Source organism: Cynocephalus volans, chromosome X (assembly GCF_027409185.1).
Source record: "Cynocephalus volans isolate mCynVol1 chromosome X, mCynVol1.pri, whole genome shotgun sequence".
NCBI lineage: Eukaryota > Metazoa > Chordata > Mammalia > Dermoptera > Cynocephalidae > Cynocephalus > Cynocephalus volans.
Window position 1 is genome coordinate 128,676,401 of NC_084478.1, and position 72,089 is coordinate 128,748,489.

A 72,089-nucleotide genomic window follows, 5' to 3' on the forward strand; every position below is an offset into this window, starting at 1 on the left:
TGGGGCTCTCTAATTCCAGGTTCATGGGTATATATGATGTACAAGTTCTTTGGGCAGCTTCAGTGGTTTCTACCATTGTCCTAGCCTATTTTTTGATAACCATGCACACATTAAAAATTCAGGAAATATTTTCCCTGTCACAAATAAGAAAGTTAAATTCTCTTTAGGCAAGAAAAAGAATTAAATAATTATAAAGGCTGTTTAGCAAAGTTAATATTTTTATGGCTTAGCTCATAAAAATAGATTTAGTAACACTTTTTGGTTTTATACTTCCAAAATTAAGACATCAGAGTGGAAAAACAATACAAAACAAAACTAGTCAAACAACTTTCCAAGGATTCTTCTTTGTTGATTACATGAAGGGATCAACCATTTTGAGGTGCTTTTTTTTTTTTTTTTTTTTGTCCTGGTGGGCATTTTAGTTACATTCTATTATTGAGCCCTTATAACAAGCTGATGAAATAAGTACTATGTTATTTTACAGATGAGGAAACTGAGACACAGAGTGCTTAAGTAACCTGTCTAAAGTCACTCATCATCATGTTATAGACTTTAAATGTATACAATTTTGTCAATTATACCTCAATAAAGCTAAAAAAATGTTTAAAAAATTTAAAATTATTTTTTAAAAAAGAATCATCTGGCCCCAACTGCTAGTAGTATCGAGGCTGAGAAACTCTGACTTGGATACTCATAAATTGTCTTATAAAGCTTGTTGCATGAGCTTATCTAGGACAATACCAGTTCTGTAATTAGGTTGCTATCTTGTAAATTCCAACAGCTTTAATGCATTCAACATGGCTCCTGTGAACAAAAGAATTGTCTAAGATTGCTTCTCAAACATTTATTGGTTTCTCATGCAAGTGGTTAATAATTTATTCCAAGAAAGCAAAAATAACTGTTGAAAAGAAAGCTAATCTTTATGAGGGAAGGGGAGGAAGGGAAATGCTCTGAAAGAAGTTGATTCATTAGATTGATTCTGGCCTCAAATTTAGTAACTCATACCTTGACATACAGATAGTCAAATTCTTCCCTCAGATATTTGTGTAGACCTTTTAGACATCAGCAAGAATTACAGCAAAAGTATCTGAGCATAAACATTCTTTCCCTATGTTGTAAAATATGGAAGTGTACATCTAAAGACAGACTAATAAAAAACATTAAAGTTGGAGCCAATAGCTAGCTGTACGTCATTCTGCCTTACAATAGCAGTTTCAATATCTGATACTTTATAGAGTTGTGTTGTTAGGTGGCTGTATTTAGACTTTTTGGTTCATCTTCAGAAAATTCCTGGGCTATTAATGGTTTATGGCAGGAGGTTTTTGGCTGGATATAAAATCAAACATAGTATGAGATGTTTTGGGGGAATGCAAATTATTGATCATGAGAAGTAATACCTCTGTTTCAACTTAACTTTTCGGAATTTCATATGGTGAAGTAAAAAGGCTCTAGCTGTAGTGCCAGATAGACCGAGGTCTCATCTGTGGCTCCGCAATTTTCTAGTCACTGGAGTAGTTACTTAACCTCTCTGAGCCTCAGCTTCCATTGTAAAACAGCACCCTGAGAATTTCCACCTAAGAGCCTTGTGAAGATTAAATTAGATTATGCATGTAAAATGAGCATACACTCTCTTGCACATGTTAGCACTCAAAAAATGTTAGTCTTCTCCCATATAACTTTCACAGGAATTGACTGAAGTTATGAAACCTAATACAGAAAACATAATGTTAGGGAATTACACTTTACATTTATTTGGTTGTGTATTGGGCCATATGAAATCATAATAGCAGCTTGTAAAGATTTTCATATGAACATTTGTTCTTTAATTTTTATTACATTCTGGTGAAATTTAGGATGTAGATAGAATTACAGAATAATGTTAACTAAAAGACATCAAACAACAAAGCCACTAATTTGGCTTCCTGGCCATATCAAAACATATTTTTTTCCATAAAAATCTGTAGAGACCCACAGGTAATCTTTCTGACTATGGGTAGTAAATTACAGTGAATGTGGGATGCAAATAAATAGGTAAGATCCTTGTATATTTGGGACAGGGTCAGGGTTTCTAAACCATACTGAAAATATTGCCCCATAGTCGTCACATACCAAGAATTACAAAGGTACTCAGATATGGTTCTGGGGGTAGTGTGAATTGGCACAATTTTGGGTGGTAGTTTAGCAATATGACTTAAGCCTTAAAAATGATCATTCCTTTTGATCTCTAATAGCACTTCTAGGAATCTATCTGGAGGAAATAATTCCTAGCAACGTATAGACAAAGATGCTCATCTAAACCTGATTTGTAGCAATATGAACTTGAAAAATAAAAAGTAAATTGCTAAAGAATACATCAAATAAATTATGTTATACTTGTGTGATAGGATGCTATGCAGCAGTTTTTAAAGATGTTGACATAGAAAATGCTCAAAATAGGTACAAAAAATGGAATCTGAAACTTTTTTTTTAACAGCATAAATTCAATTTTGTTTTGTATATATGTGTAGCGTATGCCCAAGCAACAGTAGTTATATCTGGGTGGAGGAATTATGAAACATTTTGTTTTTTACTTTATATTTCTATTCTATGAAATTTTAAAACAAAAATATTACTTTTATTATCAGGTAAAGTAAATACTATGTGCTATATACTTTTGGAGTACTTAAAGAAGGTGTAGTTTTACCTTAACCCAGAGCGGTGGCCTGCTGGTCTCTCAGGAAAGAGGAAGGCCAAATGGGTGAGCCATCCAGCCTTGGAGAAAAATTTAGAGCAGCAGCCTCTTTAAGGGCCCAATTAACAAGTAAGCTGTGTCTAGCTAATTTAAATAATAAGCCTGTGTACCTGCAATTTACCCAATCTGTGTATGGTTTATACCCTGAAATTGCCATACTCTGTAGCAGTTTTGTGCTCCAACTGGCTGACAAAGCACATGTGAGCAGAGGAAGGAGGCAAGGGAAAAAGAAAGGGGAAAGGCAATGGGGCATAGAGTTCAGAAAATAACCACCCTCCCTTCTGCTACCCTGGCATTACCTTGGATGATGTCAGCAGAAAGTTAGCCAGCAGGGAATTGCCTGCTAGAGATTAGTAGCTCTATTTCTTAATACTCCCAATTACTGAGAAATTGGGAGGAAGTACAGTAAATACTCAAAATGTCTTGATTATGTTTCCTTCATTTGTTGTTTTAATTTTTGCACCAATTTTAAGGGTAGGAAACAGCAGAATAGTGGCATAGACTAGAATTCTAGGCGATTCCCAGGTTTAGAGTTGCACATACCACTCTCCTTCCTGGAACATCAGAAAGCAGACATATGATTTGAACTTTTTCTGTTTTTGCCTTTGACTCTTTTTCCTGTTATGTGCATGCACAGCACTACTGGGGCAAGAACATTAAGATAAGGGAGGAATTTGTAGGATTGCTCCAGGAAGAGGCTTAGGGTACTCAGGCGTAGTACATAAATACCTACCAGTATGTTTCTTAAATACATGGACTTCATATCATTTCCATTTGTTCCCTTTTATTTTTTGCCTTTGCCAAAAAGAAGACAAGATAAGATCAAGTGTAGATTAAAAAATAAACTCAAAGTGTAGTTTTTCTCTAATTATTAAAAACATATGTGATGATTGGGAATATAAATTATTAATAATCTCACAACCTGGAGAAAACTCTCCTTCATATTTTGGCATAATTTCTTCAAGAATTTTTCTAATGTATGTGTGTATATGTTTGCATTTTTCCCATGTCACTAAATATTCTACAACAGGCATTTTCTTGGTTGAACAGTGTAAAGTTCACTTAAACCTTCACAAAACGTTTAGATATTCAGGGTGTTACTAGTTTTTTTAAAAAAATTCTGAATACTACTACAATCAGTAGTCTTCTAGCTAAATATTTGTCCACATCTTTGATTTCTTAGGGTACATTCCTAGAATTAAGAAGCACCAGATCAAAGGGTATGAGCTTTCTTCAGATTTCTGGTACATGTTGCCAAATTGCCCTCTAGAAATTTATGCCAATTTATAGTTTCATCAACTGTGGAAATGAATGCAAATCTGAATGTTCAAACCATAAGAAATAACACAAATACTATAATAAAACTTGATTCTGATGACAGCCAAATAAATAGAAATGAGAGCTACTTTGGTCCTTCTTCAGTCTTATTTTATGTGCTGGAACTGCCATTTTGCCCTTATCTACTTTGAGATATCCTCAGATAGAATAAAGGTATAGAATAAAGACTAGATACAAAATAAATTTGAAATAATGCTGAAGGGACCTTGGGAAATTCTTAAGTGATTCTGTTCTTGATGATAACTCTGAAGGCTACTTCTTACCTCCTGGGTGAAATACAGATTTAAGTGTCTCTATTCTCAGGATCAGCAAGCAAAAAATATTTACTGAGCCTGCTATGCGCCAGGCCTCCTTAAAGCACTGGGGATGCAGTGGTGAAAAAGACAAGTTTCCTCCTTTTTGAAGCTTGCAGTCTGATAATCCCACTGCAATGAGCCAACCGCTTCTTCTATCTCCACACCACCACAAAATCTTTTGCTCTATTCAGACCTATATTATCATGCTTTATACTCATTCTTTCCTGATTATAATTATCTTGTCCTATAAGGCCTGATCCTTTTAGTCAAGGCTTATCCTAAGTCCCCTATAAAGCTCTCCCCAGCTGTTCCAATCTTCTGAATGCTTACATCTGTACTTACAATTTACCATTTAATTACTCATTGTCTTGTTTAACATTCTAATAACCTCTTGAGAAAGATTGCAGGCTCCTATGGACAGCTTCCCCAAAGCACCTAGTGTAGTGTATGTACCAAGTAGTCCTTCCTTTATCAGAACCTTGCTTTAATACAGTAGGATGAGATTCTGAAGAAGCCTTCTCTGTCTTGGACCAACCTTACCCAAGGAGATTTCATTACAGAGGTCCCAAAGGTCTTCATGTTAGTCCAGTTGCAAGTATGAGGCAGGACCCCTGAAGTCAGTGTTAGAGTGGTGCTCTGGCAAAGAGTGTGGGCCTGGCAATCAGGGAACCAGAGGTTATTCCAGGCTCTGCCACTCACACAGTAGACTTTTGAAAATACACTACCTTGGAGAATCATGCCCCATGTGTTTCAGGTTCTTCTTTTGTAAAATGGGGTCAGTGATACCTTTGCTACCTGTTTCATAGTATTATTAGAAAGATCATATAAAAAGTTATATGTGTGAAGCGTTATAGTTTTCCCCTTTCTTCTTAAGGGGGAATAGGAGGGGTGCTCCAAAGCCAAGTAATGGTTGAGGGGATTCCAAGATAACTGATTGCCAGAAATTGCAGGTCCTGGAAAATGGGGACACTGACATGACATTTTTTCATCCCAGCCTTTGCTTATCAGTTCCTTACGACTCTTTGGACAACGAGAGAAAATAATAAGCTTTACAAGTTCATGGAAAGATTTGTATTATCTTTTAACTCTAGTTTTCCGCCAACTTTTTGAATTACCTTGTAGAGAGATGGCAAGATAAAGAGAGGAGACGTCAGTGGAACAGCCAGAACTCCTAATTTGGCATAGAAAGTATGTGTGTGTTTCCCATTGGTCAAATGGATGCCACCAAAGCTAGCCAGGCTTAAGTCTTCTTGCCAATACACTGTCAAAGAGTGCTACCAATTGATAAAGGTGCTTTGAGCAGCCAGAGGCTCTGAGGTGTACTACCAAAGGCGGGAGCTGAGGGAAGCTTGGGAGAGTTTGCAACTGCATGTCAGACAACAGTGCAGGGGGTGGGGTGCCCATTCATACAGCTCCAGAAGACCTTACATGCACCCATGATTTAGATACTTGTCATGCAGAGGACACTGATGCCCAGCCATTTATAGCCAGAGGAGCAGTGACAGCCCAGGGCAGATTATGTCAGTAGCCCTTCCCAACTCCAACCCCAAAGAGAAAGGGACTATGAAAAGAGAAGAGAAATGAAAGAACAGGTTGTATTCCCTCACCACTCCAAGTCCCTTGAGCTGAAGCCTGGCTTTTAGTGGGGGTAGGAGCAAAGATAAGCAATACATTGGCAATGAATTGAAGTTTTAAAATGGATTAGACAAGGTTGGACTTTTTAATACCTAAAAGCAACCAAAAAGCTAGAGGTTATGCCTAAGGTAATTTTAGGGGTTAGAAAATGGAGATTGAACGTACCATGGTTAAAGGCAATAAATAAGAAAATATAAAAGGTACATGTTTGTACCTATTGATGTTCAACAAACTGGATATCAATGTAGATGTTTTTCTATTTCTTGTAGGATATTCTAGTTAAAATAGGTCATGGGATTTAGTACCTATGCCAGAAAATGTTGCTGTTTTTCTGGATCCACAGCTTTCCTTGTATCGAGAAGTTATATAACAACAATGAGTGTTTTTTTCTTAACTCCTTGACTAATACATACTGCACCTATTTTACTTGGTATACCTCATTGCAATGAACAACTCAAATTGGTAAAATGATTTAACGGAAAAGTATTAGGTAAGAGCCTGTGTTTTCATTTTTCCTGCATTTTCCAATAATATTTCCCTGTAAGTCTTAATCACATAGCTCCCTTCATTTCTAGACACACAAGATCTAAACAGATGAGTCAGGCTGTATCCCACACTGAGGCATTAGCTGGTGTTGTGTAATTACAAGACAGGTGTATCACCACTCCTAAGCCTGAAAACAGCAGTATCCCAATAACACAGGGTCATGGGCCGCCTGAAGTCCTGACTACCAGTAATTGATTGCTGCACCCCACTGCTGTTAATAACTATAGAATACCAATCACATTGTTGGACTCTATTTATAAGTCCTCCCTCCCATGGGTATTGGCAGAGATCCTGGTGCTGGTTTCATAAACTGATCATTGATTGTAGGTAGGAAAGCCCATGAAACTGATCCAATTGGCTTATACACAGAATCACTCCTCCTTTCTTTAGCAGTTTCCTGAGAGGAATCCCCAGCTTGGAGCAGGGAGATATCTGGCAGGTGTTAAGGTGTTTTCTGTTTAGGCTAGTGATGAATACCTTTGTTTGCATTTTAAGGAGAGACTGACTGAGAGGGGAGGGGTAGAAGGAGAAGAGACTGCCAAAATAAGGAAAACACTTTGGAAGAAGGACTGTATGAGGCAAGATGTGAGGTAAAGGAAGGAGAAATGGAAGTAAACAACAAGAGAGAAGAATTCTGAGAGGGAGGAAAATAGTAGTAGAAAAATCGGAAAAGGCCAAAGTGGGAAGGGGAAGTTCCATAGTATGATGACTGGAGAAAAATCAGGTTTTGTTAACAGAATTGGGTTTGAATACCAGGCACTACATTTTCCAGCCCTATGACCTTGGACAAGTTACTTCACTTCTCTCTGTGCCTGTTTGTTAATTGCTAAAAATGGGGATAATAATAGTGCTTGTTTGGTAGAGTTGTTATGAGGACTGAAAATAACACAAAGTGTACGGCATATGGTAGCTACTCGATAAAAGGGTCACTGATGTTGTTGTGGTGATGGTTATTGTTGGAGATAGTCACATTATTATGGTTAGGGACAGTACTGTTTGACAGTAATAAAGCACAAACAAATCAGTTGTCATAACATTCAGCAATAAAAGTGTGCATTGATGAAGTATGCCTCGGATAGCCCTCCAGATGTCAGGTTTAGCAAAAAAAACTAGAACATCACTGTGCAAGATGAAGGAGAAAAGAATTGCATTATATTATTCACATATTAGATATTCTACTGCATTTCAATTTTACATTAAGGGACTTCAGCCAAGAAATAAAAAAAATGCTACACCTTACACACCTGATTGATTTTGTTTGTAGCACTTTCCTTTTCAGTTCTTTAGAATATGTAATGATACAATTTAACCTTTATTAATTATAAAAGATATTTAAAAAGCCTGCACATGAACACAGGTAGTATTAACATAACTATTATTTGATTAATTTTTATCTCCTAAAAATCTCTAGTAGGTGGGTTGTACTTAGGTTAGGTTCCATAATAAAATTTTTTATTCTTGTTTTTATTTCAGAAGTTAAGAGCAATTATTCTGTGGAGCATATAAAGTGAATAATTTCCTTAGATGGGAAAGCAAAAGCTTAGGCACCCGACTCTCTAAAGGGCTGATATTTAAGAGCTAAGGCACATAGTTCTGATAAAGTTTGCTATTGTAAATGCACACCAGCAGCAAGCATACCTTATAGCGATGCATCTAAAAGGAGAAATACCAGTGTATCAAGAGTGAAGTCTAAGTATTTCCTTCCTTTAATGCATCATTACTACAGTATCAGGTAACTAGGTCAAGTTAAAATGTTTATTCATTGTTACTAACAATTTAAAGAGTACCTCTAGTGGCTACCTATTCAAAGGTTCATCATGATAGAAAATATGAGTATTGATGTACTTAAAGCCACATTAGCTCCATTGATCCGTTGATCCAGGTATGTTTTATATTAAAGATTTGGCTTGGCTAAAGGTGTTTATAAAAAAAAAAGGTGAGATGGTCAGTGAAGTATCTAAGTGTTCCGTAGGCTCCGAACACTATGTGTTCGTTATACCTTAGAGAGCAGTATGTGTAAATCTTTGTTTCTAAGCTGTAGCAACTGAAATTCAGCCTTCAGCTTGAGCACCCAGCACTGATTGTCTTCACTGTGGATCAGCTGAATCTAAACTTCTTGCAGGTGACCCTTATAAATTGACAATGTGAGATTCAACTGGAAAGGAGACACAAATGTTGTCTGAAGTTGTGACCTCTCCTTCGAAGAGGGAATACAGATAAGTATATTCAGTATTACTGAAGAAGAGAATAAACAGTTTCATCCATGTGCAGTATTCTTTTGGATATGGAGGGTCAAATGATGCCTAATTATTCCATGTTATCATTAATGCTGATGGTATAGTACTAAGCTTTATGAAGCATAAATGCCACAGACAAAGCATTTTTTAACATTTTGTCCTTATTTTCTTACAGTAAAGTGGTTTGAGAGCATAGGCTTTAGATTCGTTTAGTCTGGGTTCAAATATCAGATCTGTCACTTACTAGTTGTTTGACCTTTGAGCAAGTCACTTTACTTCTTTGAGTCTTAGTTTCTTCATTAGTAAATTGGGGATTATAATAGTTTCTACCTCAGAGGGGTTCTATGAGGATGAAATTAGAAAATAAATGTAGGTCATTTAACACAGCACCTGGCTCAGTACATAACTGTTTCTTCTCTTTTCCTATCAAGCATCCCCCTTCCTTCCCCCTTCCTTCTTTTCCTTCCATTCTATTCCATTGGGTTTTTAAAATCTATCTGGTAGTGCTGGTGGGAACATAAATAGGAAACTGTCTGGCAACATCTACAAAAGCTCAACTTATTATGCTCTGTAATGGAAACTCCACTCTAGGTCCATACTAACAGAAATACATATAGAAGACAAGTTATGAGAAAGTTTATAGCGGGACTATTCAAAATAGCACCAGTATGGAAACAGCTCAAATGTCCATCAATAAAATGGATAAGTAAATGCTATATTAGTATAGTGGTAATATTCATGCGTTGTAATACTATACAGAATGATAGTAGATGGACTACAGGTCTATGTAACAGTATGGTAGAATTTCCAAAACATAACGTTAACGTTGAGTCAAAAGAAGTTGGACACAAAGTGTATATACCATAACATTGCATTTGATAAAGGTACAAGAACTGGCAAAACTAATTTGTTGTTAAAACTCAAGGTAGTGGTTAACTTTGGGGAGGGTATTAAGGGTTTTTCTGGGGTTCTGGTAATGTTTTTGGAATTCACTGCTGGTTACATGGGAGTGTTAAGTTTGTGAAAATTCAACAAGCTGTATACCTGCACTTTGTCCACAGCTTAATACAATGGCAGGCAAAAAATAAAATACCTAGGTATCAATTTAACCAAGGAGGTGAAATATCTCCACAATGAAAACTATAAATTACTACTGAAGGAAATTAAAGAGGACAGAAAAAGTTTGAAAGACATACCATGCTCTTGGATGGGAAGAAGTAACATCATGAAAATGTCCACTCTACCCAATCAATTTAGAGATTCAATGCAATCCCTATCATAATACCAATGACCTTCTTCACAGAAAAAGGAAAAGCAATCCAAACATTCATATGGAACAACAAAAGACCCTGAATAGCCAAAACCATCCTAAGCAAACAAATGAACAAACAAAAAATCTAAAGGCTAAAAAAAAAAAAAAAAAAAAATCTACCCAACTTCAAATTATATTACAAAGCTGTTGTAACCAAAACAGCATGGCACTGGCATAAAAACAGACACTTGGATCAGTGGAACAGAATAGAAAACCCAGGAATCAACCCACAAACTTAAAGCCAACTTATCTTTAACAAAGGCAGCAAGAACATACAGTGGGGAAAAGACTGCCTCTTCAGTAAATGGTAGTGGAAAATTTGGACATCCATATGCAGAAGAATGAAACCAGACATGCACCTCTCTTTATATACCAAAATCAACTCAAAATGGATTAAAGACTTAAATATAAGACCTGAAACCATAAAATTACTGAAGGAAAATATAGGGGAAACAGTCCAGGTAATAATAGGGCAAACTTTATGAATAAGACCCCCAAAGCACAATAAAATAAATAAATAAATAAATGTGATTATATCAAGCCAAAAAGCTTCAGCACAGCAAATGAAACAATCAACAGAGTGGAAAGACAACCTACAGAATTGGGGAAAATATTTGCAAACTATATATCCAACAAGAGATTAATATCCAGAATATACAAAGAACTATAATAATTATATAGTAAAATAACAAATAATCCAATTAAAAAACAGGCAATGAAGATGAGTAGACACTTTTCAAAGGAGGACATACAAATGGCCAACAGGTACATGAAAAAATGCTCAGCATCACTAGTCATCAGGGAAATGCAAATCCAAACCACATTGAGATATTACCTCACCCCAGTTAGACTGGCCATTACTAAAGAGACCAAGAATAACAAATGCTGACAAGGATTCAGGGAAAGGGGACCTCTTCTACACTGTTTCTGGGACTGTAAATTAGCACAGCCATTATGGAAAACAGTTTGGAGTTTCCTCAAACAACTACAGGCAGAACTACCATATGATTCAGCAATCCCACTACTGGGTATATATCCAAAGGAGTGGAAATCATCATGTCGAAGGGATACCTGCAGTCCCATGTTCATTGCAGCTCTATTTACAATAGCCAAGATATGGAACTAACCTGAGTGTCTATCGATAGATGACTGGACAGAGAAAATGTGGTATATATACACAATGGAATACTACTCAGCCATAAAAAAGGATGAAATTCTGCCATTTGTAGCAACATGGATGAGTCTGGAGAAAATTATAAGTGAAGTAAGCCAGACAAAGAAACAGAAATACCACATGTTCTCATTCATAACTGGCTACTAGGAATGAAGGGAGGGAGGTAGGGAAGGAGGGAAAAAGGAAGAAATGAAGGAAAGAAAGAAAGAAAAGAGCACAACAATACGTTGAACTTTCAGAAGGAGAGAACAAACCTAAGGATGCGAGAGATAGGGGAAAGGGATGGAGGGCATTTGGGAAGTGGTAGGTCGGGCAAAGGGCATAAAGAAATATCATGATTTGTAAGAATGAATATGCTAATAATAGATACAAATTTAAGATTAAAAAAAAGCTTCATAATTTACTATGGCCAATGTGAAAAAAAATCATGAAATTTAACAGATTCACTTTTCCTGTTTAGAAAGCACCAGTATGTAATTATGCATCAGGAACTATCATTTTCTTTCAAGGTTCTCTGGCATGTTATCTTTTATATTCTGTAGGAAAGCATGTGTGTAGTCTCTGTCCATTCACTATTTAATGTAGCTGGAGAATCATTATCCCTTGGCTGACATCAAGAATATTTATGTGATTTTCTTTCTTAAATAAGGCTTGTTTCCTAGAATTAAAGGAAATTTTTCTGGAATTCATTAATGTTTTGACTGTGGGTAGAGTTTGATTATTTTTTTTAGCGAAGTGGTTAATGTTTGATATTATAAACTTTAAAGGCATAATTAAAGTATACATATTTACTATAATAAGAATTTAAATATATATTTATTTTTACTGTACAGCAACTAGTGGGATTCGTTCAGATTTTTGGCCGATGAACTTTAAACGAGTTCTTACTGGAGAGGGCTAGAAAACAATGTGGTCGCTCAATAAGGCATTGAGCTTCATGAGTGTTCAAATGCCACTGCTTTATTTGCATAAATTCTCCACATCCAAATAGCTAGAAGAAAGCTTAGGTAATGAGTCCCCTTTATTTTTAGTCACTAAAAATAAGACTGAAGGAACTATCATGGTTAATGACACAATTTTAGTAAGAAGGAAAAAAAGATTGTGGAATGTCACTGATGGATCAGTTTTTAACTTTGTTTTTGTACAAAATTACAGTTCTGAGCTTATTTTAGTTCATGATGACTTATTACTAAACAAATCTTTCCACTGCTGATAATGCTTTTTAAAAAGGTAATCACATTCGTGGCTGTGGTGTGTGTGTGGCTGTGTCCTGGAAGAGATGGCCCATAGTTAAAAGTATGGTGTCGCACAACTCAGTGGAGGGGGATCTCTAATTATAATTTTTATGTGTTTTTGTACAACCAAAGCAGAACTTGCCATATATCATTCCCAAGTTAACAATCAATTTACTACTGTCTTTCATACCATGGCTAAGGCCTGGATCGCAAGACATGCGAGTGACCACACTCTCCTTCTCCAACCTTATTTCTTATTATTCCAACAATAGGCAGTCTTCCCATGTTCTCCCACACCATGCACATTCATATCCCTATGACTGAGTTTATGTAGTTCTCTCTCTCTTTTGTCCATCAACTTCTATACTTCTTTTAAATTCCAAATAAACAATTCACAAATATAATTTGTTCATCTGTTAACAAGTAAGACCCTGAAGAAGAGAAAACCTGCTCCTGGTATTTTATGATCTTTTGGGAGTAAATTCTAGACAAGTTGTCCTTTCCCTTTTTTGACTACAAAGTCATTAAATGACCTGAGTCAAATATTCTAATAAACATTTACTGAGTGCCTGATCTGCATTAGGTTCTGTGTTAGGTGCTGGGAATACAGAAAGGATTAAGACATTCTCCCTGCCCTCAAAGAACTTGCAGCCTAGAGGACTATAAGTAAATAGTTTCACACAATGTAAAAAGAATACAGGGTAACATAGGAATACATGTGGTATGCGGTAATGGAGGAGGAACTATTGCAGAAAGACCTGGAGGAGGTGACACCCAAGCAGAATCTTAAAGCATGAGTAGTAGTTAGCCAAATAAAGAGGGTGGGAATTTCCAGAAGAAGAAATAGCATGAGCAAAGGCACAGAGGTGAGAAGCAGCATGTATGTGCACGCATAGGAAAGAACACGCAAGCTTAAGAAGAGTTTGAGGCAGGGAATGGCAGAAGATGATACTAAAAAGGTAGTCAGAGCCAGATCATGAGAAGCCATGCCTGGCAATGGGAATAATACCCCCTAAGTAGGCATAAACATACAATGTCTAAAATGCCTTCTCTCAAATGTTATGCCTCAGATGCTCTAACTTTCAAAGGTGGTAGAAGCTTCTCTACTGTATAACAGGCAGGGAAAATTGTTGGTTATTTCCTCTACATACCACCTACCCCTGCTTTGCGATCCCCATAATCTTTCTATCCCTAGGATTCCTGTTCTCTTTCTGTTCCCTCAGTTACAACTGTTTCCAGTGCCACATGGAAGGATTCTTTCATTTCTATGGTACTTTGATAGTTTGATAAATGTTATTAGATTTGCTTTCTACCTCATCCTTTTATAAAGAGGTATATATAAGTCCTTTTTGCTCCCCTCTCTTCTATGTCTAAGGCAGGCTAATAATTCCTTAATCATAGCCTTCAGGTCATACCAGTAGTAGGTAATATTAATAGGTACACACTTGTGTTTCTCTCTCTCTCTCTCACACACACACACACACACACACACTAGCCTGTGTTATTTTCAAAACAAAGTAAGATGAAACTTATTGATACTCTCTCCTTACTACCTCCCTTCTTCCCTCATATACTTTCCTCTACTTTATCTTCCTAGATTTCCCAGAGCAAATTTCTACTGGAAATGGAAAATTCTCGTCAGTGCAGAACAAAGGAGCCTTACATAGGCTGCAGAATTTGGCTCTGTGCTGCCTCGTCTGTGTTCGTGGATTTGTGCTGTTTTATAGAACTGCCACAATCTCTTACCTGGACAGATTTGAGTTTAAATCCTTTGAGTTTTCTGATGAAAAGGTGTTACACTGGTAAACAGCATTATAATAATTATTTCTTCCTTGGTCAAGCTGGGATGTTTCCTCATAATTCGCTTTCTAGGCCTTAAGTTTCTTGCAGAGTGGAGTCCTTTGTTAGGGTTAGAATTTCCCATGAACTTGCTCAATAATTTGTTTGTGTTTAGCTTCTTTGAAATACTGCACAAAGCAATCCCTGTAAAAGGCAAAGCTGTCCCGAAGGCTGAGAAAGGAGCCTGAGACATAGGCTCAAATTTGCTCCTTTCAGGCAGAGCCAACTGAGTAATCTTATCTGAGTTGGCTGCTTTTCAAGGTGTCCAGTTCAGGAGCTTCCCTCTGGGAGCAGTATTTGCCCCAGGGGATCAAGTGCTTTCTAGTGAGGGGTAAAACTTTGGGAAGTCCGAAGGCCCAGGAAGTATGGTCTGTTTAGGGGAATCTTGGGGAACAGAAAGGGCCCCACAGACTGTGCCCCTTCCCCCTGCAGCATTAGTGGAGATCAGCACTTGGCTCCAGGAGACAGACCAGAATGAGAGGCTAGGTCAGGAGGAAGCAGAGAAGCCAGGAAAGGAGGCGAGATTGCGAAGGCACCTGCACAGATCTGAGTCAAAGGTTGTCAGTCATCTGGGCTCAGGCTGCTCCGCTGTTTCGCAGCCCAACCCTTTCCCGGGGCCGGAGATTGCTACATGCAGGTTTACCTGGGGAAAAAACCAGAGCCACACTTTGGTCCCTTCCGGTAATTGACACGACTGGGAACCTGGAGGGGGAGGGGAGAGCTTCCCTCCATAAATGGTCCCACCCCTAGGCAAGGTGGCTCACTCTGGCAGGCAGGAACAGGCGAGGGTGCACCTGTTACCAGTCAAGCTCAGCCAGACTGTAAGAGGAGGCGAGGCAGAGCAAGCCGAGGGAGTGCGTGAACCATGGACAAATTGAAGTGCCCGAGCTTCTTCAAGTGGAGGGGGAAGGAGGTAGGGGCCTGGGAGCTGTGGGAGGTGTGGAGGACCTGGGGAGGGAAAAGTTCAGAGGGGAAGCTAGTCTCAGTTTTTGCTTTCTGTGGCTGCTCCTTGGTCTCCACATTTCTGTTCAACTATCTTCAAGTATGCCTGAGATGTCCCCATAGAGGAGAGGAGAAGCAGAACAGCTGTTATTCAGGTAGCTAGAAGGCTTAGGGCCAGTTCATCCTCAGCCTTGGGATTGCCCACCAAATCCTGTTTTCTGTCCCTTTCCGGACTGTACCCATATGCTGGAGTGGAATGCAAGAGTGAACTGTTTTTATCTGGCCTGAGGAACCCTCCATACCCCAGAGCAGCTAACAGGTTGGAATAGAACCCCTGCTCCCCACCCCAAGTGGAGAGAGAGCTGCTCCACCTGGTGGGATAGGAGAATTTGTCTCTGCATATTATTCTGTGGCTTTTAGAAAAGCACTGATTTTACTCTCCAAGACAGTGAAAGAAGTTAAACTTCTCTTAACTCCAAACACCCAAATTAGTGCATAAGAAAAGGAGTCTGAATAATTTTTTTTTTAGTAGCAGCTGCTTTTGATTCTTCTCAAAGATCTGCTTCGATCTTGAGTGTTGATGTTACCTAATTCATCTTTAAAACTTTTGTGTTTAAATCACTTTGATTTGTTCACTTTCATTTGCCTTTCACGTTGGTTTGACATTTAACCTTTTCACCAAAATGTGGATGATCTCAGCTGAAGGAATAGTAATCATATCTGCTTATAGAACTTTCTACCATTTTCAGGGTTTGGTCTTTCTCCCTCTTCCCTATCTGTTACTCTATGGATTTGTAAAATTATGCTTCTATGGAATTTGTAATAGTAGAAAAACAAGCTGTTGATATTTTCTCCTCCCTAGAAAGTGACGGCTTCATCTGAGAACTTCCATGTTGGTGAAAATGATGAGAATCAAGACCGTGGTAACTGGTCAAGAAAATCGGATTATCTTCTATCTATGGTTGGATATGCAGTAGGATTGGGAAATGTGTGGAGATTCCCATATCTGACCTACAACAATGGCGGAGGTATTCTCCCCCCCCCTTCTTTTCCCTCCAGTTTTAAGTGGGGTACTATTATGACCTCTGAGGATATCTTAAGAGCTGAAGAAAGGTATATGATAGTTTGGGTTAATGGGAGAGTGGGAAACAAGCATACTGCATTTATTATTAAACCATGAGCTACTAGTTCAAGTTAGAAAGCTGGCTTCACAAAATCCTCAGATATAAACTAGATAAATTTTTTATATCTAGCACTTCTTTTTTTGTGGTTTCAAAGTTTTATTCACATTTGGGATTCTCAAAAATCAACTTTAAAGTTTGTTTTTGCACAAAATCTCTATTGTTTGCTACATCAATTTTACCAAATGAATATCCATGAAGAAATCAACTACTTAAATAAAGCACAGGTCATACCACCTGCTTTTAAAAACATTAAGAAGAATGAAGAATTAATTTAAAATGGAAGTGGCATAGTTAACTCTTAATTACCCATACAAGTAAGCAATACTATTTATCCCAGCGTGAATTAATATAATCCGCAGGAAAAGCCTACCTACATTTTTGGTGATGGTTTCAGCATTGTGTTCTCTTGGAACACTTCACGAATTTGCATGCCATCCTTGCACTGAGGCCATGCTAATATTCTCTATATCATTCCAATTTTAGTATATGTGCTGCTGAAGTGAGCACTGTTTAGCACTTCTGAGCTTCTAATGTGAGATCCCACATAATCTTCAATTATGATTTGCTCTTCCTAATTTATGCATGTTCCTATGATAATCTGTTCAGACTCAAGTTGTGCTTTGCTTAATGTATAGCTGTATCTAAGAAAAAAGCAAGGAAATCTAGTTCTGTTAAGAAGGTCAAATAAACTGTTTGCTTAACTAGAATAAGGCATTACATTTTGGTAATTTAAGTGTGGAAAGAGATGATTACAAAGTAATTAAAGGTTTAGCATTTTAAACTGCAATATTCAGTTACGTGTCTTCCAAATGGGATTGGCCATGTAGAAGGTCATTTTAAAATGCAAGAGTTTTGTTCAAGGCCAGGTGTTTTATTCCTGCAAAATAATACTGTTTATACCTTACATATCCTTAATGTGTACTCAATTAGAACAAGGAAAAAAAATAACTCTGAGATGACACATAAAGGGAAACAAAATGAATTGCACAATTCTCTAGTAATGTCAAAACAACGTTTTACTTACATCATATTTTATTTACTTGTAATTACAGGTTATATTAGAAGTGTAGAGGTGACATGCCCTTATATTTCGTAACTGGGTACCAGTGAAACTGTGCCACTGTAATTATTTTTCTTGGTACAATAGGATTTTGTGTGGTGATATTTCAATCTTTTATTTCCTGTTAATTGCATTAAAGCAACACTGGCTTTCAGAGATTTAAGAAAAGAGCTCTTCATCAAATGTATAATCAATTATCTTTCAATGAAAAGAAAAAAAGCAAGGAGCTCTGTTTATTAAACACTTTAAGGGACAGTAGCATAATTTCTCTTATCTAGAACCTAGGTCATTCAGTCATCGGTTTGGTATAAGTATTAGCTAGAATATGAGTCAAAAATCAGTGTTTTTGGTGTCTATGTCCTAAGGTCCAGTGTAGTGAAGAGAAACATTCAGATTCCTTTCAAGCCTCTTGTACTCATATTCAGAATAAGAAATTCCCTGTGACTTGATATCATACAGAGGCCAAGTAATTGCCATATATTTCTAGAAACTATATTGAACTAGTTAATAAAGAATTTTAAAATATAGCCAAAGTAAAATAGTATTATTTATCAATGCTATTATCCTTTTTGCCATTTCCTCTGAAAGTTAATATGCCTTCCTGGCTTTGTTTTAATGATCACATCATTTGAGTAATAGATGATCTAGGCTATCTCAGTTGCTTTTCTTTCTTTTGCCCAAGGGTAAAGAGGAACATGAAATTCAAATCTGTCAAATGTCAGTAGATCAGATTTGAAAGTATGGTGAGGTTTGAAAAACTGTTGTTAAAATCTGGAAACATTTTAATCTGTAGATTCTATTTAACAGTTTATGAAAGACAAGTGTCATACCACCTTAGGTTTTAGGTTAGCAGTGTTAACAATTTGTGGCCAATATATTAACAATTTATCAATTATTGTTATTATTAATAATGAAATAATATAATGGGTGAAAAGCCATATATAACACTGAAGAAAATAATCAATTATTTTTTCAAAATACCTGTCCACACTGGGTACCTCTCCACACCAGTAAAACTTTGTTTATTGATGTAGTTAAACAGGGATATTTTGTATTATTTTTCTTCACATTTATCATTGGTAGGTCTTAAACTTCTATTAGTCATAGTAATGACATTGCAACATCTACACAAACATATTTGTCCCTATGTTCTAGTGAAGTCCAGGGTTAGCATTAAAGTCACTTACCTATGTGTATGTAACAAGTATTTATAATTATTATCTTTTTACTAAAATGTATTTTGAAAGTTGGAAAAAAACATAATCCTGGGTATGATGTTTCAGTATCATAATATGAAAAATACATGAGGAAAAATTGGAATGTGGATAAATGAAATGTACATAATCCAAAAGCCAATTTTTATCTACTGACCCTCACATTTCTTTTATTAAACTTTGCCAAGACTTCTGGAATATTCGACTAATCAGTTTAATATGCTATCCCTGCTTCAACCTATAATCTCGTAAAGATACTAATGAGCAATATTATGCCCCCAAAGTGGGCAGGAACAAAAGTGAAATAATAAAAGGCTTAAAAAAAAAGAGGGGGCTAGATTAATGAGGGAGATTAATTTCCCTAAGGAAATGAAAGTTAGCTATAAGTATGTCTCGAAAGTTTTCTAACAAAACCAATAAATTTCTTATTAACACTGAGTGAAGAGCCTTGTGGTTATTTGGAGAATAAAACTTAATTCCAATAACTTTCACTGAACCACATTTAGCATTTGCACCCTACATTTTAAAAATAGACCATTTATTTTTAAAGGAGAAAAGGGGGAAATTAACACATTGAACATATGCTACATGCCTGCCATTTTGCCAAATGTTTTTATATAGGCCCTGTATTTGAACTGAGGAACCACAAACTGAGGAACCCAAGGTTCAGAGGTTAGGTAAATTGCTCTAGGTCACGTAAGTGGGAAATGATGGAGCCAGGATTTTAACCTAGGTCCATCTGGCTCCAAAGCCTGTGATCATTAAACTCCTCTGGCTTACTTTTTATAGGCTATTGTTTTTAATAATCACAACAACCTCATAAGGTAACACTAGCATTCCCATTTTCGATTAGAGAATCCAACATTTAAAGAATCAACTGCTTTCTTAAAGAAAGTAGTAAACTTTGGGCCTAAACCCAGCACTGTCTAATTCCACTACATGAGGATGCTTTAAAAATGTTATGCTGTTTGTCAAAGTGCCATCAAGATTTTGAAATGTAATAGAGCTTTGATTCTTTTGACTTTTTTAGGTGCCTTCTTGATACCTTATGCAATTATGCTAGCATTGGCTGGTTTACCTTTGTTCTTCCTAGAGTGTGCACTGGGACAATTTGCTAGCTTAGGTCCAGTTTCAGTTTGGAGAATTCTTCCAATGTTTCAAGGTTGGTATTAAAGTGTTTTTCTCATCATGACTATTGGTCTATTTGTGCATATAGCTGTCTTCACTATGTGGAAGAAAAAGTGTTTAAAATTCTGACATGTTAGAAAAAAAAAAGAAACATGCAATGTTGTTGTTGTTCTGTATAGTTTGCCACTGTAGAATTAAAAGTCAGACATTAATTTTTATTTCAGATTATCCTGGGCTGCAGATATGAAAAGGGTTAGGAAGGACATTAGAGATGGTTGTAAGGGTGTCATTATTTTCCTATTTTCACCTTTTGAATTATTTTGGCACATAGTCCTGTTGTGCATTAACATCATGGCTCTGGCTTTTTTCTATTTCATATTCAGTCTTTGTCTTACTGCCTTTGCATATCTTTTACAATGCCTCTTTCAGAAAAGTTGAAGGGCAGGTCACTATTTTTTCTTGGATGTTCATAATAGAATAGGACACTAGTAAAGCTTAACAAATGTCTTGATTGTTATTAAACATCACACTACCTTTCTGTCTGAAGATTAAATATCATTTTGGTATGTGCTAGCTGCTGAAAACTATTTGTAAAAGACTTAGTGCAGCATCAAAAATAAATTCATAAGAAGGTGAATAGAATATTGTGCTGGAAGATTCAAGAAGCTACCTCAAAAGCTAGTCTTAAGTATAGGAGTTATATTCCATATGCCAAACTGCATTTTGAAACTACTGAGTTAGAGAAACTTCGGAAGTTTAAATTCAGTTGTTACTGAGTTATTGAATTTTCTTTACATGTACTTGTAAAAATACTGTCCACTATCCTTTTAGGACATTAGTCCAGAGGCTTCATTCTGTACTTGTCAAAATGTTGGTTTATAGATGAAGATGTAAATATCAGTCAGTGAGTCAATAGGATATGGGCTCTGATTTTTTTTTTTAAAGAATGCCCACTCTGCCCAATCTGTCAAAAATTTGTAGACTGAATAAGAAATAATAAATATTTTTTATGTGAATTTGATGAGCTTAATGCAGGTCTTCTGCCCTTGACATTTTTCTAATCAGAAAGCCAGTCATCAAAATAATTTTAAATCTGGAAAGAAAGCTACTCAGACAGTATTGCCCCCCTCCCTCAGAAATAAAAATAGTTATTTGAAATAGTCTTTTCATTTTACAATATTTTGTGAAAATTGAGATGCAGCTTTTTTTATGAATTAGTAAAAGAAATTTCACTTGAGTTTGTTTTTATTTTAATTGTTCTCTTTTACAGGTGTGGGAATTACAATGGTCTTCATATCCATTTTTGTGACAATCTATTACAATGTGATAATTGCCTATAGTCTTTACTACATGTTTGCGTCTTTTCAAAGTGAACTACCATGGAAAAATTGTTTGTCTTGGTCAGATGAAAACTGTAGCAGATCACCTATAGGTAAAATTTGTTGATTTTTTTAAAATTGTCAACTTCATATCATTCTTTTTATTTTATAAATAAGACTAAAGGGTTAAATCATTTTCTAACTGATTTAGGTACAATATTAAGTGGTCCACAGATCATTGATAAAAGCAGAATATAACATGTATAATTTGAAATTAATTAATACCTGTACCATATGTTAATCTCTGAAGGCAGCCAGGAAGATTAAACCATGTTTAGGAGTACTTCCTGCGGACCTAAGTCCTGGGCAAGAGAGAAGAAAGAAAATAGGAAAATGACAAAGAAAGAAAAGTGCTATCCATGATAGTAGAGTAGTAGTGGGTGTCTTAGGAGACAGTAAGTGCTCTCCATGTCATATGTTGCTAGTCTTTGAGATAATGTAGCATGAATATTGTAGACTATTATTACTGTGAATACCTATGCACATTAGAGGATAAAGTTATAAAGATTTAATGCTCTGAGGAATTTAAAGGCATCAATTACCTATGGAGGTTAAATAATTAAGTCCATATACTAAAAGTTCCTTAGAACACTAAATCTCAACTGAAACAGTTGTTACTCTATGTATAGATATAACCACAGTTTAATAAGGTTCACACTCACTCTCAGCTTCATAGTAGAGAACACTTAAGATGGTGAATGTAAATGGCTTATTCCATTTGTAAGATTTCTACTCTACGTTTACCAAGTGACAATTTAGACAATAATTTAAGTGTTTTACCAGTAAAACTATTTTTTTTTTCCAGGAAAGTGGTCTTCTAAACTAAATACATGTCTGTGTCTGTATTTTTTTTTTCTGTATCATTTTTAGTAACTCATTGTAATGTGAGTACAGGAATAGGGGAGATCATCCAAATGAATAAAAGTTGGGTAGACATCAACAATTTTACCTGCATCAATGGCAGTGAAGTTTATCAGCCAGGGCAGCTTCCCAGTGAACAATATTGGAAGTAAGTATATTAGATGATTACTCTTAAGCAGATGTTATTAAAACATTTTTTATAAAGAACAATAAAATATTGATCAGCCCCTTCCTTAACTCACATAAATAAAAAAAGGGTGGGATCATAGCCGATTATACATCATTTGACTCAAATGTTTACCTATTCTAGGTGATTAATAGTTACCTGCAGAATTAGATCATGGTCAACTAATTTATAAAAGACAAATTATTAAGTGGGCACAGCACTGTCAGTGATGATTTACTTAGTTCTTATTAGCTGTAAGTTAGGAAATTGCTTTGAAGAAAAAATATTCAAATTTTTAAACTATAAAGAGCAAGTTCTAATGATGAACAGTTGGGTGATGAATAATATTTGAGGCAAAATTGCTTTTTAAAGCTGCAATTCCTCATTATTTGTTTTGCTTACAATTATCATTGTATGGTAAGAATAGATTTTTTGGTTATATTTGCTTTATTGACTTTATATAATCTCTCTTTACCCTCCTTACTCTATACCTATCTATTACCCTTATCTAGCATCCTTGATTCTACTGGTGAATGAGCTCTTCTTCATCCACATGTTACTGCCCTTTGTGACTCATTTAAACTTTGGATATTGAAATTTCCCAGATATCAAGCTAAGAATTAGGATCCAAGATCCATGCATGCCTATAGTGGAAATCATAAAATTATACAGAAGGCCTCTGAAAAAGATATGACTAATGGGACCATTTGGGTTTGATGATATCTATAAATATGGAATAAGAATATATTTAATACAATTTTAAATGTTTTCAGTGTTATTTTAACTTGAGAAAAGATATTGTAAGAAATAAAATGAACTATTTTGATATAAGGATAATATCTTTACATAAAGAAGCTCAAAATATTAAGGGAAAATCATAGCTAAAGCATCACTAGACCTTTTATTCTAGAGTTTAGAAGTTTTTATTGGCTGTGGTTAAGCCTGAAGTTCAGAGCCTGGGTTTTTAATAAACTGTTTTTGCCCCTTCATACGATAGTATCTATCAAGAAAAGGCTCACAGGACATTGATGTCTCAAAAAGATACAATACTCATGAAACTTGGAATAAAAGATATTACAAAATTCAGTGAATTCTTTTAAGACAGTGATTCTGTGTTTATAAAAGGGTTTATGTGTTTCAGTAAAGTGGCACTCCAGCGGTCAAGTGGAATGGATGAGACTGGAGTAATTGTGTGGTATTTAGCACTTTGTCTTCTTTTGGCTTGGCTCATAGTTGGAGCAGCACTATTTAAAGGAATCAAGTCTTCTGGCAAGGTAATTTGGAAAACACATTAGATAGTGATGTAGCTGCTTTCCAGTTTTATTGTAGTTTAACATCAAGCACTATCAAGTGCATTTTTTTTTTCTATAATGGGGACATTCAAATGTTTGAAAAGCTTTCTAAGTAGGCATCCTGGCTCCAAGTAAATACATGTGATCACTGCTATTGTTAAAAACAAAACAAACTAATAAAAACTAGTGCTAGAGTTGTGCAGTTACTCAAAGCTTGGACCCTTCTAGCTAATACAGCATTCTGACGCTTGAGAGCATATTTTTAAATTTTCTGTCACACTATATAAATAAGCATCTTGAATAGAATTATACATTGTAATTTTTTGTTTGGAAAGTCAAAATCCTTGTTATACAGGGTAATAGTATCAGAACTCCTGTAGTTGGCGAGATTCACAGATAATATACTGTACAACCATTCTCTTAAATTAAAACTTGTCAAAATTGACTCAGAACTTTCTCAGTGAAGGGGCCTCCTCTGAAAAACTTTGTTATATTTTCCCACTTCATTGTTTTATTTTTTAAAGATTTCAGGGAGCATAGTGGTGATTTACAAGAACAGCATGAAATTTTCTCTGTGAGCAGTTGCACACTACCAAGAAAAGTGAATGTTTATGTGTTTTTAACTACTAAATTGAAATTTCCTTAAAGGTGGAGGACAGGAATAACTGGGGATACTATCTTTGCTAGCACAATATCCAGTACATTCAGTTAATGTTAAATTGTAATGAGACATGCTGTTACATCACAAAAATACTATGAAGTGGAAAATTTCCAAAATGTTTCAGTTGCACATTTTTGAAACCCTTGATTTGCTTTTGATGTTGATATTAGAAGAGTCCATTAAAAGTCATTTACCCAGGCAATTAATTTTTATTGGTCTCTGGATGGGACTTGTTTAAATCATCTCCTTGGGCATATTATCAAACATAGGACATATATGGATCAAAGAAATCATCCACATTAATGAAAAGCCAGCCTCAAAGGCAATCTGTTCATCTGCAGCCAAGTGTTATCTAGGACAGAAGCAGTTCACTTGTATGTGTGCTGTCAAACTCTCTTAATGTTGGCTTTAAGAATAACAGTAATGAGTGTCCAGTATTCACTTTGATAAGCTCTCATGGGATTTGGACATCTACTGGGAGATATTTTCCTTCTCCTTGGGGGTTGAATACATACTAACCATTGCAGTGTTTAGAATAATTTCCCGTCTCACCTCAGTGCAGTAATTTACTGAGAGAAGACATTCAGTCCCTACAGACATTTAAAAGGATATATTTAGGAAAAAATTCCATCTAGACCAAGTTATCACTGCTGATGTACTACTTATTTACTACATGAACCAGGGAAATATTGCTTCATACATGAAAATGTTTTTTTTTTTTTTTGTTTTTTTCATGACCGGCACTCAGCCAGTGAGTGCACTGGCCATTCCTATATAGGATCCGAACTCGCGGCGGGAGTGTCGCGGCGCTCCCAGCGCCGCACTCTCCCGAGTGCGCCACCGGCTCGGCCCTACATGAAAATGTTTTTGAAAATAGATCATTTGAGACTGGTGAGAACAGAAATAGAAAATTATGCCGACTTTGGTATTGATATCATCAGACTTATTAATAGCTTTATATGAAATCTGCACTTTTTTTTTTTTTTTTTTTTTTGCTAATCTTGACTGGCTAATAATATTGCTTGTATACAATTATATACCATGATTTTAAAAACAACATTAACTTTTGGTTGTTTTTCTTGGTAGGTGGTATATTTTACAGCTATTTTTCCCTATGTGGTCCTACTGATCCTGTTAGTACGAGGTGCAACTCTGGAGGGTTCATCTAAAGGCATTTCATACTATATTGGAGCACAGTCCAATTTTACAAAACTTAAGGAAGCTGAGGTAAGACTTAATTTGGATTTAAAATTATCTGAAGAGATAAACCTTAAAAGCAAATACTGAAAGATCTTTGGCTCCATATGAGTGTCATAATATAGTTGCTTGCAAAAGAATACACACTTAAATTTATTAGAGTTTCTATCCACTAGGATGTCTGATTTAGCTATTTAATATGACACTAATGCTCTCTTATTAGAAGTGAGATAATAATTTTTATCAATGGGATTTTAAAGGTCATTTTATCTGACCAAAAAGACTTGGAATTTATTAATCTGGAATATAATATTTTATGCATAAATACATGCAAATTGATGACTGGAACTATGCGATTTATTGAATAAACTCAGTAACTTTACAGATTACTGCTGAAAAGTTTAATGGTCTTATATACATTTTGTTTTCAAAAGTTGATATCCCAAAAGTAAGATCAAATTTTACTTCATGAATTATGAAGTTAAAACACAAATTTGACATGGATTAAGCATTCCATAAACCAAACCGTTACTTGTACCAGAAACATAAACATATGCCATGAATATGAATGGGGTAAGGTAACCCTCTTTTAACTTTAATCTATCTCCAGATAATGGCTGTGTATATCATGGGTACATAAAAAAAAATGTACAATTTTAACTGCAGAGAGCATTAACAATAAATATACTCTAGATACTATGATTCTATTGATGCAGCCTAGGAATGCTTTCACCTTCTTAGTAGTCATATCACATTCTTTGCACACATTAAGCTTCTGATCAGCTAAAACCCCACAATCTTATGTTAAAATAAAGAAACACTATGTTAATATTACCTGCCTTATTAGTAGAGTTACCCAAAATGGACATTTGTTTTAGTTTGCAATGGTATTCTTCAGAGAACTCATGCTAATTTCCAGCCATTGCTGTTTTTTTCCCTAAACACTTATAATTGAATATTTAATTATTTGTTGTAGAATTGTTCTGGTAAGCAATGTCAAATTTATCAGCTTTCAATTATGGAAATCAGTCATTTACCTTTTTGAAAATTGAAATGTCATTCTTTGGTCTTTTGGTACCTTTCTTGTGCTAAAAAATTTCACTTGGTGATTAACCACAATAGCTCCAAATTATTTTACAAGTATGAAATTTTATTATTTAGTCTTGTAGACTAATATACTTGGATGTGTTCACAGGCCATCTTAATTCATTTTTTCATTTATCTTCGGCCTTGCTCTTTTTAACCTTGTTTGTGAATATCTTCCCAACTTGTAAACTATTTTCGATGGTGAATAAAAAACAAATAAAATGGCAGTTAGGATTTATCACCCTTCCTCTGTTAGGTTATTAAAAAAGATAAAATATGTTAATGCACTTTGGAAATGGTAAACTCTTATATAAGTGTGAGCTAATATACAAATATTTCAGTTATTGCCATTATATTATTCTATATGAGTATTATTATTGTCGCTACATTTTTCTAAGAAGTGGACCCACCATTGTCTTTAAACCTCATAACTTTAAGCACAGTTGAAAAACCCCTTTGATATTTTTTAAGTGGCTTTAACAGGACACCTGGACTTTATACTTCCTTGAAATCCAAAAAAACTTATATAACTATTTTATATTGGTCTGTGTTTCACTGTCTCTATCTTTAAAGAATCAGAGCTATACCTAAAGCTCCTTTTGAAATTCAATTAAATTCTCCCACTCCTTCATTCCCCTCCACAACACAACCCTACTCCATCTCTTTTGGGTTTGATGCAATGAGAATTGTTTTTCTTAGATTTTTTTATTTCTCTCAATCCATGTTCTAACCATGGGATCACAAGTGCATATTTATTCTTTGTCCTTGAATATCCGAACTCTATTGAGATCTCCAGGAGAATAGAGAACCATACAAATTTGCAGCTAGAGGGGTCTTTAGAGATTATTTTACTGACTTCCTCATTTTACAGTGATGAAACTAAGACCAAGAAAGATTCAAATTTAGCCCAGTGTACAGCCAATTAGTGCAACTTGAATTAAGATTTCCTAGTGTAATAATCTTGTATTGAGGTCTGAGATTGATAGATATGGAGATTATAACTATGTCTGGAATTTCCTTTCACTTCTGTTTGCAACCAAGGAACACATCTTGGTATGCAGTAGCATTCTTACACAACTCAGAACTGCTACACCCACTTCCAGCTCTTGTCATATGTGCATGCATAATATATCAAGTAAAAGACTCAGAGACCAATATAAGCATTCTGTTTATCTCTTAAGGTGGACAACAGCCTAAGAAATAAGAGGGCATTTTATTTCTAACATGATTTTGGTATATATAAGTCAAATAACCTTGATCTACTTATCTATGTACCTATGAATCTATGTATATATGTATCTGTCTATCATCTATTATCCATCCATCCTTTTTGCTTCTACTGGCTTTCTGCAATCAAACATCAAGTTGTATTCTATTCTGAAGACTTAGTAATATTTATTTTACTTCTTAACAACTTTGTTTATATTGAAATAATATTCAAAAGGAAAAATAGTTTTTAACTTCTATATAGGACACCGAGTATCAATTTATGATTATTTCCAGTAATAACAATAATAGCTACTATTGAGCATCCTGCTAATTGCTTTGCATGTGTTACTTCATTCTCACATCATTCCTTGGACACTTTTATTAATATCATCACTATTTTACAAGTATAGATGAAGAAACAGACTTAAAGAGGTTAAATAAATTGAAGTCAAAGGGAAGGAGAGGCATTGGATATAAACCTCATTCTTTCTGACTCCAGACATTAGTCACCATGTTATATTGTCTGCCTTACAAAGACTAGTCCTGGTTTTAAAGAACTAAAAAGACACTTTTGCCCAAATATATACCAGCCTTGTTATTTGAAATCTGCACAATTCAATTTTTTTTCTTTGGGGGAGAGTAGTAGTATATCCACAGAATTTCACTGTTAATATGAATTAACCTAAATTAGTTTCTAAGATTAATTATTGTCCTTTAACAAAGACATAAGAGAGGTAGATTGTGAAAGGGCAATAGTAAAGGGGTGGGATTAGATAAAGAGTGTAGGGGGCTGCTTGAAGAGCTGAGGCCAGCTACTCGAAGTGCTAATCAAAACAAGGAATGAGAAAACTAGTTGATCTAAATGGATGTTCATTCCTCAAAAATTGCCTAGTACTAGCCTTGTTAAGAATTAATGTGTTTCTATTGTCCCCAATTTGATATGTAGAGTTAATAGAATTCCAATGAAATTCCCAACAAGGTTTTTTGTGGAACTTGAAAACTGATTCTAAAATTTATGTGGAAGAGAAAAAAGCCAAAACACCAAGGTGTATCTGAAGAAGTGAGGAAGACTTGTCCTACCAGATAGAAAACAATCTTATAATGCTGCAGTAATTAAAATAGTGTGGTGTTAGTATAGGTATAGACCTATACACCAGTGGAACAGAATAGTAATCTCAGAAATAGATTCACAAACAAATGGAACTTGATATGTGGCAGAGGTGGCAATGCAGATCGATGAAGAAAGGATAGATTATCCAATTGATATAATTGATATTCAATAGATATAACTGATAATATCAATTATCCTCGAACAACTGATATTCCATTTAGGAAAAAACATAAATTTGGAATTCCACATCTTAATATACACAATATCAATTTCAAGTGAATCGAAAAATTGAAAATTATAAGAAAAACTTTAAATATCTTAGAAGAAAATATAGAATAGTACAACCTTGGGCTAAAGATGTTTTTTTTTTAAGTAACAAAGGTCAAAGACAAAACATATAAGCAAAGATGGACACCTTTAGCTAAATTAAACTAACAACAAAACCTTTGGTTCATCAAAGAACACAATCTAAAGAGGTGAAAAAATAAGCCTCAAATTGGGAGAAAAGAATACACATATATAATAGGTAAAGGATTAAACTCCAAATTACATAAAGAATTCCTAAAAATCAAATAAGACAAATAAACAAAACAAAAAAACTGGCAAAAGACAAACGGAATTTCATAGAAAAAAAATCTTATGGAAAATAAATACACAGAAAGATGCTAACCCTTGCCTTTATAAGTAATCAGAGCAATCAAAACTCTTATTTCACAGTCACTAGACTGGATTATATTGAAAATTCTGACTAAGTGCCAGCAAGGATGTGGAGGAATAGGAACTGTCATACCTAGTTGGAAGCACAAAGTAGTATAACAACTTTGGAGAACAACTTGGCAAAATTTACTTAAGAGAGGATGCATATACTCTTTGACATCACAGTTCCACACCCAGATATGAGGAGATATATACAAGAGTGTTCACAGCTACAAAATAGTGAAATATTGAATAACTTAAAAGTCCATTAACAGGAGAAAGGATAAATCGCAGTATACACAGTGGGGCAATAGAGAAGTGGAAAAATTATTAAAATTAAATATATTTATTTGAACCACATGAATTTGCCTGTATTCTTTTTGTTTTAAAATTACAAAATTGAATTTTTATATGGTTCAACTGGATAATGGATAAATCTCACCATATTGAATGAAAAAAGGGCAAATTGTGTAAGTTTACATGCATTAAGATAACTTTCCTATAAACTCAAAAACATGCAGAGCTAAACATAAAAGTCAGGATAGCAGTTACCACTGGAGAGTGGAAGGGTGATATGATCAGAAAAGGGTACAACGAGGCTTTAAAAAAACTGGTAACATTTTATTCCTTAAGCTGGGTAGTGAGCACTTGCATGTTCATTTCATTGCTATTTATAATATATATTTATATGTATATGTGAGATATTTTATTCAAATAAAAATCAAGATTATATGTTTTAAAATATTAAATTATTTTCTCTTATAGGTTTGGAAAGACGCTGCCACTCAGATATTTTATTCCCTTTCAGTGGCTTGGGGTGGCTTAGTTGCTCTATCATCTTACAATAAGTTCAATAACAACTGCTTCTCTGATGCCATTGTAGTTTGCTTGACAAATTGCCTCACTAGTGTGTTTGCTGGATTTGCTATTTTTTCTATATTGGGACACATGGCTCATATATCTGGAAAGGAAGTCTCTCAAGTTGTAAAATCAGGTATATAATGCTATATCATCAACTTTGATTAATTCAATGTAGCTCACTTATGAAACTCTAATAGAGTTTATAGCAACTTACTTAAAAGACTTATGATTTAGGATACCCTGTCATCTTATATAATTTGGTTATTTTAATAATATGTTTAGATGATCTGGGTAAATGAGAGTATGTTATAGAACAATTGTTTGAGGCACAGTGTTTTTCCAGATTTTGTTTAGTCCTTAATATGAACCATTTACTGCACTATTACAAGTTTCAGGCATCATGCTAAGCACTTTCCATGCAGTTTGACAGAGAGAGAATGTATATGAAAATTCTCCTAAGTGCAATTAAAATATTGGTCCTGAATTTTTAAAACACATCAAAATCAATATAGATGAAGATCCAAGTGACTTTGAGTTTACAGTTGTGTCCATCTTTAAGTAAATCTGATTAATAACTAATGATTAATGTTTACAGAATACCTAGGCTCTATCACTTTCTTAATATTTGGCTTTCTGCAAGACATATGTAATATTTCTGTGTATTAATCCACTCCTCTGTAAATGAGGAACAGATCTCCAAGGTCCCTTCTAGTCTTGATATTATGTTATCCTTTGTCAGTCAACAAATGATGCTAACAACAAATAAAATTTTAATAAGGAATTTCTATTTTAAAAACCCTAGAATTCTTTCCTTAAGAATCTTTAGCCAGATAATTAAGCATTCCCAGCTAATGTCATTAAAGTTAGGATGTTCATTAATCAGAATCCTTTAAAGAGTATGAGTTAATTTTCATGAATTCTAGGTCAGTCCTCAGGGAGGCTGGAGAAATCTAAAATACTTAAAACTGAGGATCATATAATAAAACTGGAACAAAATAAAAAACCTCTAAAGCTAGCATCAAATACAAAACGAGATTCAATTTATAGTTTCATTACATACAATCTTGCAGGTATCCATCTACTGATTAGAATGGGACTACTTATAGTGATTCTAGGTAAACATATAGAGAGAAGGTTGAAGTCTAAAAAGTTAGTTCCATAAATGTATCTTTGATAGTGAAATTCTATTAGAATTCCTAGGCTAAGATAAGGTGACCTAATTTAGGTTTTTAGCATTTAAGACTGTTATTATTCATCAATCTTAAAAGAAATCAGTTAAATAAAACAGTTTAAATAGTTAAAATTTTTTATATGAGAAATGTAGCATATGCAAAATTTGTCTCACTAGCTTAATTCATGTCACGTGTTTACATTATCACATTGTAAACAAGTCCAATGTTTTAAAAAATATTTAAAAAGTGAAAGTAAAATGGTTTGTAAAGAATGTATGTATGTCATTGATTGCATTGCCAAATTAAGATGAGATTTTTCTAGTATCTTATTTTGAAAATATCCAAATATGTACATTTTCTTGGCAACTAATTTAAAATACCATACTTTTTTCTTAGGTTTTGATTTGGCATTCATTGCCTATCCAGAGGCTCTAGCCCAACTCCCAGGTGGTCCATTTTGGTCCATATTATTTTTCTTCATGCTTTTAACTTTGGGTCTTGATTCTCAGTTTGCTTCCATTGGTAAGTAATATCTCCAATGTTAACATATCCCTCTTAAATTTTATTTGTTTCGTGTACTTGAAAACACCTAGCTGTTACTCACAGAATGATCATTCTTGAAGTGTTTTTTTTTTTTTTAACTTAAATTTTGCAAAATTTCATCTAGATAAGAAAAACAAGTTCTAGTGGTGTATAGTGGTGCTAGGTGTCTATAACTAACAATAATTTACTGCATGTTTTCAAATGGTTAGAAGAGAAGAGCTCAAATGCTCTCATCACAAAGAAATTATAAGTTTATGTGATAATGAATATTCTAATTACCCTGATTTGGTCATCACACATTGTATGCCTGCATTACAGTGTAATTCTGTACCCCATAAACATGAGCAATCAATATGTCAATTAAAAAATGAAATAAATTAAAAAAATTAAAAAACTTAAATTTTAAATACTGAAAAATACAAAGTACTCATGTACTTGACACTCAGAAGAAACAAACAATATTTTATCATACTTGCTTCATTTTTTTTTAAATAAATGGTTACAGGTGAATTTGAAGGCCCCTATGTTTCTCTCCCTAATACAATTCACATGGTTTTTCCCTAGAAGGAACTGTCACAATGAATATTGTGTGTTATTCAGTCTGTGTTTGTATACATTTTATAAGAAGGGTCTTCAAAAAGTGGAAGGATTTGTATTATATTTAGTTCCATTTTCCATGAACTTTTTGAAGTGCCCTTGTATATATGCATAAATAACATATAAATTTAAAGTTTTTTACCTAAATGTGAAGTTTTGTAGCATACATATTTCTCTGACAGTTGGTTTTTAATTATATTATGAAACTATGTTAATACATAGACATATAGATCTAGTTAATTCAGAATCTGTTGCCATAATGATGAGCATTTGGATTATTTCCATTTTTTAAATTACACACACTGTTGCAATAACTATCTTTGCACATGACTCTATATACAGATAGTGACTTCCCCTAGGGTGCATGACTAGAAATTCTGAAACAATTTTCATCATTTCCCTCTCTTATGTAAAACATTTTCATAGTTTGTTTATAGGATAAGGTCCAGATTCCTCTGGTTGGCTCTCAATGCCATTGAAAATCTCAAACATACTTCCTAATCCTTTTACTCATGTATCCTTATACACTTAGCCAATTTCCTATTTAATAAGCACATTTATTTCTTAAGCCTCAATTTTTTTCTGTCTGCATGACACTTATTCAAATACTGACCTTATTTAAAAGTTCTATTAGAATTCTTCCTTCCCTAGAACCCTCTTTTAAACTACTTCAGCCTACAGGTACCAGTTACCTTATCGTTGCTATCAATGAAAAACTTTATAAAATAAACTAATAACAACAAATAGAGCTTCATTATATTTTCATCAAAACCAACAAGTGGTGAGTGCTAAGAGAAAGGATGCTATGGATTTTTAAAAGCAAGGAGCGGGGCCCAGAGTATATTCTTAACATATATTTGTGAGTTTAATTAACAGAAGATGAATTCTGTGATTAACCTTATTGGCAAATAAGTTGACATATAGCATGCCATTTTTTTCTCTCTCTGAAGAAACGATCACAACAACAATTCAAGATTTATTTCCCAAAGTGATGAAGAAAATGAGGGTTCCCATAACTTTGGGCTGCTGCTTAATTTTGTTTCTCCTTGGTCTCGTCTGTGTGACTCAGGTATACTACAGCATTTTTTTTTTTTCATAGACAAAATATAAGTTGGGACATACTTTATAGTCTAAATGAGGAAACCAAAGCTTAAGAGGATGTTGAGTGATAAGTCCAAGTCTGACTTGGATCAAAGTTTTCTGAGTTTTAGCCCATTTTTCCCTATTAAAACTTTGTTAGTAAGTGTATTTTGCAGAGCAGGAAGCACAATAATTGACAATTTCCCCAATTATGATAAGATTATAGACTTTAAACATAAACTATAAATTTCTTGGCAGCTGCTACAGAGCATACAGATACTGCATACCACTTTGATAATCAACTATTCTAAATGCTATTTTTTTTTGAGTGACTCGGTATAGAATGAAAGGTTTTTGAAATATTTAAAGCCACATTTGTGTGTACATTTGAAACATTTTCACATGGTAGCAAAAGTGAAACTAAGATGTGCATGTTAAGATCAAATTAATAGATTAAATTTGAACACCTCATCAATCATAAGAATAATTAAAATATACTTAGAAGTAATTGATATTTATTTGGTAGGCTGGAATTTACTGGGTTCATCTGATTGACCACTTCTGTGCTGGATGGGGCATTTTGATTGCAGCTATACTGGAAATAGTAGGAATCATCTGGATTTATGGTAAATAGTGACTATGCAATTATTTAAAAATTTTATTAAAATAGTCTAGTTTGATTTCTTTTTATTATGTTTACATAATTCTATTAATAATTACACTCTTAGTAAAATAGAATATACCGAGCAAAAATACATTATGACAAAAATATAGTTACGGGTATATGCTTCATTGTAATATAGGAAAAGGCTTAGACACAGAAAGATAATTGAGCAAGGGGTTCAATGCATTCTTTGACTTTTTTTTTCTTTAGGAGGGAACAGATTCATTGAAGATATAGAAATGATGATTGGAGCAAAGAGGTGGATATTCTGGCTATGGTGGAGAGCTTGCTGGTTTGTCATTACACCTATCCTTTTGATTGTAAGTAATAATATACCATGAATTTGGTATCAATGACATACACATTTAAACATTTCTAAGATAAACTTGAAGAATAATTCACATTGGAGACAATAAGGCAAAGTAATGTCATAAGTGAATGATTTTCAAGTATTGCACTATTTATGGCCGGTGCCTCCAAGTTGCCTAAATTGAAATGCCTCTGTAGTATGAGAGTACTTCAAAAAGTTCATAGAAAAATGGAATTAAAAGAATACAAACTGTTCATAAACTGTTTTAAAACTATTATTTGTGAGGTCATGGGTTTAAACATTTACCATTTGAAAAAAAGTAAACAGGCTCCTATAGACTCAAAAGTTATTAATAACTTAAAATTACCAGTTAGATAAAAACAATAAATTTTCTCATTCCCTAAAAAGTATTCTGAGCCATCAATAATGTTTCTAACCTCTCTGCCAGGTACGGAAAATAAAGATGCATAATGTCTAGATCCTGCATTCAGGGAATTGTTTAAATATATTGATTGCTAAGAAATAACACTCAGATTTTAATGCATATTTTTTTCTTGTTATGGGATGTATGTAGTTATCTAAAACTACTAAAAGAAACTCACCTGTGTCAATAGAGGCAATGGTTTATGTTAATAAATTCAACAATTGTTACTATTTAGGATTTGCGGGAAAGCAAAAGATGGGGAGACATAACATATAGACATGGAATGTTTAAATAACAGTTCAGGACAGTAAATGGCTGAGTGCCAAAATAAACACTTAATGGGATGGAGAATTACTGTGGACTAAATATAATGGTGGGGGTAGGACAGTGGCAAAGCTTCATAGATGTGTTTTGGTTCTCATTGCTTTCATGCTTCAAGGTTTTCCTAGAAAAGACCAGTAAGTAATTTGATCCAGGATTTGCTTCACATCTGAAGTATCATATTTTGGGGGTATGGGGGGCGATATTAGGGGGTTTTTTTGTTTGTTTTCCTTAACATTTAGAAATCACTTTCAAGTAGTGGGCATTTTGGGACTGGATATGTGGAATTAAAATATTGCTCTATATTCTTTCTAAATGATTTTTAAAATACCACTACATATCATTTTCGTCATTTGACAAATCCCTATAATAAAATAAGTCCCTTATCAACTTAGAAGATCTAACTAGACTTTTGTTTGGATTTTTTTTATTATTAGCATATTCATTCTTACAAATCATGATATTTCTTTATGCCCTTTTGCTAAACCTATCACTTTCAAACCCCGCCTTCACTCCCTCCCCATCTCTAGTATCCTTAGGTTTGTTCTCTCCTTCTGAAAGTTCAACTTATTATTGCAGTCTTTTTTCTTCTTTCTTTCCTTCATCCCTTCCTCTCTCCCTCTTTCCCTCCCTCCCTTCCTTCCTAGCAGCCAGTTATGAGTGAGAACATGTGGTATTTCTGTTTCTTTGTCTGGCTTATTTCACTTAACATAATTTTCTCCAGACTCATCCATGTTGCTGCAAATGGCAGAATTTGATTCTTTTTTTATGGTTGAGTAGTATTCCATTGTGTATATATACATTTTCTTTATCCAGTCGTCCATTGATGTACACTCAGGTTGGTTCCATGTCTTGGCTATTGTAAATAGAGCTGCAATGAACATGGGACTGCAGGTATCCCATTTGACATGATGATTTCCATTCCTTTGGATATATACCCAGCAGTGGGATTGCTGGATCATATGGTAGCACTATCTGTAGTTGTCTGAGAAACCTCCATACTGTTTTCCATAATGGCTGGCTGTAGTAATTTACATTCCCACCAACAGTGTAGAAGAGTTCCCCTTTCCCTACATCCTTGCCAACATTTGTTATTCTCGGTCTTTTTAATACTTGCCAGTCTAGATGGGGAGAGATGATATCTCAATGTGGTTTGAATTTGCATTTCTCTGATGATTCTAACTAGACTTCTTAACCGACTAATTTTCAATGATTACATGCATTTGACACCTGCATTTACTTTAAAATGCAAAACTATTAAATATTAAATGATGCACATTGCCATCTATTTTGTATAAAGTCCTGTATATTAGATTCCGCTATTCTTCATCCATTCTCTTGTGGTTATGTACAATTATGGTAATTGTACTGTAAATTAATGAAATGAATCCATTTAATTTTAAAATTAAACTTGCATATCTATAAATATTCTTGCAATCTATTATTTTCACATTGATTTTAGTAAAACTAAGACAGCTAAATTTAGGGAAACTACTAGGTGATTTTTTGTGTTTATTCGTTATGTTTTTCTGCTTTACGGATTTCTGAATAATTAGTTTTAATGCTTCAACATTTATAGTAGGTTTTTAAAAAAAATATTTTTGAAAACTGCCCTTAAAACATTTTCATCCTTAAGACTCAGATTTCACTGTATTACCTAAACATATATTGAGCTTGTTTTTTATCTCAGTAAGAGGCTGGAAGTGAAGTGTGCATTGTAGTGTCCGTAAATGCATGCATATTTCTGGAGTGGAGAAAGGGTTGCTCTGTGCAGTGGGAAATAATAGAAATAATTGCTTTTACATTCTCATTAAATTAATTGATATGTTACATAGCTATGGAATAGAATAAAACCATGCTATTGTAAGTGAAAATTAAAAGTTTAATTACAGAAAATTTCAGATATTATTTTACTTTCAATCTGATATATGATCAAGTATTTTATTAAAATATGTGTTGAACATGTATTTGTATCTTTTATAAATATGTGAAAGTAATTTTGGAACAATTTATTTAAAGTAAAAATGGAAGTTATTTAATTTGGTTCATTTAGTACGGTTATCTTCTGGCTTGTTATGTGATTATCTTAGTTGTTTGAATGTATTTTCATTTTAATTGTTTTTGATAAATTACTTTTAAGGAATGAAATCAAATGCTAAAAATTAGTGCAATAAAGTCTAACCTTTACCTTTGTCTTTTAATCTTTTACTTTCACAGGCAATTTTCATCTGGTCATTGGTGCAATTTCATAGGCCTGAGTATGCCGAAATTCCATACCCTGACTGGGGAGTTGCTCTAGGCTGGTGTATGATTATTTTCTGTATTCTCTGGATTCCAGTTATGGCTATCATAAAAATAATTCGGGCTAAAGGAAACATCCTTCAGGTAAGCACATTAAATTAATTTTTATACTTTGTTTAAAGTACTTATGATCAAAATTAAAATTAATGTACTTATATGGTGGTAATATGCGATTACATGAGATAAAATTAATCACTTTTCCTCTTGGCTACTTCTATACCTAATACAATCATCTGTTACTAGTGTATGATGTATTATATTCTATATATATTTGTGTGCCTCTGTGTGTTAGACTATGATAAACTCCTTGTAGAGCTTGGTTTGCTTGTTGCTGTATCCTCAGGCCTTTTAACAGCTATGATATCTGTATTGTACTGAGTTGTCCCTGAAGATGTCACAAAGAAAATGACCTTTTTACTTTATATCTATAATCTCTACTTTTAAAATCTCATTTTGTTATAATATACATCCTAATAGTGTGTTCAGACTAGAATAAGCCTGGTAAATTATTTTGAACCCAGTCTAGACCCTGAGTCATCCCTCTTCCATGGAGGCTTAGAGGGATAGAGTTGATTATGATACCTCACTAGGACAATGACAAGATAGGCTGAGGAGCCTCAAATTTAAGTAAATTCCTGAGCCCATCCAAGAATGGATCTAAATCAGTGGTTTGACCCTGGAACTCCCTTTTCTTGGTTATTGAAACAAATCCCGGGTACATACTGGTTAAAATCCTCACATTACCCTCACTCTATGGCCAGGATGGAAATGCTTGAGAATTCAGTGAAGGGACATGTAGTAACAGTTACTCTGATGGGCCCACACAACTTCCTGTGAAATCATTTACATACTCATTCATTTTGGTTTAGTAGTTAATATAATTCTACTCACAATTAGCTAAATTTTATTATAAGTTTTTCTCGGTAGACTATGTATTATTAAGAATTTACACTAACACTTTTTACTTTTTTATGGTTCTTATTTCACTTTTGTTAGCAAAGAAACTTTTTAAATGAAAGTATAGTTTAATATTTGCTTGTTCACGGATTGTAGCACTGAAATTCAAAGACAGTAATTGTTTTGTTTTTGCTTTTCAGCGCATTGTAAGTTGCTGCAGACCAGCTTCTAACTGGGGTCCATACCTAGAACAACATCGTGGGGAGAGATATAAAGGCATGGTAGATCCTAAAAAGGAGACTGACCATGAAATACCTACTGTTAGTGGTGGTAGAGAACCAGAATAAGATCTCATTTTTTAAAATATATGTTGCATAATGTGATTGTTTTAGATTAGGGAAAAATTTTATTTATTTGTATGTCAATTGAGTAGAAAAATGTACATACTATGTTCATAATAGTGTGATAATTTTTTCCCATTTAAGCAGTAATGTAATATAAAATGTAAATCTATTCATGTTTAGCAATGTACTTATTATATTTCTTTTTAGATTATCTGTATAAAACACAAACAAATAACTCTCTATTTCACAGTAACATTTTTGTAAATATTGCCATAATGTTTTCTAATACATTGGAGGCTTTATTTTGAACTGATTACTTAGAAAATAGTTATATTTTCTATTACACAAATTTTAAAAATTTGCTTCTATTTTCTTAATAAACAATCTTTCTTTTCTACAAAGCTGGGGGAAAATAAATTAGTATCTTTCAAAAAATGTGTTACAAACTGAAGACCTTACTTCATGCATTTGTTGTGGCTCATATTTTTTATGTTAATTTAGTAGTTCTGTTCTCTATTCACAAAGAGTGAAATAAAACAGAAAAAAGAGGATCGTATGGCCAGTAAGTGATAAATCTAGAAAATGGGACTCAGGAGTTTTTAATACTTCTTTTTCCATATATTGTCTTCCTTCCTTAGGTTACATTTGCAAGAAAACTATAACTCATCTAATTTCTATTGTGCTTCACAAAATTAATAGTTCGTTATACTCTCTGAAATCCAGGTTTAATTTCAAATAAATATAGACCAAAATGTTAATGAGAAAACAACTTTAATCAAATCTTGCATTTTATGATTATGATATATGGCTAATAGGTCAAGTAGAGTGATTTCATCTTATGTGAATAAATTACTACCTATGGGTGATAACTTATTTACATACTAATGGGAGATAAATTTGTCAACTCTGTCAAGAATGAGGGAAGCAGATTTGAAACTCCTATATCCCAATTTCTTTATGAAAGATAATGAAATATATCATTGATAGCTTTATATATTTATTATATATCATTGACAGTTGGTTTAAACATCACACCCTAGGACAATAAACACTGCCAAAATATATAAGGAATTTTCCAGCAATTCTTAAGATTCCTAACCTAGGCTACAGGGAATGTATGAAACCAGAATAATATATAACATTTCTAGTGAGAGAGTCTCTAGTTTTCATCAAAACATCAAAGGGACCCATGACCCCCAAAAGTTTACGAACCATTTATATTACAGCAGGCTTTCTGTGCTTGGCAAGTGAATGACAATAGAAGAAATAATTTTTCTTATACATTTAAATTTCTTTTCCTTTTGATTGAAGATTAAAGTAAGTAATTAAGGCATTTATTTTATACTTGTAATTCATTTGGGGGGGGCATGAAGGTAGGTAAATAGGTAGGCCTGTAATTGAACCATCTCAGTGAGTTACATACATATATATGAAATAAACTCATGTTTGATATTTTGATGGTTTTCTTTGAGGGTAGATCAAGTGCTGTTAGTGAACTTCAAAAGATTAACTCCTTAATTATACTGGGTTTTATAAAACATTTGTTTGAAATAGATGTCTGCCTAGCACTTAGAAATACTTTTTCTTAATTTTAATCAATATTACATTACATGCATTCTACCACTATATTTTGGTGTTATTTGAGGTGTGGGTTTTTCACCAAACAGAAAATTGCATGCATTTTTCTAGGTAACCCTTGTAATTCAGGGAAGATTTAGGCACATTTTAAATGAAAGAATATCTAACTGGGGGAGGAGGAAGATGTGAAGTGGAAGAAATCCCTTTCAATAGCTGACCACAAAGAGTTAAGAGTTTGTGCCACTATCTTCACAAGTGTGTAAAGCACAGATTTTAATGGTGTGCTTGCATATTGTAGGTGCTCAGTGATAGCTCTTATTGCACAGATTCAACAGTGGCAAACAGTATTTTGCATAATGGAAAAGAATTCCATCAAATCCCACTTACTTTAATGTAAACTTGGAGACAATAGTATTGTAAGTCGTTAGAGAAAGCTATTTTTCACACTTGAGTGAAATTAAAATCACTATATTTTAACTCTTCTTTTTACTGTAACTTATTTAAAAAATACATACTTTTGAACTGGTTTTCTTTCTCTATTGTTTTTGTTCCTTCCCCAGTTAAATATATATTAGCAACATGTAATCAATTCGTTAAATACAGTGTAAGCAAATCGATAAATATCTGGATTTTGTATCTAACTTGGCATTCCCTCCCCTTTTAAATAATTCATTTGGTATAAACACAGTCAAGTGAATTCACTCAATGTGTCTTTAATGATTGCCTCAACTGTCACTGTCATTACATTCTGTAAGGTTTTCAGTGGATTTCCAGTTAACTAATGCACCATTTAAACCCTTGGTAACTAGAATATGTTCCAATTCAGCCAGCTTGTATTCCGTGATACTGAGGCTTATCAATATCTGCTTCTGCATGGCTATGGAGCTTGGGAAATTATTTAAAATATCCCAAGAGAAGCTGTTGACTGGAAGACTCTATTACTGTTGCTCTTAGTTGACCCAGTAGTTCTTACTAGTGCAAGAGAAGTCGAATTTGATGACATTTTGATAGTGTTTCTCTGTAAAGGAGAGAAAAAATACATGTTTATTAAGTTTAGCAATTTCTAAATGTTATCAAATAACAACTTGGTTAATAGTGGTTACCAAAATGAACTTATTACCCCTGAAAGCTAGAGATTAAGAATGTGTTGAATGACTATATTGATTCGGAAATAACGTTCTTCCCAAACACAGATTGAGAAAAATATGACAGTAGCTTGGAGTGCTGTATCCTTTGATTACATTTCTTGGGCAGTCCAGCAGGTCTACATATGGACTCTGTCTTTGATCCTTATCTAAAAGCACTTCACTTGCAACTTTAAATAACACCAGGAAACCCACATTTAGACCTGAATTATTTGTGAATGCAGAAAGCTCCCATGAAGATGGTGGGAGAAGCAAAAAAATATGGGAGTAGAAAAAGCGAGGAGAGATACAGATTCTTAAAATGGAAGGTAGTGGTGGGGAACAGGCACTTTTAGCTGCACTTTTCTCTTCAGGTTGGTGAAAAGCTAACCATACCACTTAATGACTAGAGGCTTTTTACAACGGATTTCAACTGTCGAATCACTGGTCAAAATGTGGAAATTGCGAGGGTAAGGAGTAAAAAGTCTGGGACTTTTTCGCGGGAAAATGAAGAATGAGATTATCTACCCTTAAGTCTTATACCCTCATACACTCCCCAACCCACGTATTCATCGAGCTTCGTCTAATTCCATTCTCTTACATATACCCTTACCCGAAACTGTTTTTTCCAGAAGACAAGCACAAAGGTGAACATAAGGCAGCTCACTAGGAGGAAAAAGATGTTCATGGCTCTTCTTTGGTCTCTTCTCCTTTCTCGGGAACAGAGGCACCTGCTGGCAGTTGGGAAGCAGGGGGCCGGCCGCTCTACCCACCCAGTTTGGAGAAGGCGCCGGCCAGGGTGCGAGGCGACCCACACTGCTTGGTGCAACTGGGATGCTGGGCGGTGTCTAGCTGTCTAGCTTTATATGCTGTAGAGGGGTGCGACCTCACAATGGGGCACGCACGTGGCAGATGATGACCAGCAACCTGATCAGCATGAAACCTGGTGGCACTTAGTCACCTCCCATTTGGTTACTGTCTCTGGTCGGTCGTTGGAGAGGAGAGTAAGAGACAATGAGAGAGTTTGGGATTTTCGATATATGGTAGAAGTACAAACCCCAAATGGGCTGGTTAAACATAAGATTTAAGAAGTACTTCTCCCTCCTTTAAAACAAACAAACAAACAAAAAACCCAAGTATGTTTCCTGCAATCACTCCATTATTCATTTCAAAAGCAAGTTCAAAAACAAGGTAGAAATGTACTGTAAAAAATAACCACAAATTGGGCTGGGCTGTGGCGCACTCAGGAGAGTGCGGGAGCGCAGCTACGCTCCCGCCGCGGGTTCAGATCCTGTAAAGGACTGGCTGGTGCACCCACTGGCTGAGTGCTGGTCACGAAAAAGACAAAAAAAAAAAAAAAAAAATTGTCTTTGCCAGAAACTGCGCTTCCTCCTCACTTAGGATCTACTCTAATCCCAGTTATATTGGAATAATTTTATACATTTGTGTCATTTGACAGTTTATAAAATAATTTTAGGGATGTTTTCTCATGTAATCTTCACAGCAAATTTGTGCTATAGGTATTTTTTAACACCATGTCTATTTTTGCAAATGCAGAAACAGATTAAGGGGTCAACCTCATTTCAAACTAGCAGGAAAAGAAGGACTTGAACCTATGCAGTTTGAGCCCTGAGATAAACATATCCATTTCCTCATTCCCATCCCTATCTCCGCGACCTCCATCTCCACTCTGACTTGTGAACATCAAGTATTGAATTTTTACCAACCAAGAAATTGAACAGTGTATTTGGATAAGTATCAATGAGAGGTACCAAGAATCACTGCATTAGACAAGTTAGAAATGTTCAAGAAATTCAGTTAAATGTAGGAGATGACACAACTAAAAACCCAGAACTAAAGACGATAGGCTAATCTCAAAGTGAATATCAAACTGCAACCCACTAACTTTGCTTGGGGAACAACTCTCATCTTCAGATAGATAGGAAAAAGAATTACACTAAAATTATTTTTTATATCACACTGTTTCTTAATTATAAGTTCAAAGCTTAAGGTTATACTCATTCAACAAATATTTATTAAACACCTAAATACTGGGCACTGTGCTGTATTCTAGGATTGCAATTATGAGCCAAAATAGTCCTGTCCACCTGGAATGTGCACTCTAGTGTGGGAGACAGACGTTAATCAAATATGTAAATTAATGTAAAAATGCTGGGATAAATGATAGCAAGAAGTACATGGTGGCATTGGAGCTCATAATAGGATATAAGACGTAAAGGAGAGTGAAACTCTTGGCTTTATGGCTTATTCAATTGGGTAGATGGGGAATAACCAAGTATGGGTTTGTGGTGTTTTTGAGACATGAAATAATTCATCTCAGGGAGATAATTGACATATTTGTGAGTCATCTGCATGTAAATGATAATTAAAACTCCAGATATGGAAGAAATTCCTTCATTTCAGTCTATGGAGTACAAACAGAATTTAGAATAGTCTTGAAGCATTTCAATATTTAATGACTGGATAATACTTCAATTGGTATGTTATGGTGGTTGTCTTGACGTATAAATTTTTTGTTTCATTGAATAAAATTGTGTGAAGCCCAGTAGCCTTGTTTGTAACAGGGTTTTGAATTTTGATCCTGCTGGTATACAAGGGAAAACTTCAACAGGTCTTGGAAATATCCTCATTAAGCACACTAGAGTACTGTTGCTAACCATCAATCTTTTTTCACTTTATCTTTTTATTGTGATAAAATGTACATAACATAGAATTTAACATTTTAATATATTTTAAGTGTACAGTTCTATGGCAATAAGTACATTTACATGATTGTGCAACCATCACCAGCATCCATCTCCAAAAGTTTTTTATCTTCCCCAACTGAAACTCAGTATTCATTAAACACTAACTTCCCATTGTCTCCTCTCTCTAGTCCTCAACAACCACCATTCTACTTTCTGTCTCTATTAATTTGACTATACTAGGTACTTAATGTAAGTGGAATCACAAAATATTTTTCCTGTTCTGAATGGCTTATTTCACTTAGCATAATATATTTAAGGTTCATGCATGTTGTAGCACGTGTCAGAATTTCCATTTTTTTTCAGGCTGAGTAATATTCCACGGTATGCATATACCATGGTTTGCTTATCTTCATTCAATAAACACTTGTGTTGTTTCCACATTTTAGCTATTGTGAATAATGCTGCTATGAACAAGGGTGTTCAAATATCTCTTCAAGATCCTGCTTTCAACTCTTTGGGGTATATATCTAGTAGTGAAATTGCTAGCTCATTTGTTAACTGTACATTTAATTTTTTTGAGAAACCTCCAAACTGCTTTCCACAGCCACACCATTTTATATTTTCACAAACAGTGTGCCAGTGTTTCAATTGTTCTGCATCCTCCTTAACAAAATGATGTACTGTCTATGACACCAAAAGCACAGGAAACAAAAGCAAATGTGAACAAGTATGAATTCATCAAATTAAAAAGCTTCTGCATGAAAAAGGAAATAATCAACAAAATAAAAAGGCAACCTATAGAATGGGAGAAAATGTTTGCAAATCATATATCTTATGGGTGTTAATATTGAAATATATAGGTAACTCATACAACTCAATGGCAAAACATAAACATACACACACACTTAACCCAATTAAAAACTGGGCAAAGGACCTGAATAGATACATTTCAAAAAAAGACATAGAAATGACCCAAAGGTATATGAAAAGATGCTCAATGTCACTAATCATCAGGAAAATGCAAGTCAAAATCATGTTGAGATATCACCTCACAACTGTTAGGATCGCTTTTATCAAAAAGACCAAAGATAATAAGCATTGACGATGGTGTGGAGAAAAGAGAACCTTTGTATACTGTTAATGGAAATGTAAATTAGTACAGCCATTATGAAAAATAGTATGGAAGTTCCTCAAATAATTAAAAACAGAACTACCATATGATTCAGAAATCTCACTTCTGGGCATATATTAAAACGAAATATTACTAGAAGTGAGAAAGGGGGAGAGGGAAGGGGAATAGGGAGTAATTGGGTAAGGGACTCAAAAAGTAATTATGATTTATAATGATGAACATACTAATAATATTGATTTGATCATCACATGCTATACACAAATACTAATAGTCAATTCTGTAACCCATAAATATGTATACATAAAAAATCATAGTTCAAAAAGACGAAACAAAATCAGTGTATTGAAGAGTTAAATGACAGCCCCCCTGTACATTAATTGCAGCATTATTCACAATAGCCAAGATATGGAAACAACCTTAGCGTCCATCAGTGGATGAATGGATAAAGAAGATATGATGTGATATGATATGTATATATGCATATATATAAACATGTATACAAAATGAATATTATTCAGCCACAAAAAAGAAGGAAATCCTGCCATCTGCAACACATGGCTGAACCTGGAATGTATTTTGCTAAGAAAATGAAATAAGACACAGAAAGACAAATACAAATACTATATAATCTCACATACGTGGAATCTAAAAAGTTGAAGTCATAGAAATAAACATAGAAAAGTGGTTGCCATGGGTTGATGGTTGGGGGAAATGAGGAGATGTTGGTCAAAGCGTATAAACTTTCAGTTATGAGAAGAATAAATTCTGGGGATCTAATGTACACCATCATGACTATAGTTAATAATACTTTATTGCTTACTTAGAGTTACTAGGAGACCAGATCTTAAATGTCATTACCACACACAAATGGTAACTTTGTGTGGTGAAGGATGTATTAATTAATTTGATTGTGGTAATCATTACACAATGTATACATATATCAAATCATCATGTTGTACACCTTGAATATATACAATTATTATTTCTCAATCATACCTCAGTAAAGCTGGAAAAAATATTGAATTTGAAAATACCAGATTCCTCTACATTTGCATCTCATTATCAAATATTTGTGGGCAACTTGATGAATGTTTCGGAGGTTGTTGTTTGCATATACGTAATTTCCACATTATAGTTGGGTCTGTTACACTGCTTTTTGTGATAATGGGAGTTAGATAAATGTATTTTGTTACATGGTCAATTTATTTGTGAAAACAGTTTCCTGTCCTTGGAATCTGGATAGCAAGTTAGATAGTTTATATTTGTTTGTCCTTTCTATGCTCTTCATTTACATAATTTTATTTAATCCTTCCAACAACCCTGTGTGGTAGATAGGACAGGTGTAATTCTCACTTTACAGCTGAGGAAGCTGTTGTAGATCATTGAATTGCTTTGATTAAGGTTTCAGAATGAGTTAAATGGAAACCTGGTCTCCTGATTCTGGGCCGCCTTATCATACTGACTATATGCTCATCCTCAAATAGCGGAGAATCATTACTTCTTCTATGGTTTTAGTTTTTCTGTTCCTATGTTGAGAAGGTGAATAAGTAGAGACACCTTGACAGCATTTTACAAACACGTTATATATTTCAGTGTGTTTGCCATCAGGCCCGGAGGCAGATAACTCATTTTCTCTCTAGTAGTGAAACTGACATAGGAAATATTACATGATATCAAGGTGTTGTTTATGTGGCTTTAGTGTTTGCCCCTTTTCAGTTGCACTATGGAGGTTCTTTCATTGCTCAGGAATTTCTCTTGTGTGTACCATTACACATTTAGCCACATCTGTAACAATGCCATGTATCCTTAGTTCAAAGTGTAAGTAGCTCCTGGTGTCTGGAAGATGTGGAACGAAATCCACTTGACTCTAAAGAAAAAAATATGACTGTAGAGTGAGAACCTTAGTGTCCTTGAAATAATCCTTTGCATATACTCATAACAAGATACCCTATACTCAACCAGAGTCATCAAGTAAACTCTTTTTTAACAAATAGGTCAATATAATTATAGAAGTAAATTAAGGGGTATCTAGATAGTATTACAGTGGGGAGGGTCTCCAATATGGTCCTGTAAGTTATATATTTTTTTAATAAAATTTATACAATACATATTTAACACTTTCAATGAAAATTTAATGCAAATGTACGTTAATAATGCGGTAAAGGTCATGTAAATAGTTGCTAAAAAGTAATTTATAACGTCAAAATGATTGTTTTCTTCTTTTGTACTTTTCAGTTTTATAGGTAAGTGAAATAAGTAGAACTCTTGGTTGGTTGTTCTATTGGTTACTTATATGCCGTTTGAGTGCAGTCCAGTCATACTCTCTTTGAAAATTGTTACCCTAATATTTCTTCTGTTTCATCTAGGTTTAGATTAGCTGTAGCAGAGATCCAAAATAGCAATAACTTAAACAAACAAACAAAAATAGCTGATTAGAAGGCAGGCAGTCCAGCACAGAGAGGAGAGATTCATAAATCTGTTGGGGATCCTGATTGCTTATATTCTGTTGCTTTGCCATCCTCAGCATCCACTTCTTGATCCAAGAATGTTGCCAAACTGCTCTTAGCTACCAAACTGGTGGAAAAGGTAAAGAAGCACAGGCCTCATCTTTTCAGAAAATTTCCCAAAAGTTGCATATGATGCCATTTTCATTTTACTGGCCAAATCTCACTGTAAGGAGGTAAAGAAATGTAATACTTATTCTGAGTGACCAATAGGCCCAACCAAAATTTATGATTATACTACTAAGAAGGAGAGGAAGAAGAGTTATCTCTCTAACACCTTCTATAGGAGGGGATTTAGATTTTGTCTCAGGATACCGTTTCGTCCTTGTGCCCATAAGCCACAAATGAACTCACTTATTTGTGAGGACTTCTGCTGATATTCAAAGATTAGAGAAAAGGTGGAGGAGGACAGCAATCTGGTTTGTTCAGAATACCACTCATTTATCTCTTCAAACTTGCCTTAATTAAAATTGTGTAAAAATAATTTCCTCTCTCCCTATTGTTACTCTCTCAGGACATGGCTAGACTAGATCATGCCTACTTAAGACTATACAATGAGAAGTACTGAATTAATCATTTATATTGTAATATTTTTCTTATTAATGCACATAATTTTGTACTGACTGACATAAAAACATAACATAATTTATTCTATGAAATTAAATTAGGGCACATTTTAGAGAGACTGATTTAAACTGAAATAAAAATGAGCTAAGAAACATAGTTGAAATTTTTCTTTATCACATATGCTCTAGTCACACATTTCACCAACAGAGGGCACTGTAGGTTTATTTCATTTTTTGGTTGCTCTAGTTTTCAATTACAAGTTCCTTATATTTGGAATTACACCATGTTATCCAAGGCCAAATAAGTGATAGGTTGTATTTGTGAAATATATCATAGATCATTGATCTATGTCCATAATCTACAAGTCACTGAATATAAATTCCCATAGCATTTTGCTAAGGACATAGTATTTAAAATTAATCATATGTAAGTTAAAATTACTAGACCATATTTCTTTTCTTTGTTTTAAAAGAAAAGGGATAAAGAATATATATGTTATAATCAACTGTAACCAAATTCATTTTTTGATCCTCTACCCCAATCTCAGCCCAGATGTTGTAATATAATGCTTCATATAGGAAAAATAAAAGATTAAGTAATCTGAGCGATGATTCTCATTACAATTGGTGCTTGTTTTAAGTGACAATTGTTTTACTTTGAATGACATTTAGAGCTTATTTTAAGTGATCTTTATATCTGTAATATGTTCTGAAAAGTATTAAGGGACTTGGAAGAGAAGTTGCTTTTAGCTGTTTTACTAAGAGAACAAACTAAATGTCCATCTCAAATTGAGACTTTAACAATTCGTTATGTCTATCACTAAAACTTTAAAATGCTAACGTGAACTTTTTTAAGATATAGTTTTCAACCTTTTCATAACTTACGATTGAAAAATATCAAATTTTGATGATTGTTCTCAATATCAGTGGGAAATTTAAGTACAAAACATGTTTTTTCTAGTAACATCTATACTCGAGTTGTCTAAAAAAGTAGTTTTATTTTAAAAATTGAAACATATCATATCTGTGGGATGCAGAGTTGAATATCATTACCTGTGTGCAATACATGATGCTCAAATCGGGATAATTAGTATATTCAACATTATGTAATGTAATCGTTTTTCATCGCCCTTTATCAATTCCTCCCCTACCTCCCTTTCCCCCTCCCCCCTTCCCACCTGTGGTAACCTCAGTTCTGTTCTCTTTTTGAAAGTTCAACGTATTATTGTGATTGTTGTATCTTTCTTTGAAAGTAGTTTTCTTTTAAGGTAGAAGTGCGTGTGTGCATGTGCATGCATGTGTGTGATGCCCTAAATGAGCTTTATAGTGCAAAATGTGAGATAAATTGGAAAAAAAGAGAAACCTTCCAAACAACTTCAAAAATGTTCTGTGTGGAAACTATTCATTACTTCACATTAATTCAGTAAATATTTACTGAATACCTACTCCGTATTAGGTGCTGTTCTATGTGGTAAGAATACAGTGGTAAACAAAACAGACAAAAATCCTCCTGCAGCTTATATTCTATTAAGAAACTACAGACATATTCCCAGAATAATATTATTTGTGTTTTAAAAAATATTCAAGGAATATGAATTAGCCAGTAATTTTTTTAAAAAGCAGATCATGGTAAAAGAGGGAGTGTTCTCTAACGCTTTTTTAAAGCTAACAAAACCCTAGTATAAAATCTTGCCAAATATAGCGCAGAGAATTTAAAGACCAATTCACGTGAAATGAAAAAAAAAAATCCAAAATTAATCGCTAGGAAAATAAAATATGGGCAATATTAAAAGAAAGATAATATCATCCAATAAAATCTATTCCAAGAATTTCAGCATGACAGCACTAGGAAATCTTTTAGTATATCACATCCATTGGTCAAAAGAAAATGAAGTTATGAGACTATCCTAACTGATGTCCATAAGAGGCATTTACTAAATTTCAACACTCATTTCTGATTAACAAAACAAAATGTTAATTTTTTTAAAAAGCTGGACATGAAAGAATAGGTTTTTAATATTATGATAGTCACTTTAAAACAATAACCAATATCATTTGTAACAATGACACACTAGAAACATTATAATCAAGATTAGAAGCAACGCAAGCATGCTCTATCAGTACAATTATTTACTACTGATTTAGAAATTCCAGTGAATGCAATAAGAAATATCCACAGAAAACTTAAAAATGATTCTACATAAAAAAATCTTAGAGTTAATGAAAGAGTTTAGTAAAGTGCCTAGAAACAAAATAAATGTGCAGACTAAACATTTTTCTTATGTACTGATGATAGAAAATATAGTAGAAAACAAAGACCCACTTACAATGGCAATGTAATATACAAAATACTCAGAAACAAACAATAAAAAGCTGGCTGAACAAAATTACAAAACTTTACTGGAGCGATACAAGGTTTATGTAAATGTAGAAAAATAATATGTTTTTGGATAGGAAGACTAAATACTATAAACATGCCAAGTTTTCCAAAACTTAGATGTAAGTTTACTGTAATTCAGATTAAAATACCAACAGGATTTTCAAAACATGAGAAAATAATTTTAACATTCATCTGGATGTTTTTAAACATAAGACAGCCAAGAAGTTTTTAAACAGAAAAATAAGGAGAGGATACTTGCTTATGTAAAAATGTATTAAGTAAACATTTCATGAAATAGTATGGTGTTAGAACAGGAATATGTAGTCAAGGAAAGAGACTGGAAAATTCAGAACAAAGATGAATATTCTTATAGAAAATTGGCATGAAAAAAGAACAACTCCTGAAAAAAGCATTATAGTGCCCAGCCTAATGAGTAATCAAATAAATAAAAATTAAAGTGAGCTATATCTATATCTATATATATTTGACATCCTCAGTGATGGTGAGTATAGATACTCATTCTGCTAATAGGAATGCCAATTGGCCCAAATATTTTCAAAAGCAATTTAGCACAGTAAATATCTAAAGATTTAAAATATTTATATCCTAATAATCCCATACCAGGAATCTATCCTAAGAAACTATTCAGAGGTGGAGCTAAAGATGCACATCAGAAATGACCATTTCCGGTTTGTGTAAGCAGCGAAAAGCTGGCTAGTATTGAAATGGCTCTATATCAATGCTCAAGCAGTATCACCTAACCACCAAATAGCATATAAAGATACTTTAAAAAGTTTGTAGAAAAATAGTAATAAAAGATAATATGAATTTTTGAAGTACCCTGTATTTTAGACATTATTTAACAAGCTGGACTTATGTTGAAATGCTTACTATATAATGTTATGTGAAGAAATTAGTGCACAAAATTGTATGATCCAAATTTACTACACACACACACACACACACACACACACACACACACACACACACACACACACATGCATGCACTCAACAGAGAGTAAGAGCACAAGGGAGAAGCACAGAAAAACTGAAAGAAATGCACTGCAAGGTTAACAATGGTAAACTCTGGATGATGGGATTATGATGAGAGATTTTATGTTCTGCCTAATAATTCTGACCCTAAGAATCCACATCATTCTCTTTAACAGATGTTAAGGTTTTGCCCTATTTGCTTTAGCCTTTTTAAAAGTATAAAACAGAGATACAGTTGAAGACTACATTTTACCTTGAATTTATCCAATATGCCCTTCCCTTTCTAGAGGTAACCACTATCATAAAGTTAGTTTTCTCCTTCGCCCATTTTGTGTTATTAATACAATAACATGTTTTCAGAAACCATTTACAATATATTATTGTGTGATTTTTAAAAATTTACTTACATTTTATCACTATATACGTATTCTTCTGAAATTTGCTTTTATCATTCATGTTGTTTTGAGATGTACCTTGTTCATTCATTTTAAGCTTGTTCATTTTACTGTGGAATAGAAGTCCATTGTGTGAATACACCATAATTTATTATCATCCATATTACAAACACTTAGATTGTTTCCATATTTATATTACAGTGCTGCAAAAATATACACGCACATGTCTTCTTGGGGCACATGTAAATCTTTCCCTAGGACATAGACCAGGAAGTGGAATGGTTGGGTTGGTGGATGGGCATATTTTCAGCTCTAAAAGATATTTGCTACATTGCTTTCCAAATTGTTTTAATAATTATACTCCAAATCATAACATTTGAGATAAACTGTTTCTCCAGCTCTTTATTTAAATTTATGTTATCAGAGTCTAAGGTCCGGGAGGGAAGTGCCCACAGCCCGAGCAGGTGTGGAGGTGAGGTGAGACCTGTGTGGCACTGGGGGCTCAGTGTAAGGCCTGGAAGGGAAGCTGTCACAGCCTGAACAGGCGCTGAGGTGAGCTGAGAACTAGGTGGCACTGGGGGCTCAGTCTTAGGCCCAGAAGGAAGTGCCCACAGGCCCAGTGGGTGCTGAGGTGAGCCGAGACAAGCATGGCACATGGGGCTCAGTCTAAGGCCCTGGAGGGAAGGGAAGTGTCTACAGGCCCTGAAGGTGCCATGGTGAGCTGAGACTCACACGGTACAGGGGGTTCAGTTTACAGCCATGGAAAGCAAGAACAGGAGCCAATGTGGTATAATGTAGCCACCGCCATACCTACTGTCACCACAAGGACAGTTCACCACCACTGTAGCAGCCAGGGCCACTCTACAGGCAACCAGCTGCTCACTCAACTACATTGATATAAGAAGAGTCACCAGTAGAGCCTGCAAAGAGAGAAAGAAATCTGTATCCTCACAGCCAGACCCAGAATAACAGAAGAAGCAAGTCCTCTACCACATGAGCAAACATCAACGTAAAAATACTAGAACTACAAACAAACAAGAAGATATGACACCACCAAAGGAATACAGTAATGCTCAAATTCCAGACCCCATAGAACAGGGAATCCTTGAAATGTCTGAAAAAGAATTCTGAGAGATAAAACAAGACTCAATTAGAGAACACAATGAAACAAGAAAAAATATCCAGAATAATGAAAGAGGAAATTTACAAAGAGATTAATACCTTAAAAAAGAGTGTAGCAGAACTCCTAGAAATGAAAGATTCACTCAATGAAATAAAAAATATAAAAGAGAGCTTGAGGAGCAGGCTAGAGGAAGCAGAAGAAAGAATTTCAGATCTTGAAGGTGGTCTTTTTGAAATAACCCAGGCAGACAAAAAAAAGGAAAAATTAATTTAAAATAATGAAGAAACTCTAAGAGAGAAAGGAGACAATCTCAAGCACTGTAACATCCAAATTGTGGGGGGGAGAAAGGAAAAGATATTGAAAATATATTCAAGGAAATAATAACAGAAAATTTCGAAGGTGTAGGGAGAGATGCAGACATTCAGATCCAGGAAGCACAAAGTTCCCCAAACAGATTCAATCCAAAAAGATCCTCTCCAAGATGTAATTATAGTCAAATTTGCAAAGCTCAAAGACAAAGAGAGAATTCTAAATGCAGCAAGAGAAAAGTATCAAGTCGACTATAAGGGAACCCCCAACAGACTAACAGCAGACTTCTCAACTAAACCCTATAGGCCAGAAGAATGTGGAATGATATATTCAAAATACTAAAAGAAAAAAAATTGCTGACCAAGAATTCTTAACCAACTAAGGCTCTCATTTAGGAATCAGAAAGAAGTAGTGTATTTCCCAGACAAACAAAAATTGTGGGAGTTCGCCACCACATGACCAGCCCTGCAAGAAATTCCCAAGGGAGTCCTTCATCTGGAATCTGAATAATGATGATCACTATCACAAATACACAAAAAAGAGTAAAACCCACCATTAAAATGACAGCGAGAAAGAAAAAGAAGCTAATCCATGCCACCTCAAATTTCCAACTAACATTGAAGAAGAGAAATAAAAGGGGAAGTAATGATCAAAAGATATTTAAGTCCTCTAAACAAAAAGCAGTCATAAATATGTATGCACCCAATACTGGAGCACCCAGATATATAAAGCAAACATTTTTAGACCTAATGAAAGAAATAGGCCCAAACACATTAATAGTGGGTGACCTGAACACTCTTCTCTCAGTTTGGGACCGATTGTCCAGGCAAAAAATCAACAGAGACACAGGACTTAACTACACCTTGGACCAACTGGACCTGGCAGATATACACAGAACATTTCACCCAATAACTACAGACTATACTTTGAAAAAAAATTTCTTGAAAATAATGAAAATAGAGATACATCATACCAAAACCTTTGGGATACTGCAAATGCAGTACTAAGAGGAAAATTTATTGCAATAAATGCTTACATCAAAAGAATGGAAAGAATTCAAATAAATGACCTAATGCTATGCCTCAAAGAACTAGAAAAACAACAACAATCTAACCCTATAGTTATTAGATGGAAATAAATAAGGTCAAAACAGAACTAAATGAAAATAGAGACCTCCAAAACAATAAAAAGACCAATGAAACAAAAAGTTGTTTTCTGGAGAAGAAAAATAAAATGAACAAACCATTAGCTAGTTTAACCAAAAAAGAAAAAACGAAAGAAAAAAGAGAGAATATCCAAAGAACAAAAATCAGAAATGAAAAGGGAGACATTACACCTGATACCACAGAAATACAAAGAATCATTAGAGACTATTCTAAACAACTGTATGACAAACATGAAAACCTGGAAGATATGGATAAGTTTCTGAGCACATACAAACTACCCAGACTGAACCAAGAAGAGATCAAAAACCTGAACAGACTTGTAACAAGCAACAAGATTGAAGCAGTAATCAACAATCTTCCAACAAAGAAAAGCCCAGGTCCAGATGGCTATACAGCTGAACTCTATCAAATCTTTAAAGAGGAATTAATGCCAATTTTCCTCAAACTATTCAAAAAGTTGAAACAGAAATCACTGTCCCAAATTAATTCTATGAGACCATTGTAACTCTGATACCAAAACAAGATAAAGATACAACAACAACAACAACAAATTACAGGCCAACATCCTTGATGAACATAGATGCAAAAATCCTCAACAAAATATTAGCAATCAGAATACAGCAACACACTAAAAAAATTATACAGCATGATCAAGTGGGATTCATCCCAGGGATGCAAGGATGGTTCAACATATGAAAGTCAATAAATGTGATATATCACATCAATAAAATCAGTGACAAAAGCATATGATTATATCAATAGATGCTTAAAAAGCATTTGACAAAATTCAACATCCCCTCATGATAAAGACTCTAACAAATTAGGTAAAGAAGGAAAGTAACTCAACACAATAAAAACCATCTATGATAATCCCACCACCAGTATCATTCTGAATGGGGAAAAACTGAAGGGTTTTCCCTGAAGAACAGGAACAAGGCAAGGATGTCCATTCTCACCACTTCTATTTAACATAGTTAGTACTGGAGGTATTAGTCAGTGCAATCAGGCAAGAGAAAGAAATAAAGGGGATCCACATTGTAAAAAATGAAGTCAAACTGTTCCTTTTTGCAGATGACATGACATTATATATAGAAAAAACTAAAGACTCTATTAAAAAATTCCTAGAGCTGGTTAGTAATTTCAGTAAAGTTTCAGGATACAAAATAAATGCCCTCAAATCAGTCACATTTATATTCTCCAATAATGAGCTAACAGAAATAGAAAAGAAAGTAAGCCCATTTACAACACTCACACACAAAAATAAAATACCTATTTATTTAGTTTAGCCAAGGAGGTGAAAAATGTCTACAATCAGAACTACAAACCACTTCTGAAAGAAATTAAAGAAGACACAAAAAGATGGTAAGATATTCCATCCTCTTGGATTGGAAGAATTAACATTGTGAAAATGTCCATACTACCCAAAGTGATCTACAGATTCAGTGCAATCCCCATCAAAATACCAATGACATTCTTCACAGAAATGGAAAAAAACAAGCTTAACCTTCATATAGAAGAACGAAATACCCTGAATAGCCAAAGCAATCCTGAGCAAAAAAATAAAGCTGGAGGCATAACAGTACCTGATTTCAAATTATACCACAAAGCTTTTGTAACCAAAACAGCATGGTATTGGCATAAAAATAGGCACTCTTACCAGTGGAGAAGAATAGAGAACCCAGAAATCACCCCCTAGGCTTACAACCATCTGATATTTAACAAAGGCAACAAAAACCAACACAGGGGAAAACACAGTCTCTTCAATAATAAGTGGTGCTGGGAAAACTGGGTATCTATATGTAGAAGAATGAAACTAGACATGCACCTCTCACCATATGCTAAAATCAACTCAAAATGGATTAAAGACTTAAGTATAAGACATGAAACTGTGAAAAAAATAAACAAATGGGACTATATCAAACTAAAAGCTTCTGCACAGCAAAGGAAACAATCAACAGAGTGAAATGACAATCTACAGAGTGGGAGAAAATTTTTGGTGACTATGCATCCAACAAGGGATTAATATCCATAATATACAAGGAACTCAAACAATTACACAGTAAAAAAAACACAAATAACCCAATTAAAAAATGGACAAAGGAGCTGAATAGACATTTTTCAAAGGAAGACATACAAATGGCCAACAGGTACATGAAAAAATTCTCAACATCACTAGCCATCAGGGAAATGCAAATTAAAACCACATTGATGTATCACCTCACTCCAGTTAGACTGGCTATAATCAAAAAGACAGAAAATAACAAATGCTGGCAAGGGTGTGGAGAGAAGGGAATGTCCTACACTGTTGGTGGGACTGTAAATTAGGACAACCACTGTGTAAAACCGTATGAAGGTTTCTCAAACAACTACAGATAGATCTTCCATACGATCCAGCAGTCCCACTTCTGGGCGTATACCCAAAGGTATGGAAATCATCATGTTGAAGGGATACCTGCACTCCCATTTTCATAGCAACTCTGTTTACAATAGCCAAAATATGGAACCAAGCTAAATGTCCATCAATGGATGATTGTATAAGGAAAACGTGGTATATATACACCATGCATTCTGGCTCTGCCATGAAAAGAATGAAATTCTACCATTTGCAACAACATTATGAGCTTGGAGAAACTTTTGTTGAGTGAAATAAAGAAAGCACAGAGGGATAAATAGTGCATGTACTCACTCATAAATGGGAACTAAGAGAGAAAGAAGGAAGGAAAGAATGAACACAGTGGTGTGTTGGATTTGCAGAGGGAGAGAGCATACCTAGGGATACAAAGTGGAGTGGAGGAGAGGGAGATGGGGAGGGTGGTCAAAGATAATTGGGTGGGGGACATAGGGTCTAATCACGACTCATGTAATGTGCATGCTGCCAGTATGGATCTGGTCATCACATCTTGGTCAGGAGAGGTGGCAATTAGCTTTCTATCCCACAAATATTCATAACCAATGAAATATCAAATAAAATATGTGAAAGAAAAAGAAACACATTAGGCTGGAAATTTATAGTCACACCGTAACTCATGCTTTAGAATATGTTGTAATGAGTGTCGGCTGCTGAAATTTGATTCCTTAAAATAGAAAACAAACTTTACTCACTAAGTTCATGACAGAAGAAATTATGAAAAATTGCACTTCTTTACAATGTTTAAAAAAATTTGTCATCAATTTAAAATTTTTGCCAACCTGTTGGGTGTGGAAAATATTTCATTTAAATTTGTATTTCTGTAATAATTAGTGATCTTGAACATCTTTTCATATGTTTACTGACCATTCATATTTCTCCTCAGTGAGTTGCTTTTCCATATCCTTTGCCCATCTTTTAATGGGTTTTTGAAAAACAAATATGCGAGTTCTTCATGTATTCTTGATCCCCAACGTATTTTAGGCCTATATGTGTTGGAAATGTGTTTTTCCAGTTCTATCTTCTGATTTAAACTTGTCTTTCATCATATAAAAAACCTTAAATTATTACATACTCAAATTTTGATCTTTTACTTTATGATTTTAGCTTTGGGTGCTTGTATTAGAAATCTATTGACACTCCCAAGTAATAAAGATATTCTACTATGTTTTTGTCTAAAAGTTTTCTTTTTGCTTTATGTTTACATCTTTAAATCCACCTGGAATCGATTTTTGTTATTGTGCGATTTTTGTCATCGCATTATTGTAGGGATCCAATTTTATTTTTCTTCATATATATGTACTCTGTTGATCCAACCTCATTCAATGAAAAGCATGTACTCTCTTCACTAATTTTAACATTAACTCTGTTATATGCTAAATTTTCACACATGCACAACTTCATTTCTAGGTTCCATTCAATTTCATTAGTCTAATTGCTCCATTTTACCAACATCATGATGTTTTAATTAGTATAGGTGTATAATAAGTATTTATGTATTATATGTAGTATTTTCGTGACTTCTGAATTACAAATATATAATTATTTCCTTTATGATTTCTTCTTTGACCCATCAATTAAGAGAAAAAATTAAGTTTGATTGCCTTTTTAATTTTTACAAATTTGCTTTTTTAATAGCATGCTGTGTTTTTATTATGATTTTCATTTACTTTTATAATCTCTATAATCATTTTAGATATTTATGGTCTCTTTCATATTGTTCTATTACTGCATTGTGCTCAGATATGTGGTAGGAATGAAATCATTCCTTTAGCATAGGAAATTTTCTTTATGATCTAATAATTGCTTCAAATAAACTTTTTATTTTAGAATATGCATTTGCAGAAAAGTTGCAAAGATAGTTCAGAGAGTACCCATAGATCCCACACCCAGTTTCTCCTGTTACTATCCTCTTACATTACCATGGTAAATATGTCAAAATTACCTTCATAAGAGATTTTAGAACAGTATTTACAAGTAAATTTTAAAAAATACATTTAACCACATGATGTGGTTTGGCTTAGAATTTTAAAAATTTGCAGTTTAAAATATTTCATCAGTGCTTGAAGAGAATTTAGATAATACATTCACTGGGTTCAGTGTCTACATTTGTCCATTATATAAGTTTGGGAAATTATGTTATCTTCTGTATTCTTACATAATATATATATATATGTATGTATGTATATACATATATACATACATACATATATATATATATATATATATTTTAATATACTTCAGAGTAGTGTGCTAAAATCCCCTCTTATGGCTATGGATTTTTTTTTTCTAATTTTACCAATTTTATCTTTATACTATTTGAGGTTATGTTTTCAGATACATACTAATTTAATATTGTTACGTATTCCTGGTTAATGAAAGATTTAAAAAATATGTTATATCCCTTTCATCTCATTCTTTTTTTTTGTTGTTTGTTTGTTTGTTTTTGTCCTTTTTGTGACCGGTAAGGGGATCGCAACCCTTGGCTTGGTGTCGTCTGCACGGGGCTCAGCCAGTGAGTGCACCGGCCATCCCTATATAGGATCCGAACCTGCGCCGACAGGGTGCTGCAGCGCTCCCAGCGCCGCACTCTCCCAAGTGCTCCACGCAGTCGGCCCTCCTTTCATCTCATTCTTAAGTTGGGTTCCCCAGAAGCAGAGTTGGAAATTCTTGTTCAAGTAATTTTTGAGGGTGGGAACTCTCGAAAGAATGAGAGTGAGAGAAAAAGGATAGGGCGGAGGAACACAGATAAGGGGAGAATATGATTTCAACCAGAGACTGGCTTCAGATTGGCTTCAGCATAGTAAAGCTCTGGAACATGAATTGTACCCTCAGAATTGGTCCTATCATGAGGCAAGAGGATTGGATTTTGTACTCCTTTGTCAATCACTGGCTTTGATCTGCCACTATAGGGGACTGATATATGATCTTCCAAGTATAAGGTTCAAATGAGGGCAATTATTTGAGAAGGGGGCAGCTATGAGCTGTTAGCAGGTGATACTCATAGCAGCTAAAGAATGAATACATTAGTCCAGTAAAAGGAATCTTGTCTGGGTACTCATAGCACCCACTATGATCCCAATAATGCTCATTGCCTTAAAGTCTGTTTTTTATATTAATAGTGCTGTGTCAGCTCTATATTAGTATTTTTCTGAAATAGCTTTAATTTCCTTGCTTTTAAGCTTTCTATATCATCTTTTTTTTTTTTTTTTAACAGTAGCATAGTGGTCCATCTTGATTTTTTTTTCTAATCTGAAATCGATTTTAGCAGGCAGATTAAATTAAGTCTGTTTGCATTTATTATGAGTAGCAACATATTTGGACTTATTTATACAATAATATTTTGAGTTTACCAAGCTTTTCAAACGTTTTATTCATTTAGTGCATACTCAAAATTAAAACATTAATACCTGGCGTAAAACCTCAAGTTAATATCTCTATCCTCCTGAGGGAAACTGATCACTGACTCTCATCTTGTAGACTGATATTTTAGTTCTATTATTTTTTTGAGATTTTTTTAAATGAAGTTTTATTGATAAAATTGTAGATTCACATACAGTTTTAAGAAATAACACAATGGTTAAGTGTAAGCTTTACCCAGTTATTCTCATGGTAACATCTTTAAAACCTATACTACAATATCATAACCAGAATATTGACATTGATACAGTCAAGATACAAAACATTTCCATTACCACAAGGAACTTGCCTGCTACTCCTTTATAAGCCACCTCACTCCCTTTGCCTCATCGCTACCTCCCAGCAATCCCTGATATGCTCTCCACTTTTATAGTTTTGTCATTTTAAGAATGTTACATTGAAGAAATCATAAAGTATGTAACTTTGTGGGATTGACTTTGTTCACTTAGCACAATTTCTTGGAGATTTATCAGGGTCATTGCAGGCATCAATAGTCTATTCCTCTTTATTTCTGAGTAATATTCCACAATATGAATGTATCACACTTGGTTTAACCATATACTCATTAAAGCATATTTGGGTTTCAGTTTTTAGATATTAGAATAAAGCTACTATAGATATTCATGTACAGGTTTCATAGTGAGTATATGCTTTCTCAAGATGGGATCTTAGATTATTAATTTATTTTTATTATTTTTTTTCCTTTTTTGTAGTATATGCAATTAATGTTATAAGTTTCTCTTTCAGAATTGTTTTAGCTGTGTTCCACAAATTTTTATGTATTGAAATAAAACATATAAAATTTTATTCAGTTCAGTATTTTAAAAATTTCCCTTGAGACTTCCTCTTTAACTTATGAATTATTTAGAAGTGTGTACTTTCCAAGTGTTCAGAGTTTTTTCTGTTATCTTTCTGTTATTGATTTCTAGTTTGATTCTATTGTGGTTGGAAAACATAATTTATACAATTTCAAGTCTTTTTAAATTTTTTGAGGTTTCTCCTTTGGCACTAAATGTGACATATCTTGGTGTACATTTCATGGACACTTGAAAAAATGTGTATTGTGATGTTGTTGGGTAGAGAGTTCTTTAAATGTCAATTGGATTCTATTCATCAATGGTGTTGTAGAGTTATTCTATATGTCCTTCCTGAATTTTTGTCTCGTTATTCTGTCAGTTGTTGAGAGAGGGTGTTCAACTCTACAGTTTTAATTGTGGATTTGTCTATTACTTCTTTCAGTTATATCAATTATTTTTCTTCACATTTTTCAGCTTTGTTGTTTGTGCATGCACATTTAGGATTGTTATGTCTTATTGGTTTATAGAACCTTTAATTATTATATAATATCCTCTGTCACTGTTAGTTTTCTTTACTCTAAAATCTACTTTATTTGGTATTCATATAGACATTCCTTTCCTTTGATAAATGTTTTCATAATATACATTTTTCCATCCTTTTACTTTTAAGCGGTTTATGTTGTTATGTTGAACTAAGTTTCTTGTAGACACCATATTGTTGGGTCATGTTTTTTAATCCTCTCTGCTAACCTCTGTCTTTAATTTCATGTATCTAGACCATTTAAATTTAAAGTAATTATTGATATGTTAAGACCTGTCTCCCATTTATTTTTTAGTTTTCTGTTTGTTCTGTTATTTGTTTCTATGTATTATTCTCCTAACTGTGACTTACTTGAATGTTTTTTTTTAGAATTCCATTTTGACTTCTTTGTACTGTTTTTGAGTGTATATCTTTGATATTTTATTTATTTACTTTTTAAATTTTTAAATTTATTATTAGCATATTCATTCTTAAACATCATGATATTTCTTTATACCTTTTGCTAAACCTATCACTTCCCAAACCCCCTCCTTCCCTTCCCTTCCCCTCATCTCTAGTATCTTAAGTTTGTTCTCTCCTTCTGAAAGTTCAATGTATTGTTGTGGTCTTTTCTTCCTTTCTTTCCTTCATTTCTTCCTTTCTTTCCTTCATTTCTTCCTTCTTCCTTCCTTCTTTCCCTCTCTCCCTCTCTCCTTCCCTCTCTTCCTACCTAGCAGCCAGTTATGAGTGAGAACATGTGGTATTTCTGTTTCTTTGTCTGGCTTATTTCACTCAACATAATTTCTCCAGATTCATCCAAGTTTCTGCAAATGACAGCATTTCATTCTCTTTTATGGCTAAGTAGTATTCCATTGTGTATATATATACCACATTTTCTTTATCCAGTCATCCATCGATAGAGACTTAGGTTGGTTCCATACTTTGGCTATTGTAAATAGAGCTGCAATGAACATGGGAGTTCAGGTATCTCTTCAACATGATGATTTCCATTTCTTTGGATATAAACCCAGTAGTGGGACTGCTGGATCTTATGGCAGCTCAATCTGTAGCTGTTTGAAAAAACCTCCATATTGTTTTGCATAATGGCTGTGCTAACTTACAGTCCCACCAACAGAGTAGAAGAATTCCCCTTTCCCCTCAGCCTCACCAGCTTTTATTCTCCATCTTTTTAATAATGGCCAGACTAACTGGGGTGAGATGATATCTCAATGTGGCTTTGATTTGCATTTTATGATGACTAGCAATGCTGAGCATTTTTTCATGTACCTGTTGGCCATTTGTATGTCTTCCTTTGAAAAGTGTCTATTCATCTCCTTTGCCCATTTTTTAATTGGGTTATTTATCTTTTTATTTATAGTTGAGTTCTTTGCATATTCTGGGTATTAATTCCTTGCCAGATGCATAGTTGGTAAATATTTTCTTCCATTCCATAGGTTGTCTTTCCACTCTGTTGATTGTTTCCTTTGCTGTGCAGAAGCTTTTTAGTTTGATATAATTTCATTTATTTATTTTTTCTTTTGTTGCTTGTGCTTTTGGTGTCTTATTCATAAAGTTTTTGCCCAGTACTATTACCTGGAGTGTTTACTCTGTTTTCCTTCAGTAATTTTATGGTTTCAGGTCATATAATTAAGCCTTTAATCCATTTTGAGTCAATTTTGATATGTGGTGAGAGGCATAGGTCCAATTTCATTTTTCTGCATATGGATGTCCAATTTTCCAGCACCACGTATTGAAGAGGCAGACTTTTGCACAATATATGCTCTTGATACCTTTGTTAAAGATCAGTTGGCTATAAGCATTCTGTTCCATTGGTCTGAGTGCCTGTTTTTATGACAGTACCATGCTGTTTTGGTTACTATAGCTTTGTAATAGAATTTGAAGATGGGTAGCGTTATGCCTCCAGTCTTATTTATTTATTTGTTTGTTTGTTTGTTTATTTATTTATTTATCTCAGGATTGCTTTGGCTATGTGGGGTCTTTTGTTGTTCCATATGAGTGTTTGGATTGCTTTTCCTATTTCTGTAAAGAATGTCATTGGTATTTTGATGGGATTGCATTGAATCTGTAGATTGCTTTGGGTAGAGTGGGTACTTTCACTATGTTAATTCTTCCCATCCAAGAGCATGGTATATCTTTCCACCTTTTTTGTCCACTTTAATTTCTTTCAGGAGTGTGTTTTAGTTCTCATTGTAGATATCCTTCGTCTCTTCAGTTAAATTGATACCTAGGTATTTTATTTGGGGGGCAACTATTGTAAATAGGCTTGCTTCCTTGATTTCTTTTTTCTGCTAATTTGTTATTGGAGTATAAAAACACTATTAATTTTTGGGTGTTGACTTTGTATCCTGCACAATTACTGAAATTGTTAATCAGCTGTAAGAGATTTTTGGTAGAGTCTATGGGTTTTTCTATATATAAGATCATATTGCCAGCAAACAAGGATGGTTTGACTTTGTCTTCTTCAATCTGAATGCGCTTCATTTCTTTTCCTTGCCTGATTGCTCTGGCTGTACTTCCAATGCTATGTTAACTAGGAATGGTGAGAGTGGGCATCCTTGTCTTGTTCCCGTTCTTAAGGGATAAACAGCTTATCCTCATTCTGGATGATATTAGCAGTTGGTTTGTCATAAATGGCTTTTATTGTATTGAGATAATTTTCTTCTCTACCTAATTTCCTGAGAGTCTTAATCATGAAGTGATGTTGAATTTTGTCGAATGCCTTTTCTGCAGCAATTTAGATGTTCATATTGTTTTTGTCCTTGGTTTTGTTGATGTGGTATATCACGTTTATTGACTTGTATATGTTGAACCAACCTTGCATCCTTGGGCTGAATCCCACTTGATCATGGTGTTTATAGCTTTTTGATGTGTTGCTGTAATCTGATTGCTAGTATTTTGTTGAGGATTTTTGCATCTATGCCCATCAATGATATTGGCCTGTAGTTTTCTTTTTGTTGTGTCTTTACCTGGTTTTGGAAACTGATGAAAATAAAGATACAAGATAGCAAAACCTATGGGATACTGCAAAAGCAGTACTAGGACATCCAGTCAAGATGGCAGAATAGATGGTCCCCAGCATCACTCTCTCCCACAAATCACCTAATTTACAACTATTAAAAAGCATCAACAGCCAAGATGGGGCCACTAGAGCTCTGAGGAAGAGGAGGAGAGACCTACAGAGTGCACGAAGGCCAGAGAAGCCATGATGAGAGAAAGAAAAAATCTCTCCAACCATTTTGAGCCCCAGCCATTTCCAGGCTGGCGCTGCTGAGCACATGGAGCAGAAGCCAGCAAAAGTTGCAGCTTTGCCCTTTAGATGAAGTTCCATGGAGGTGGCAGGGGAGAAGAGGGCCTTGTTGGCCCCCAGGCCAGCAAGACCACTAATAGGTTTTCCATGGCCCCACAAAGGAGAAAGGAGCCACAACAACTGACAAAAAGGAGCCACTCAGAGGCCAGTGAGTCAACACAAGGGACCAGCGTACAACTTGTCCCACTGGAAGTGTTTGCAGCATGGGTGGTAGGGGAGACGGGCCCACCAGGAGAACACTGGAACACAGCAAGGACAGTTGATCTGCCCTCCAATCATTGTAGAACCACTCAGAGGAGACTGGCCAGGAATATAAAATTACAAGGGGTGCAGTTTGATGAAAAGACTCAGGCCCAGACCAGTGTTTCTACACAACCCAGTTGCATTGGATTTCACTAAACCTGGAAGTCCTATAAAGTCAGCCATTAAAATCTGAGCTGTACACAAAGCCTTCCCCAGGGAATCAACAGCAAAGCAGCAATTTTGCTCAACCACAGAGCTCAAGTACACGTCCCCACAGTAAGTTCCCCCACTTTAGAAGTAAACAAAGGACAACAAATTAGCTCCTGCACAGACTTTAAATGATGGGAACAGCAAATAATCCAACACAGAACTGAAAGAAAAAACAGAGTACCCATAACCAGAGACACAGTTTGATATTAACTAGTAAGATCTCATTTCACCAAAAAACACCTATAACACCTAGTAGGACCAGAGGTCCCCTGGGCTACCAAGCCAGGAAGAGGGGACGACCAGGCACACCACCAGTGCCATGAGGCCCACCAGGGGTCTGGAGGTACGGAGCCATGGACTGGACCCCCTCCCACAACTAGGCATACTGCCATCGCCACCTCCAACTAGGTAAGGAGCATGCCAAAAACATCACCTCAATGTGGCTGGCCTACCACAGCCACCACACTAACCACGGCTGCCATGAAATCTGCTAGACACCACAACCACCTTGCAGATGGTCTGCTAGCCACTGGAGTGCATTGACACAAGGAGAGTCACCAGCAGAGACTACAGAGAAGAAGAGGATGTCTCTCTCCACAAAGCTGATTCCAGCGTGACAGAAGAAGCATCTTCTCTACAATAATATTGGGGCACCTGAACACACCGCTCAGCATTGGACAGATCATGTAGGCAACAAATCAACAGAATAACCATTACTCTTTCAGAAGGAGAGAAGAAATCTTGGGTAATTAGGGAGGGGAGGGGGAGGGGGAGGGGAAAGATTGGACAAGGGGCATAAAGAATAAGTACGATTTGTAACAGTATATATGCTATAATATTGATTTGCTCAACATATGTCAATATTAAACCCCCAAAATATGTATAATCAATTATGATTCAATAAAAATTAAAAAAGAAAAACAAACAAAAAACAGTACTAAGAGGGAAGTTTATTGCAGTAAATGCTTATGTCAAACGAATGGAAAGATTTCAAATAAGTGATCTAATACTACATCTCAAATAACTAGAAAAACAACAACAATCCAATCCCAAAAATAGCAGATGGAAAGAAATAATTAACATCAGGGCAGAACTAATATGAAATCGAGACCCCCTCAAACAATACAAAAGATCAATGAAACAAAAAGTTAGTCTTTTGAGAAGATAAATTAAATAGACAAACCATTAGCTGGGTTAACAAAAAGAAAAAGGAGGTAAGAACCAAATAACAAAAATCAGAAATGAAAAGGGAGACATTGCAACTGATACCACAGAAATACAAAGAATCATTAGAGATTATTATAAAGAATTGTACACCAACAAATATGAAAACCTGGAGAAAATGGATAAATTTTTGGACACATACAAACCACCAAGACTGAGCCAAGAAGAAATAGAGAAACTGAACAGAATAACAAGCAATAAGATTGAAGCAGTAATCAGAAATCTTCCGACAAAGAAAAAAGCTCAGGATTGGATGTGCTTTACAGGTGAATTCTATCGAACCTTTAAAGAAGAATTACTACCATTTCTGTTCAAACTTTTGCAAAAATCGAAACAGAAGCCATTCTCCCAAACTCATTCTATGAGGCCAGCATCACCCTGATATCTCTGATATTTCAAAATAATTATTTATATTTATTTTTGTGAGGTACAGTGTTTTGTTTCAATACATGCATGTAGTACACAATGATTCACTTAGGGTAGATAGCAGAATTTGTACCTGTCAGTCTACCAGTTCTCTCCCCCAACCACCTCCCCTTCCAGCTTCTGCTAGGCTTTATTCTACTATCTACTTCCATGAGAAACACTTTCTATCTTTTTTTTTAGATTCCACATATGAGTGGTATCATGTGGTATTTGTCTTTCTGTGCCTGACTTACTTCACTTAACATGATGGTTTCCATTTCCATCTATGTTGCTGAAAATGATAGGATATAATTTATTTTTATAGCTGAGTAGTATTCCATTGTGTATGTAAACACAGTTTATATTTTATCCATTCATCTGTTGATGAGCATTTAGGTTGATTCCATCTCTTGGCTATTATGAATAGCATTGCAAGGAACATGGGAGTGCAGGTGTCTTTTTGATATATTGATTTCATTTACTTTGGGTATATACCCAGTAGTTGGATAGCTAGGGCATAAAGGAGTTCTATTTTTAGTTCCGTGAGGAACCTCCATACTGTTTTCCACAATGGCTGCACCAATTTACATTCCCATGAACAAGAGGAGGGTTTGTTTTTCTCTCCATCCTTGCCAGAATCTGTTATTCTGTCTTGTTGATAATAGCCATTCTAACTGGGGTAAGATAATATCTCATTTTGGTTTTAATTTGTATTTACCTGAGATTTTGAACATTTTCTCATGTGTTTATTGGGTATTTTTTATTATTTTTTATTTTATTTATTTATTTTTTCTGGTCAGTACAGGGATCAAACCCTGGACCATGGTGTTATCAGAACCATGCTCTAACCAACTGAGATAACCAGCCAGCTTATCGTTGTTATCTTTGTATAGCTTTCTGTGGTTGGTCTAGCACAGATATATATGTGCGTGTGCATGCGTGTATATATATATATATCTTACCAGTCTACTGATGTTCCTATTTTATCATTCTGAGTGAACTGTAGAAAACTTACTCCCCTTTACATCCCTTTATCCTTCCCCTTTTATAATATTGTCTTAAATACCTTTTATATACTTTTAGAACCACATCAGACAGTGCTGTACACTTTGATTCGACCATAAAACATAATTAGACAACTCAGGAAGAGAAGAAAAGTCTATTGTATTTATCCATATTTTTGTATGTCGAGTTATTTTTTCCTTCCTGATGTTCCAAAGTTATTTTTTTTTATCTTCTTTTAAATTACGTTTGTTGGAAACAAATTCTCTTAGCTTTCTTTAATCTTAGAATGTCTTGATTTTCTCTTTATTCCTAAGGATATTTTTGCCAAGTGTTTATGGGGTTGACAATTTTTTCAGCACTTGAAAAATGCTGTGGCACTTACTTCTGCCCTCCATAATTTATGATGCAAAAATCTTGTCATTCTAATTTTTCTCTCTATAAGGCAAAGAGTTGTTTTACTACTTTCAATATTTTAAAATTATCCTCAGTTTTCAAACTTTTAATTATGATGTGTCTCTGTGTGTATTTCTTTGAATTTATACTGTTCAGGTTCACTCATCTTCTTGAATGCATAAATTTATTTCTCTTTGGGAAGTTTTGGGAAGTTTGCAACCATTATTATTATTATTATTATCTGAGTACTTTTCAGCTCTAACTTTTTCCTCATCTGAGAGTTCAATGACACAAGTGTCAAATATTTTCTTTCATTCACAGCAGCCCCTGCATTTCAGTTCTTTTTTTTTCAATCTTATCTCTCTCTGTTGTTTAGATTGGGTAATTTCTATTATTCTATCCTCCCGTTCTCGGGTTCTTTTATCTACCCTCTTCATGCTATTGTTGAGCCATCCACTGAGCTTTTTCTTTTAGTTTCTGTGTTGCTGAGTTCTAAAATTTCCATTTTGTTCTTCTTTAATGTTCTATTTCTTTGCTGAGACTTTCTACTTCTTTCCTAAGGGTTTTTAGTTTTTACTTGTTTCAGGTGTGTTTGTAATTGCTCGTTGTCAGATAATCCTTACCAGATAATTCTAATATCTCTGTCGTCTTGGCACTGGCATCTAATAATTGCCTTTTATTGTTTAGTTTGAGATATTCCTGGTTCCTAGCACGACGGGTGATTTTCTACTGAAACCTGGATATTTTCATTATCATGTTATGAGACTCTGGATCTTATGTATACCCTCAATGTTTTGCTAACTTCCGTTTTTTCTTTTTCTTTTTTTCTTTTCTGACATTGATCTGCCATGGGCAGAAAGGGTGCTGCTTTATTACTACAAAATGGATTAGAAGTCAGGGTTTCCCACTTGACAAGTGTTGGGAGGGGTGGGTTTCACTTATTCCTGCCGGGTAAAAGTGAACTTCCAGCTTCCCAGGTGGTCTCCACTAATATGTAGTAGGTTTTACCTTATTACCTCTAGGTATTAGTAAAAGTTCTGACTCTCTACTAGGCCTTCTCTGACACAATCCCAGCAGAGAGTGGTGCAGCTCCTCATTAATGGTGGGTAAAGAGTAAGCCCAGACTCACCATGTGATATCCACTAACACCATGGGGGTGGGATTTGTTACCAGGTGGCAGGGATAAAAATCCATGTTCTGTACCTGACTTTCTCTGAAACCACCCAATTGTAGTATTGGAGATCCTTGTTACAGCTTTGCAAGAGTGTATGTCTAGGCTCCCCACTTAGCTTTTGCTGTCATGGGTGGGGGTCAGGCCACAGTTTTTTCCTGTGATGTCTGAGTGGAGTAGAATGGGTATTGTCTAAAAGCTTTCAGTCTTATTAATTTCCCCTTTCCTTGTCCTTTGGCTTGAGAGAACAAGCTTTTGTTGAAGCTTTTTGTTGCTGTTTCTTATTTTTCTCTGCACCTGTTGGCATTCATGGGTTGCCACCTTCTTTAGCTCCAAATCTGGGATGGGTACACATATCTTCAGGAAAGACACCAATGTACCACTCCTTGGTTCCAAAGTTTCACAGTCTGTCTGATTTCTTCTCTACCTTTTAGAGTCTCTTTCTGTGTTTATTTTATATATAATAACCAGCATTTTCAGTTGTGCTTAGTAAAAGGAATATTAAAAATACATCTACTCCATCTCCCTGGAAATGAAACTCCTACTTTGTTTTTAAACTCCATCACAGCATTTTACAAGCAATGCCTGATAAGCTTTACTCCTATATACACTGACATTTTTGCTCACCATTGTCTTTTCCATTTCCACTACTTTTTTCAAGTTGCAGCCTCTTTCTTATTGTGGCATAATCTTTAGTTATGCTCTCTGTGAGCATTTGTAAGTGGTAAAATCCGTGTTTGTCTAAAAATGTCTTTTGTTACATTCACACTTGAATAGTTATCTGGGTAGAAGACTATAGCTAGGCAGTTATTTTTTCTTCAGCTGGGGCGATAGATGTCCAGTGTCTTCTATCCTGCATGGTTAATATAAAATCTGTCATCAGTATGATTGTCATTTTATTGGAGGTAATGTATTTTTTCTTAGAATATTTAAAAATTTTTTCTTTGTGTTTGATATTCTACAATTTTCCTACTTTCTTTTCATGTATCAATTTAATTTGATTTCTTTTGACTGAATCTTTACTCTTTCAATCTGAGGACTCATGTTTTTCTTAAATTCTGGAAAATCATCTCCTATTTTTACTATTGCTTCTTTGCCTTTTCTCTTGGACTGGTTGTTAGATATATGTTGAATCTTCTTTTTACACTTCTGTGTCTCCTAATATCTCCTTAATATTGTCTATCTCAATTCTTCATCAATCGAGTTTTTAAATTCAGTGACACTTTTTTTTTTTCATGGATTGTGCTCCTCGTGTTTTTTTTTTATTAAGAATATTCATGAGATACAAAGCTAATTGTCACCACACTATTTTTATTTCTAGAAGTACTATTTGATTTTTGCAATTATTTTCCTCATTTTCCCCTATGGTTTACATTTTCTTGAATATCTATTATCAGTTTAAATATATTTATTTTAGTTGGTTTAGCATTATTTGTATTATTTGTATTATTGTTTATAGCATCCAGAGAACCTCTTACAGGTACGTTACATACATGTGACTTGTGTGTTTATTGTATGAGTGTGTTCACACACTCATTCATGTTAATTATTGAGGCAGTTTTTTTTTTTTTTTTCCCTATGGATGGGTCTGGGACCCTGGTTTGTGAAGATGTCCCTAGAAAGTAATTTTTGCATTTGCTTCTGTTAGAGGCATGAGGGATTTCACATATCAGAAAGCAGTTGTCAATGTTAATTTTACCTTGCATTCCTTCCCCACACGGGTAGTATAAATTCAGATCCTGTAGAAGCAATTTCTCACAAACTTAAGGCTTTTATTTCTCGTGACATACTTTTTTGTTTTCCGCCCAGAAATCAGGGCAGAAACATGCTTCCTAAAACCTTCCCTGGGTCAGTGGGCAAAGGTATTTTTCCCCTAGTCCTCTATTCCCAGAGTTCAGCTTACTCATAATTCTGGCTCTGCGAAGGGCTCTCAGTTACAGCTATC

The 72,089-nt window shown here is 34.5% G+C and overlaps 2 protein-coding genes and 1 non-coding gene across 3 annotated transcripts; 1 reads left to right on the forward strand and 2 right to left on the reverse strand.

Moving 5' to 3' along the window:
• Positions 1-15,168: 15,168 nt before the first annotated feature.
• On the forward strand, positions 15,169-39,046 carry SLC6A14 (solute carrier family 6 member 14). The gene is made up of 14 exons (XM_063083971.1): positions 15,169-15,256; positions 16,148-16,313; positions 19,774-19,905; positions 21,142-21,303; positions 22,121-22,259; positions 23,419-23,551; positions 25,317-25,457; positions 30,295-30,523; positions 31,959-32,084; positions 33,653-33,771; positions 34,309-34,408; positions 34,657-34,766; positions 37,719-37,886; positions 38,900-39,046. Exons 1-14 carry the CDS (start codon positions 15,209-15,211, stop codon positions 39,044-39,046), a joined length of 1,920 nt encoding a protein of 639 aa, XP_062940041.1. The 5' UTR covers positions 15,169-15,208.
• LOC134368786 (U6 spliceosomal RNA) lies at positions 16,870-16,976 on the reverse strand. Its single transcript, XR_010022493.1, has one exon. It is a non-coding gene; the product is annotated as a U6 spliceosomal RNA (small nuclear RNA).
• A 2,300-nt stretch (positions 39,047-41,346) lies between the features above and the next one.
• Positions 41,347-42,433, reverse strand: CT83 (cancer/testis antigen 83). Its single transcript, XM_063084896.1, is given in 3 exon segments — positions 41,347-41,558; positions 41,561-41,639; positions 42,359-42,433. Coding segments are annotated over 3 exon segments (366 nt in total).
• Between the last annotated feature and the right edge of the window lie 29,656 nt (positions 42,434-72,089).

Excerpts from the sequence above, each read along its gene's own strand:
- SLC6A14 (XM_063083971.1), top strand. The coding sequence starts at position 15,209 with ATGGACAAATTGAAGTGCCCGAGCTTCTTCAAGTGGAGGGGGAAGGAG. Across the intron at positions 21,304-22,120 it reads CTGTAGCAGATCACCTATAG|TAACTCATTGTAATGTGAGT; the intron begins GTAAAATTTGTT and ends TATCATTTTTAG. Across the intron at positions 25,458-30,294 it reads CAAAACTTAAGGAAGCTGAG|GTTTGGAAAGACGCTGCCAC; the intron begins GTAAGACTTAAT and ends TTTCTCTTATAG.